The 72,089-nt window shown below is 37.8% G+C and overlaps 2 protein-coding genes and 1 long non-coding RNA gene across 3 annotated transcripts; all 3 read right to left on the bottom strand.

The window, feature by feature from the left end:
* Positions 1-37,101: 37,101 nt before the first annotated feature.
* Positions 37,102-38,686, bottom strand: LOC138868083 (pathogen-related protein-like). The gene is made up of 4 exons (XM_009797600.2): positions 38,492-38,686; positions 38,030-38,162; positions 37,509-37,810; positions 37,102-37,410 (listed from the first exon to the last, which is right to left on the bottom strand). Exons 1-4 carry the CDS (start codon positions 38,624-38,626, stop codon positions 37,276-37,278), a joined length of 705 nt encoding a protein of 234 aa, XP_009795902.1. The 5' UTR covers positions 38,627-38,686; the 3' UTR covers positions 37,102-37,275.
* A 5,584-nt stretch (positions 38,687-44,270) lies between these two features.
* LOC104242527 (uncharacterized) lies at positions 44,271-44,667 on the bottom strand. The gene is made up of 2 exons (XR_715014.2): positions 44,603-44,667; positions 44,271-44,518 (listed from the first exon to the last, which is right to left on the bottom strand). It is a non-coding gene; the product is annotated as an uncharacterized lncRNA (long non-coding RNA).
* Positions 44,668-45,736: 1,069 nt separating this feature from the next.
* LOC104242526 (pathogen-related protein-like) lies at positions 45,737-47,498 on the bottom strand. The gene is made up of 4 exons (XM_009797602.2): positions 47,276-47,498; positions 46,975-47,107; positions 46,130-46,431; positions 45,737-46,031 (listed from the first exon to the last, which is right to left on the bottom strand). The coding sequence occupies exons 1-4, from the start codon at positions 47,408-47,410 to the stop codon at positions 45,897-45,899; spliced, it is 705 nt and encodes a 234-aa protein (XP_009795904.1). The 5' UTR covers positions 47,411-47,498; the 3' UTR covers positions 45,737-45,896.
* Positions 47,499-72,089: the final 24,591 nt, after the last annotated feature.

Raw genomic sequence — 72,089 nt, 5'->3', positions numbered from 1 at the left:
AAGCTCTGACGCACACAAAAATGCCTTGATGAAGATATTGAGCGAAGCTTATGTGCCCAACAACATAACTGGGGGCGAAATGGCAAATATGGTAGGACAAGTACTGGAAAGCCACAAAATCACCTTCCACAAAGATGAGCTGCCGCCGGAAGGACTGAGTCACAACATGGTCTTACACATCACTGTGCAATGCGAGGATTACTTCGTCACTAGAGTCTTGATCGATGGAGGCTCCAGCCTCAACATCTGTCCGTTGATAACTCTCAGAACATTGGGAAAGAGCCTGCACGAGATCAAAGATGGGGCCATCAATGTCAAAGCCTTTGATGGGTCCCAAAGGTCTACTATCGGAGAGATCAGCCTATGCTTGCAAATGAGGCCAACCTGGTTCGACGTCGACTTTCAAGTGATAGATGTCCCAGCATCCTACAATTTGCTGTTGGGACGACCATGGATCCATGTCGCTGGAGCTGTAGCATCGACCCTGCATCAGGCAGTGAAGTTCGAATGGAATCACCAAGAGGTGATCATTCATGGCAATGGTAGCAACCCCATATATAGTCGCCAGACCATCCCGATGATTGGAGGCAGAAGGAGAATAGGCGGAGAAACATACCACCACATTGAAAGAGTCAACGCTGTAGACAAAGATAAATGGTGGGATAACAAGATTGAAAGTATCCTGAATTGGTGTGGATACGAACCTGGAAAGGGACTCGGCAAAAACCTCTAGGGAATCGCCAAACCCATCAAGCTGAAGAAACATGGCACTACATTTGGTTTGGGGTATGAGTACACTTAGGAGGAGTTCAATCAATGGTCGCTACCATGGCGCGGTCCCTACTACCCACTGGAGCATCCGATACCTCACCTGGAGCAGACTTTCCAGCCGGCAAATACTATATATGGGTCGGAGGAAGATGAAGCATTGACAGCCGTGAAGAATCTGTTCCTGGAGGATAATGATATGGACTGCTGTGTTATTTTCGAGGAGGAAGGGGAGGAAGACCCTTCTATACAAGTTGTGAACCAAGGAGAGCGCCTCAGCAATTGGTCAATCAGAACCACCAGGGCCCGGAAAGCTTCGGGGTAGCAAGGCTAAACAAAAGCACCATGCATCACATTTTACTTTTTACTAGCTGATTTTATTTCCGCATTGTCTTTAATTCTGAAAAAGGTTCTGATACTCAAAACAATTATGAATTTAATCGAAGCATTTCAGTTTATTATATATCTCGCTCTTATTATTTTTCTATCATTCACTTTATTTTACACAACATTACTATTACTTGCCTTGATGATGAACCAACGATTGTGACTTGCAACGAGACAATGCAACAAACGGATACAGACTCAGAAGAGGATGATATACTAGAAGAGGTCGTCAGAGGAGTTGAGAATTTTGAAAATAGGCCTAAGTCTAACTTGGACGAAACTGAGGTCGTTAATCTGGGAGATACAGGGAATGTCAAAGAAACACGCATCAGTATTCACCTGTCACCATCAGAAAAGAAAGAGTACACGGAGTTCCTAAAGGAATATGAAGACATATTCGCCTGGTCATATGATGATATGACTGGTCTCAGCACATCCATTGTAGCTCACAAACTGCCAACAGATCCAACATGCCCGCCAGTAAAGCAGAAGCTCAGGAAATTCAAACCCGACATGAGTTTGAAAATCAAAGAAGAGGTTACCAAGCAAGTAAAAGCCAAGGTTCTCAGGGTAGTAGAGTATCCGACATGGTTAGCCAACATCATGCCAGTGCCAAAAAAGGATGGGAAAGTTAGAGTTTGTGTTGACTACCGGGATCTTAATCGGACCAGTCCCAAAGATGACTTTCCCTTGCCTAACATACCCATTCTTATCGACAACTACGCCAAGCATGAGTTGCAATCTTTTGTTGATTGTTTCGCTGGGTATCATCAGATATGGATGGATGAGGAAGATGCAGAGAAAACGGCTTTCATCATGCCATGTGGAATGTACTGTTACATAATGATGCCATTCGATTTGAAGAACGCTGGTGCCACCTACATGAGAGCCATGACTACTATCTTTCATGACATGATACACAAGGAGATCGAGGTATATGTGGATGACGTCATCATCAAATCCAAGAAAGCCAGGGATCACATGGCAGATCTAAGAAAGTTCTTCAACAGACTAAGGAGGTACAATCTGAAACTGAATCCCGCCAAGTGTGCATTCGGGATTCCTGCTGGAAAATTATTGGGTTTCATTGTGAGTCGCCGAGGAATAGAATTGGATCCATCAAAGGTCAAAGCTATCCAAGAATTTCTGCTGCCAAAGAACAAGAAGGACGTGATGAGTTTCCTGGGAAGATTCAACTATATCAGCCGGTTCATAGCTCAATCCATGATCATTTGTGAACCTATCTTCAAAATGTTGAAGAAGGACGCTGCTACCAAATGGACTGATGATTTTCAGAAAGCTTTTGACAGAATTAAGGAATACCTATCAATGCCACCGGTCTTGGTTCCGCCTGAGCCAAGAAGACCCCTATTGCTTTACCTTGCGGTATTGGATAGAGCATTCAGTTGTGTTCTAGGACAACATGATGAAATAGGGAGAAAGGAGCAAGCCATCTACTATCTCAGTAAGAAGTTCACACCGTATGAGGCCCGGTATTCTCTTTTAGAATGCACTTGTTGTGCTCTGACTTGGGTCGCGCAGAAGTTGTGTCATTACTTCTGTGCTTACGCTACTTATCTCATATCCAAAATAGACCCTCTGAAGTATATCTTCCAGAAGCCCATGCCCACTGGCAAGCTCGCCAAGTGGCAGATCCTGCTAAGCGAATTCGATATTATTTACGTGACCCAGAAAACAATCAAAGGGCAAGCCTTGGTGGACCATCTCACCGAGAATCCCGTGGACGGAGAATACGAGCCCCTAAAAACATATTTTCCCGATGAAGAGGTATCTTTCATAGGAGAAGATATTGCAGAATCCTATGATGGTTGGAGGTTATTTTTCGACGGAGCTGCAAATTTCAAAGGAGTTGGCATAGGAGCAGTCTTAGAATCAGAAACCGGCCAGCACTACCTGGTATCCGCCAAGCTCAGGTTCCCTTGCACCAATAATATGGCCGAATATGAATCCTGCATCTTGGGGCTCAAAATGGCCATTGATATGAACGTTCAGGAGTTGCTAGTGATCGGGGATTCAGACTTGCTCATACATCAGGTTCGAGGAGAGTGGGAAACGAAGAACTCTAAGATACTTCCCTACTTGCATCATATACAGGAGTTGAGGAAAAGGTTCACAAAGGCAGAATTTCAGCACGTCCCCAGAGTCCAGAGCGAGTTTGCTGATGCATTAGCTACTTTATCGTCCATGATCCAACATCCAGATACAAATTTCATTGATCCCATCCCAGTAAAGATTCATGATCAACCAGTTTATTGTGCCCACGTTGAGGAAGAAGCGGATGGAAAACCATGGTTCCATGACATCAAGGAGTACTTGACAACATGGGAATATCCAGGACTTGCCAACTCTACTCAGAAGTGTACACTTCGTAGGCTATCTAGCAACTTTTTTCACAGTGGAGGAATCCTGTACAAGAGGACTCCCGATTTGGGTTTACTAAGGTGTGTCGAAGCAAAAGAAGCATCCAGGCTATTGGACGAAGTGCATGCAGGGACCTGCGGGCCGCACATGAATGGTTTTGTCTTAGCAAAGAAGATACTCCGAGCAAGGTATTTTTGGATAAATATGGAAACAGACTGTATCTAGTATGTTCACAAATGCCATCGCTGTCAGATACATGCAGATATGATAAAGGCGCCTCCAAACGAGCTTACTATAACAAGCTCACCATGGCCATCCGCCTCTTGGGGAATGGATGTTATCGGACCTATCGAGCCTGCCGCATCAAATGGGCACATGTTCATCTTAGTGGCAATCAATTATTTTACCAAATAGGTCGAAGCAGCATCATACAAGGCGGTCACTAAGAAGGTTATGGCGGGTTTCGTCCGCAACCGCATTATTTGTCGGTTCGGAGTTCCGGAATCAATCATCACCAATAATGGTTCCAATCTCAACAGCGACTTGATGAAAGCAATGTGTGAAACTTTCAAGATCAAACACAAGAACTCTACAGCCTATATGCCTCAGATAAATAGAGCTGTGGAAGCAGCCAACAAGAATATCAAGAAGATACTAAGGAAGATGGTCGAAAGGCACAAACAATGGCATGAGAAGTTATCATTTGCCTTATTGGGATACCGCACTACAGTCCACACATCGACCAGAGCAACTCCCTACATGTTGGTTTATGGTACAGAGGCGGTCATCCCCGCCGAGGTAGAAATTCCCTCCTTAAGGATCATACAATAAGTAGAGTTGGATGATGTAGAATGGGTAAAAGGTCGATACGAGCAGTTATCCCTTATAGATGGGAAAAGGATGAATGCGGTTTGCCACGATTAGTTGTATCAGAACAGAATGTCCAGAGCCTTCAACAAAAGGGTTAAGCCAAGGAAGTTTACACCAGGGCAGCTGGTATTGAAGAAAATATTCCCACATCAAGATGAAGCCAAGGGGAAGTTCTCTCCCAATTGGCAGGGTCCGTACATGGTTCACCGGGTTCTAACTGAAGGAGCCCTTATTCTTGCAGAGATGGATGGAGAAGTCTGGCCGAAGCCAATCAATTTAGATGTAGTGAAACGATATTATGTGTAACCACTTATGATTCCCTTAATGATGTAATTTGAACTACGCCTGACCTGATTCTTGTTTAAGAGGGGATACGTAGGCAGCCCTATGGGTTCGGTCATAATTTAATAAAAATTCCATTTTTTCCCGCTATTGGAACTGGGGCAGAATTTTGAGGAGGACCCTCAAAATTCCGAAGTTAAATTTCAGCCCATGCATCGCTAGAAGCGCCAGCCTGGTAAACTGTGGTAGAATTTTGAGAAGGACCCTCAAAATTCCGAAGATGATTTTTTTAGTCATTCAGCACAACCGTCAGAAATGTCCGCTCAGCAAACTGGGGCAGAATTTTGAGGAGGATCCTCAAAATTTCGGAGGGAAAGAGGTTGCAATTTCTTGAACCACGTCGCAGTCGTTGGTTCATCTAAAGAAAACTATTTTCGATTATATATTTACTAAATCATGCATAACTATTATCTGAATTGCTGTTGTTTAGCGACGCTACCCCAATGACACATAATGTCAAGAGCCCTGGGAAGACGAACTAACCTTTCCCCTCACAGAACTCACGATTTTCTTTGGATGCAGGCACTCGACTTGCAATATCGTCAGGTATATTTATGTACGCATACTTTCCCAAGAATGCAACTTATCAGAATCATCACTTGCCCACAATTGCTATCTGTACACAATCTCCCCAGCAGTCATATTGTCGTAATCGACTACCAACTAAGAGGTCTTGCTACTAATCATCCTTTTACATTCTTGCACGGCATAAGGCTACTTTTTTGCCTTTCGAGACTAAGCATTGTCTCCATCCCGCATTTCTCTGCATTTTGCATAAGGGTACCTTTCTGCCTTCCGAGGTTAAGCTCTACCTCCATCTGCATTTCCTGCATTGCATAAGGCTACCTTTCTGCCTTTCGAGACTAAGCTCTATCTCCATCTGCATTTTGCACAAGGCTACCTTTCTGTCTTTCGAGGTTAAGCTCTACCTCCATCTGCATTTCCTGCGTTGCATAAGGCTACCTTTCTGCCTTTCGAGACTAAGCTCTGTCTCCATCTGCATTTTGTATAAGGCTACCTTTCTGCCTTCCGAGGTTAAGCTCTACCTCCATCTGCATTTCCTGCATTGCATAAGGCTACCTTTCTGCCTTTCGAGACTAAGCTATGTCTCCATCTGCATTCTGCATAAGGCTACCTTTCTGCCTTCCGAGGTTAAGCTCTACCTCCATCTGCATTTCCTGCATTGCATAAGGCTACCTTTCTGCCTTCCGAGGTTAAGCTCTACCTCCATCTGCATTTCTCTGCGTTGCATAAGGCTACCTTTCTGCCTTCCAAGGTTAAGCTCTACCTCCATCTACATTTCCTATGTTGCATAAGGCTACCTTTCTGCCTTTCGAGATTTAGCTTTGTCTCCATCTGCATTTTGCATAAGGCTACCTTTCTGCCTTCCGAGGTTAAGCTCTACCTCCATCTGCATTTCTCTGCATTGCATAAGGCTACCTTTCTGCCTTCCGAGGTTAAGCTCTACCTCCATCTGCATTTCCTGCGTTGCATAAGGCTACCTTTCTGCCTTTCGAGACTAAGCACTATCTCTATCTGCATTTTGCATAAGGCTACCTTTCTGCCTTCCGGGGTTAAGCTCTACCTCCATCTGCGTTTCCGCATTGCACAAGGCTACCTTTCTGCCTTCCGAGACTAAGCTCTGTCTCCATCCTGCATGGCTGAAATATCGCCACTTTATTTTCTTGCATCGACTGAAAGATCGCCACCTTCTGTATTTCATGGGCTGAAAGATCACCAAATTGTCCAAAGGCGCCATTGTTCGAAGGTACCATTTGCATAGCTGGAGAATGCCATGCCATGGCCTGAGGACCCCTATTTTATCTTTTGCATATCATTATTCAAAGGCATCATAGTTCAGAGGCACCATTCTCATAACCCGAGAACATAATTTCATAGCCTGCGAATCCTTTACTATACGCCTCATGGCCCAGGACGTCATGGTTCGAGGACGTCATCCTAACCGTCCGAGGACAGCATTTATGGTCCAATGGGAATTTGCATCACGTTTAAATTTATGCACAATATACGCTCGTATTGCTTACTTGCAGGTGCACCGGCTGGCAACGACCGTCTCAGCTGGAGCGATATCGCTCCTGTTCCCGCAGCCTATCAATTTTTCTGAAAACCTCTCTCAATCTAAACATCGCGTTCGTCCGTTTCAAATCTCCATCGGCATATTCCGTCAATGGTTCCGGAACTACATATGGCCTGATTCCTGCAAGACCAAGGGATATGTAGCGGCTCAAAAACCAGAGCTCGGTCAAAACTCCTTTCAAATCGCCACTTCCGGTCAAAATTGGTCATTTTATCTTTACCCGACAACTCTTTCATCCTTCCCGGGTAAAGAGGGGCAGTTGTTGATACCCAATTTTTCCCTATATATTTTTTATACTCAAAATATTTTCAAAATAGCATGTGTATGCATATATAAGCATGCCCAAGTATTTTGGTATTTTTTCCCAAATTTTTAAAGATTTTCAAAACCAATTTATTGTCTATTTTAACAGTACCAAATCCAATAATTATTTCCGAAATTATAATTTTAGTGAATAATTTATTTCCATCCTCATAGTTACACCAAAATATAATTAACGTGATTTTTGCATATTCTTACAAATTCATTTGATATTTTTAAGCTAAATTACATAAAATTGCAATTATAATAATATCAAGAGAGAGTATATGAGAGAGCAAATGGAGTGTTCTTCTATATTTCTTATGGAGCAGCTGGAGCCACCGACCTCTTACAAAGTGGCAAGGATCCCCTTTATATAGGAGGGTAATCCCGACATAGTACAAAATACATTAATGACAAAGAAGTGGAGATGGGAGAGCTAGAAGACATCCTGATTATGGGCTAGGGTAGCTCTGTCAGTCCTAGTCACGTGTCTTGAGAACTCCCCATTTCTACCGTGACCGAGGCTAACGTTGTCCCGAGGTCGGGCCTCGACGAACCCCGAAGGAGGAGACACGATCATAATCTTGTAGCTCTGAGACTTTGAGATGGCCTTCTGAGGTGCCTCAATGTCGAGAAGTCGGACTCTCCGATTTCACCGTATACAAAATTAGAGTTAAATCTCAAATAGTTATCTTGCACCTATCCTGTCAAATACTTATTCCTCATATTGATAAGAAACCCTTATGCGAATCTCCAAGTCCTTGTTGTTAATTTTCAATTGCATTATTTTAGTAGTTAAACTTAGTTTATAATCATTTAACTCAAGTGTTGATTCTCCTAAATAACAATTAAACCAAAAATTACTCGAACGTTGATTAATTCCAATCCTTGCAGATAAGATATTATAGTATACTATCTTTGATTAGTGAGTATCAATTTCGTGTTGTGTTTTGCGCTCGTCAATACAACTCTGCTCCAACAATTTTGCTGAATATCAAGCACTAATACTTGGACTTGAAATGGTTGTCGATATGAAGCAGTTGCAATTGCAAGTCTTTGGTGACTCCCAGTTAGTGATCAACCAGCTTTTAGGTAGCTACGAGGACAAGAAACCTGAACTATGCCCTTATCATAATTATGCTAAAATATTAATGGGATGGATTGGTGATGTGACTATTCAGCATGTACCTAGGAAAAAAACAAGAAGGCTAATGCTTTAGCTTCCCTAGTTTCATCGTTAAACTTGCCTAATCAAGCATAAGTTACTATCTTCCAAAAATGGGTAGTACCGCCACCAAATAAGGTTGAATGTAAAGACAATAAACTCGAGCATCTTGTCACTGTTTCTGAAGTTGATAAGGAAGAATAGCAATAACCCATTATCGACTACTTGAGCTACGGGATACTCCTAGAAAATCCGAGGAGAAGGACTGAAATCCACCATCGTGCACCTCGCTTCCTTTACTACAAAGATACTCTATATAGAAGATCATTTGAGGAAGTACTCTTGTGATGCTTAGGGAAAGATGAAGCACTCCAAGCTTTGCAAGAAACACATTCTGGGGTTTGTGGATCACATTAGTCTGGACCAAAGCTCCACTTTCATATAAAAAGGATGGGATGTTATTGGCCAACGATGGTAAAATATTGCTTGGACTACACTCAAAGATGCAAGGCTTGCCAATTCCATGCAAATTTTATTCATCGGCCACACGAAATGTTGCATCCGACTGTTGCATCCTGGCCGTTTGACGCTTGGGGATTACATGTTGTTGGACCACTGCTAAAGTCCTCTGGTGGGCACCTATACATCTTGGCTGCAACTGACTACTTCTCAAAATGGGCTTGCTTTTAAGGAGGTAAAGAAGGAAAATATTGCAAGTTTCATCTGATTAAATATAATCTATCGCTTTGGCATTCCTCCTTACATAATAAGGGATAATGGCAAGCCATTCGACAATATGTTGATGAACAATATTTGTGAACTCTTTGATTTCAAGCAACATAACTCTTCTATGTATAATGTTGTCGTTAATGGTCTAGTTGAGCCATTCAATAAAACTCTATACAACTTGTTAAAAAGGTTGTCTCCAAATCCAAATGAGATTGGCATGTTCATATGGAAGAGGCTCTGTGGGAATATAGGACAACTCACCACAGACCAACTCAAGCGATCCCTTATTCACTTATCTATGGAGTCGAAGCCGTTTTGCCACTTGAGCATCAAATACTTTCATTACGATTAGCTATTCAAGAAGTGATCACTGATGAAGAAAATGCCCGATTTCGATTAACAGAGTTTGAGGCTTCAGGAAAGTTCACTTCAAAATGCGGTGGGCCATATGTCGTGCAAAAAGCTTATTCAAGTCGAGCTTACAAGCTGGTTGATGCAGATGGCATGAGGATCACCCCTATCAATGGCAAATTCTTAAAGAAGTATTATCCTTGAAGTTGCAATGCTCCTCAATGCACGAGCCTAAACTGCAAGTTATTGTGCTCCTCAACGCACGAGCGTAAACTACAAATTGTAATTCTCCTCAATGCACGAGCCTAAACAACAAGTTATAATGCTCCTCAACGCATGAGCCTAAACTACAAGTTATTGTGCTCCTCAATGCATGAGCCTAAACTGCAAGTTATGGTGCTTCTTGGCACATGATCCTATATTGTATGTCACGAAGCTCCTCAAATTTAAACTAAATCTTCAACACGTAAAGCTCCTCAAATTTAAATTAAATCTTCAACACGTAAAGCTCTTCAAAGTCAAGCAAAGACTTAAGTCACAAAACTGTTAAATTTCGACCAAAGACTCAAGTCGAAAGCTCTTCAAAGTTGAGAAAAGACTTCAAGTTGCAAAGTTCTTCAAATTCAAGGTGAAATTCAAGTTGTGAAGCTCTTAAAGTCTGAGCTACATCTTCAAATTACTGTGCTCCTGGACGCACGAGCCTAAACTACATGTCATGAAACTCTTCAAATTTGAGCAAAATCTTCAAATTATAAAGCTCCTAAAAATACGAGCTTAAATTGGAAGTGGCTACGCTCTTTAACTCAAGAGTATAAACTGTATGTTGCTCGTGGCCCGCAAGAGTATAAACTATGTACGACCCAAAAAAAAAGGCACGCTAGATTGAAAACCTCTAAAGAGGTGGCCTAGGCAAAAATTAGGACATTAAAAAAAATTCACCTATTTTGAACTACGGTGTGACTTGATCCTCTTTACCGAGGTACATAGGCAGCTTAGAGTTTCATTCTAAGTTCAGTCGCATGAGTTCAAAAGATGCATAGTTCTCCAGTCATTGTTCGAATGAAGTGTAATGGAATGTATCCATTCAATCAGCACTTGAATCGAGCTGAAACACCATTCTTCTATTAAACTTTGGATCCCATTTTACTTAAAGGGGGCAAGCATCTATGATATATTGGTATCTTCAATGGAATGATTATAGTCTTTTAGGAAACTACCAAGTATTCGCAATGAAGCTCGGAGATTAGCTATACCTTCGGGTATGCCAAACCTTCAAGTTTTTGGTCAAGTTGAAGTCTTCGAATCCGTCAAGCCTCCAAGTTGAAGTCTACGAATCCTCCAATTTAAGACGGCCGATCTTCTAGTTAATCTTTAGATCTGCCAGTTCTTCAAGTTGAAGTTTTCAAGTCCACTGCCCTTCAAGTTGAAATCTGCAAGTCCGCTAGTCTTTAAGTTAAAATATTCAAGCTCTCCAAGTCTTCAAGTCCATCGGTCTTAAAGTTGAAGTCCTTAAATTCTGCGGTCTTTAAGTTAAGTTGTTTAAGCCCGCCAAGCCTTTAAGTTGGAGTCTGCTAATTCTTCAAGTTGAAGTTTAAAGTCCACCGCTCTTCAAGTTGACATGTCAAAGTTCGCCCAAATCTTCATGTCCGTCAAATGATCAAGTTTGTTGATCTTCAAGTTGAAGTCTACAAATCCACCAAGCCTTTCAGTTGAGGCTTTATAATTTTCCAATCTTAAGGTGGATGCTTAAATCCCTTTGCACCTTAAGTTGGCCTCTTGGTGGATTTGTTCTTAAGAAGGAACTATAATTTTCCAATCTTAAGGTAGACGTTTAAATTTCTTTGCATCTTAAGTTGGCCTCTTTGCGGATTTGTTCTTAGAAGAACCTATAATTTTTCGATCTTAAGGTGGGCGCTTAAATCCCTTTGCACCTTAAGTTTGCCTCTTCGTGGGGTTGTCCTTAGAAGGGACTATAATTTTCCAATCTTAACGTGGACGTTAAGTCCTTTTTCACCTTAAGTTGGTCTTTTACGGGTTTGTTCTTAAAAGAAACTATAATTTTTCAGTCTTAAAGTGGACATTTAAGTCCCTTTGCACCTTAAGCCGGTCTTATCACGAATTTGATCCTTCTATATGCTGTTGAGAATTTGTTCTTTCTATAAGGTGCCATGAGTTTGTCCCCCGCTATAAGTTGTTGCGGTTCGATCCTTATATATGCTGTTGGGAATTTATTCTTCTATATGTTGCCAGTTGTCCTTCTGTATGTTTTATTATGCACAAAATCTCATCGATTTTCGGATGGGGTGAGTCGGCATCTCTTTGCGCCCTAAGATCACCTTCTTCATGCATGGGAAAATTTACCCTTACTTGATTGGCCTGTGAAAAAACTAAAGGACGATAAAAGAAATTACATGAAAGCAGAAGGGAAAATTGTTACGTGTCAAGCACGAATTGGAAGAAGTTTGCAAGCGCAAAAAATTGTTATTCACAACTCGAGAGCATGCATCCATATATATATATATATATATATATATATATATATACACTAGTATCTATGAACATGTGTTGCACGTTAATAATGACACGTAATGATTTAAATATTTATTTATATGAAGGAACAATAAAATTTAATTAGTGAGAGAAATTTTATGAATAATAATATAACAATCATCTGAATGTCGAAAAAATATTAATACATTAGCATAATACATGAATTTAAAATAAAACGACATCATTAAAACTTACACAAATGATCAATTTGTCATGTTAGTTGGATAATTATGTATTATATTTTAAAAGTATTTAATGTGACATTTCATTGTGGGCAATATTTTTTTGTGTATGTTTCCTCCTAATGCTTTGGTTGCTCTGCCTTAACCAGAATTCTTGTTGTCGATCTTGATATCCTTCTTGAAAGTGCAACATACAGTTGTTCGAGCTAGAAAATATATTGCGGTAAATATAGTCCAATATTTAGGATGTTTGTCCTTGTGCTTTATTTATTATATTTGCAAAGCATAAACATACTAAAAATTATTTTCACACAAATTTAAAAGTATATTCCTTAGTTTCGGAAGACGAAAGTTGAACTCAGGGATAAAAATATACTCATAAGCACATTGACCAGTATCATAATTTTGCATGTATGACGTTATTGTCAAAACTTCTACATACCATCTATGCTATTGCATAAGTTATTCGGCGTATCTAAGTTTTTCAGTAACATGACAGACATATTTTTCTTCAAAATTAACCTATATACAATGGAAGATCAATTTTAACTTAGCCTATTATATATACTATGACACTAACATATGTAAGAAATAATAAACTTGACAATAAATATGTATGGTAGAAGGTCATCTGGTATTAAAGTATTTAAGTATTTTTCTTGGTAGTAATTATTCGTATCATTTCTGCTGATTCAAAAACTGAAAAATATTTTGTTTTTACCATAAAATTTTGCAATTAACTTTTTATTTAGTTGATCAACATATTCTGCTTGCTAAGATTTCTTTTTATTTCTATCATGTGATTTGCATAAACTACATTTTAATCTAATGATAGAAATATTTCTTTTATTAAATGCACTGCCATTACCATTGGATTGATAACCAAATGTTCAGGACAAACCAAATCATCTTTTATTAGATTTTCTTCTTCGTTCCCGACACGAAGCAAGAAGACACTGAATATTGTATCTGTTCTTACTTTATATTTTTTGTCAGTTGAATCTTGTTCATTTGAGGCCAAAAGTATAACTTTGATAAGTTAGCTTTTACAGTCTTTGCTTTTATCGACTTTGGAACTATTGGTAGTATTTGACAGAAATTATCTCCAAAACCATTAGTTTTCCACCAAACGATTCATTAATATCCAATATATCTCTAGAACACCGGGCAATTATTTCAATCGGTTGACACTTAGCCATAAGTGCTTCATCCCATATTATCAATTTTGCTTTCTTTATAAATTTAGGATAATTGTTCTGCTTTGATATATTTTTTATGGTTATTTAAGTTGTTTGAAGATATATCAAATCTAAAGTGAGTGACCTCACAATAAAATCGTTATTGGTACACCACTTGCTACTATTGTTAATAGTGTCATGCCTCTTGACATGATATTTGCAAGTAATGCATGACCTAGAAATATTATTTCGATTCCGCCAGAGGCATCTACAAAGAATAATCCCGTTATACTAGAGTCGATGTTATGACCCAAAATTCACTAAGGGTCGTGATGGCGCCGGACATCGCTGTCAGGCAAGCCAGCACCGAAAAACTAGTAATTTCCTGCTTTGATATTTTTGAAATCACTTCTTTTATAAATTTAAACAATACATAGTAAATTCCTCTGAATAAATATGAAACATTTAACAACTTTTAAAATTTCTGAATAAACCCACAGACATCCCAGAACCCGGTGTCACAAGTGCATGAGCAATTTCTAAGAAATAATGTAATACAATAACCGTCCGGAATACAATAATAGACAGAAAATAAATATAGAAAATTGAAAAAGACTCTGCTGGCTGCGGGTCGCCTCGAGAAGTGCAGCTCACCTAAGTCTCTGTGTCAACCATGCTGTCACGCCCAGTAAGCCTCTAGAGACGCATGTGCCTGTGCAACAAAAATGCACAAAAGTGTAGTACGAGTACGAAAATAACGTGTACTCAATGAGTATCCCATCTAATCTCGAAGAAGTAGAGACGAGATGGTCGACTTCGACACTTACTAATGGTCCAAATAATGATATATTATTAATGCGAATAATCATGGATTTATTAAGAATGACAGAAATTTCAAGTAAGTAACAAACAGGTGAAAGTTCCTTTTTATATTAAAAGTCTACGGATTCAAAAATCCATTAGTTTTCAAATATCTCAAGTCGGGGAGAGCAAATATCAATATCAATAAGTCTCAAGGCAAGCACTACAAGCATGCGCAAATTCTGCCGAGATCGTACGACCCGATCCAACAGAAATATAAAATGTGCATTGCCGAGGGTCGAATGGCGCGCGAACCATAGATGCATCTATTACCCCGCTCACACATCATACATGCGACGCGGTCAACATAAATAAACAAATACCCTGCTCGCGAATCCTACATGCGACGCAGGTACACATAGAGATACATGCTCAAATAGCCAATTAAGAATTTATCGGGGAATGTTTATCCAAATAAAAGTTAATTCTCTTTTAACAATTTAAGAAAATGAAGTTTAATCCTTTTAGAAATTCACTTACTAATTCAATGAGATTTAAGCAATTAAAGTTGTCAATAAGTTTACAAATAATCCAAGTACAACATGCCTTTGGGTCCTAGACTACCCGGACAATAGCATAATAGTAGCTATGCACGAACTCTCGTCATCTCGTGCGTACGTAGACCCCCGCAAATAGGAGCACATAACCAATTAACTCACCTATGGGGACAATTCCCTCTTACAAGGTTAGAAAGGAGACTCACCTCGTTCCGAAGATCCATAACCGGCATTCCACGCCCTTCCGAAGACTCGAATCGATACATAATGCTCTAAAACTAGCCAATGATTATGCAAATCCATTAATATATGTTCAATTACTCATTACAATCCAATTTATAGCAATCCCTAACTTCGATCGAAAAGTTGACAAAATTGCCCTCGGGCCCACGTGTCCGGATTCCTAAATTTTTCGAAGATATAGTTCACTCATGAACTCACGAACTCAAATATATGTTTTTCTCTTAATTCCATACCCAAAATCGTGGTCAAATTCCAAGAATATCAATTTTCTAAGTTTTCCTTCAAACCCCAAGTTTTCTACAAATTTCCATGCCCAAATCCGTATATAATCATGTATTTAACTCAAGAGAGGTGGGGGGGATAGCTTACCTTATCATTGATGATGAAAATTCTCTCTTGAAGCTCTCCAAAAATCGCCCAAGCGAAGAAAATATGAGAGGAAATGGCCAAAACCCCGATTTTAAAACATCCTCTGCCTCCAGCACTTTCCGCACCTGCGGTCACTCGACCGCTTCTGGGGTTCCGCAGGTGCGGCCACACTATCGCATCTGCGGTCCTTCCCAGGCCCCCTTATTTCCGTTGTGCCTCGTCTACCGCAGGTGCGATCCCGCTTCTACGGCACCCGAACCGCATCTATGGTCCCTTCGCTCCTGATCCAAAACTGCATCTGCGCCCTCCTAGCCGCTTCTGCGGCTCCGCACCTGCGACCCAATTCTCGCAGGTGCGGTTATGACAGCAACCAGCAAGTTTAGCCTTCCAAAATTTTTATTTTTGATCCGTTAACCATCCGGAATCCACCCGAGGCCCCCGGGACCCCAACCAATCATACCAACCAGTCCCAAAACATGTTATGGACTCGCTCGAGGCCTCAAATCATATCAAACAACGCTAAAACGACGAATCGACGTCCAATCCAAGTTTTATGAATTTTAGAACTTCAAAATTCTACTCTCGATGTTTAAACCTATCAAATCACGTCCAATTGACCCCAAAGTTTGCACACAAGTCACATTTGGCATTGCGGATCTACTCCAACTTCCGAAATCAGATTCCAACCCCGATATCAAAAAGTCCACTTCCGGTCAAACTTCTCAAAAACCTTCAAATTTCTATCTTTAGCCAAATGACTTCAAAATGACCTACAAACCTCCAAATTCACTTTTGATCACGCTCCCAACTCCAGAATCACCATACGGAGCTACTCCCAGACTCGGAATCCCAAACAGACACCGATAACGCTGAAATGCACTTCAAGCCAAACTTATGAAATTTCTTTCAAATTGCTAACTTCCACAATATGCGCCAAAATGCTCCCGGGTCATCCAAAACCCGATTCGGGCATACGCCCAAGTCCGAAATCAACATACGAACCTGCTGGAACCTTCAGATCCCGATTCCGAGGTCGTTTACTCTGAAATCCAATCTTAGTTAATTCTTTCAACTTAAAGCTTCCGGAATGAGAATTCTCTCTCCAAATCAACTCCGGACTTCCCGAAATTCAATTCCGACCACATGCACAAATCATAATACCTGAAGTGAAGCTGCTCATGGCCTCAAACTGCTGAACGACGCGCTAGAGCTCAAAACGACCGGTCGGGTCGTTACAGTCGATTGTTTATAATATAGTCTTGAAAGTTTATTCTTGATTACGATTTGGCTTTGATTGTGCTTCCCAAGACACTTGTATAGTATTTTGATTCTTAATAATAAACTAATCTTTTTACTTTGTGTTCTAACGCTCTTTTTATGGAATATATTTATGGATCCTAAGTTTTTTTTATAACTTGGATAAGAATTTTACTCATATAATGAATATAAAAAATAATTGAATTGAATTCTCTTGCGAAATAATTAATTACAAGATTTCGTTATTTATTTTTAACATAGAAAATAATTTATTCTATGTTGATTCAAACCTTAATATTAGTTCATCTCTTGTTTTGAATATTTAATCTTAATTATAATTTTATCCGCCATAAATTTTATTTTCAAGGAGTAAAAGATTGATATGACATTTTACTTTTAGATCGTTATATTTGTAGAATCATTAGTGGTATTTACTCATACCAACTATTTTTTTTCTTTTTCACACATTTATATTCTTAAATATTTTCTTAGTTGTTGTTTAATAATTGGGTATTTTTTAATATTAAACGAAAAATTGATAAAAATATATTATTCGAGTAGGAAAATGGTTCAAATATAATATAAACATATATTATCGTGGGGATATTTTTTTTTCAATTTCAACTCTTCATGCAGTCATTTAATATTTATTTTTTGGTATTGAAAATTATGGAGTGGTGATGTAATAGTGATGTATTGCCAATACAAAGGATTCTTATGAAAATGATTTTATCAAACCTTCATACATATTTTTAATAAGAATTTAATAGACAAAATTTTATTAATTATATATATATTAAAAATCAGAATAGAAGGTATTGTAGTCCAAAAATTAGGTTATTGCAGTTATGTATTTTCTTTATAAGTTCTTCTGCTTAATATTTTAGGGCTATTTTGGTATATTAATATTGTATTTATGCTTTTATAATAATATAGGCTTTCTTTTTTTCTAAATGGGTTTGGACAATATAATACATTCTCAAATTAAATTAGTAATATGATATTATAATGCGTTTTTAAATTAAATTAGTAATAGAAATTTTTAAGAAGTATATCCTAAAAGTAATAGGATTACATGACAAAAGATATTTATTTGTTCGATTTTATATGAATTAGATAGCCCAAAAGTAATTATACTAAAAAGGATTCATAAAGATAATCATGTAGGATTCCTAACGTGTAGCATTATGTCCTAAAACTAATAAGATTATAAGGTTAATATCTAGAATTTCGGTTACGTCCTTTTATTATGAGTTATTATGCTTAATATTATAAGGCTATTTTTGTAAACCAACATTGTATTCATGCTTTTATAATAATTAATTGACCAAAATAACCTTAAAATATTGAGCAATTTGATAACTTTATTAAGGATAAATTTGTAATTAACAATGAAGTCAACAAAATTGCGAGAAAATAGTGAATACTTTACTAATTTAACGCCAAAAACCTTCTTTGTTGCCGTGCAGGAGAGTAGGAGACTACAACTGTACTTCTACAGCAACTCTAGAAAAGAATCACAAATTTATAAGAACTCATTTCGTTTTTCAAAGCAAGCCACTTATATAAAGTAAAGTAAAAATCGGATATCATTGTATAATACTATGAGAATTAAATTTATCCTTCAAAAACTTCCGTGTTAGATAAGTATTACTTTTGTCTTGATCAGACTATTTTTATTTTTTTTAAATTTCCTCCTTATATTAGTTTAATGAACCAAATACAAAAGAATTCTTTTCACGTGATACAATTCCGAATCACATATTAGAAGATAATAAATTTAATGACAAAACTGATATAGTGATTTGTTATTTCTTCGTGAATATTAGTTCCTTAAACCAGATACAAAATAATTTTCTTTTATGTGATGCAAAAATTCCGAAACGCATATTAGAAAATAATAAATTTAATGAAAAAATTGATAAAGTAAAAGAGGAAGTTGAACATATACATGAATTGTGTACAACAATTTACATATCACCCAAAAAATATTTATATGTTATCCTTCATGAAAGGTAAAATTTATAATCTCAATAATCAGACAAATTATTCGGATATAACAGCTAAATATTACTAATTAATTCAAACTGTTAGTTGCTATTCATTGTCCTTGATAACTTAACAAACACAATTTATAAAAATATGAAACTAACTCAAATCATCTATTAAAGTAATAAAGTGTAATTAATAGATGTTATCAACTTTTATAATATAACAATAATACCAATTTTATAGTGTTAAGTTAATGTTAGTTGTAGTACGACTGGAGTTTATTTACTTTCAATTTATCCACAAAATTGAATAAATTAGAGTACCGCAATCTTTTACTCTTCCAACCAAATATCAATTGAACATTTTGTTCGTAACATCTCTATTATAATATTTAATTTTCTTTTTAATGTGTGTATTATGGATTTGGACAATATAATACATTCTCAAATTAAATTTGTAATAAGACGTTATAATACGTTTTAAAATTAAATTAGTAAGAAGAATTTTTAAGAAATATATCCTAAAAGTAATAGGATTACATGACTAAAGATATTTACTTGTTTAATTTTATATGAATTAGACATTCCGAAAGTAATTATACTAATAGGATTCCTAAAGATAATCACGTAGGATTCCTAACGTGTAGTATGTTACGCAACGCCTTCCTGATGTTCTTTGGAAGGGCAACGTAAGGCTAAGCAACCGATGTCAGTGCGGTTGTTGTCCGCCAATGAGGTCCCCTCCGCACGCTAGACTAGATTGTCAGTGCCATGCGGGAAAACCAATGTCACGAGCAATTGCAGAAGCTGAGAGAGAATTGGGTTTTGAATGATGATGATGATTTTATTGATGAATGAAATGCTGATTACAAAAGATGCGGTATCGAGGGGGAGAGACACCAGTACAAAAAATTGCTTGCTTGAAAATGTTTGATTATTTGATCCCCCCTAATAATACTTAAAAAAAATAAACCAAAGTTACATGACTAGTCCTAATAAAGCTGTAGAAGCACAGTGAATGAAAATGATGTAAACTAGCCTATAATTACAATGAAAATGACTTAGTTTATTACAATGATGAACCAAGTCCGATGGCAGCAACTTTGTCTTGCGGGTCAGGATCTGCGCGCGCGGTGCTGTGGGCGCGCGCGACACTTGTTGTGTTGGCCTGAGGCTGGGCGCTGGTGCTTGGCATCAGGGTCTGTGTGCGTGGCGCTGCGGGAATGGGCCTGCAGCTGGGCGCTGGCGTGGCATCAGGATCTGCGCGTGCGACATTGTCAGTGCGCGCGGCGCTGTTGTCATTGGCCAACCACTGGGCGCTGGCGAGAGGCATCGGTGGGGCGACAGAGGCGCATGCGCGCTTGTCACTTGGCTCAGCCAAGACCACGGGGCCGATCATGGCGCTAGGCATTGTGAGGCTTGATAGGCCGCCATGGGGCGCGGCCAAGGGGTCATGGGGCGTGTCTGGAAAGCAGCTCATGACAAGTATTATGTCCTAAAACTAATAGGATTATAAGGTTAATATCTAGAATTCCGGTTATGTCCTTTTATTATGAGTTATTATGCTTAATATTATAAGGTTATTTTTGTAAACCGATATTGTATTCATACTTTTATAATAATATAGATAGATAGATAGATAGATAGATATAGATATAGATATAGATATAGATTGATAGATAGATAGATAGCGAGGACAACTCGCAAAAGAGTGTTATCGATGTAATATAATATGTCTCCTAGAAGGATTTGATTACTGGTGGAGGGTTAGCCTTTGTTCAGTATCAATTCGGCTACTTTGAGTTGAAGTGGGATTTGGAAATTTTCAAACGCTTCTTGTATGTTGGGTAATATGTGGACGACGGCTGCCTATATAAATAAAAGTGTTCCCATCAAGGATAGCCACATAAACAATTTCTATACTAAATAAAGATAGAAAGTTCCCTTTATTGCAAAGAATGAAAAAGTTTCATGAGTTTCTAACGTAACTGATGGTTTGGTCATTACGTATATTCATACAATCCACCAGTAACATGTTAATACTTTTCTTAATTCGAGGAAAGTAAAGATTCTATTTCGGGGTAACTTTTAAGTGGACAAATATATTTACTACGTGTGCTTCAAGTCTAATATTTGAGTCTCAACTAATCTATATTTCGATAAGCGTAAAAGTAGGTGGCATTTTTAGGTATATAAATTTTATTAAAATTAAATTTATAAAATAATTTGAATTTTATTGGTCCAAATAAATATTATGGACTAATATAATATAATTGATTATATAAGTCTAATATATATATATAGGTTATATAAATAAGTCTTAATCCATTAGGTTAGCTCATTTAATTAGGCTACAAGTGATGAACCCACTTCATTAAGCCTAAGATGCCATTTTCTTAGAGACCCGGTATGGTGCCACATGTCAAATGGCGTGACACGCCAAGCCGAACGGAAGAGTCAATGGGATCATGCCACGTGTCAAAATGACAAGGCATACCAGGTCAAATTAAAAGACCAATGAAATTGCGCCACATGTGCAAGTGACATGTTCTGGCCAATCAAATGCGGCGTTGTTACTCTTCAATTTGATTGGTCGGAAAGAGTTTGTTCTCATCACAATTCTTCCCTCCCACAACTATAAATAGAGTTCTTCATAACTCAGAAGAGACACCAAAAGTTATAACAAGAAGCAAGACAGAGCTCGTGGATCAAACGCTGTAGATTTTTCTAAAAGGTACAAGCATTCAAGTGTTCTAAGGATTAAAAGATCAAGACGAAGATTCAAGAACAAGTGATCACGCCCAACTATGCTTATAAAAAGCACAAGCGGTCGTTACAAATATAATCCAAGTATTTAGCCCAGAGTCGAATCCCACAAGGAATTAACCTACCAATTACTCTTGTCAGACTCATTAAATTCTTCGTAATCAACTTCTCAGATATTTTGAATAACAATTGGAGATGTTTTTACTAACTATAACTGAATGAAAGCAAGTAAACTAAAAGCTAACTATGACTGGGTTGTATGCAAGTAAGAGAAGGATCTAAGGTTGTGATTTCCCCTATTGATGGAATCCCTTCCTGTTATATTTCACATAGATTTGCCTAATCGTCTCTATCGATCATGAGCACTCTTATTACCATAAATCTCTCCCGAGTAATCACGACAATTTACTAGACGCACTCTCCCGAGTTACGCTAGTTGGCTTTTATTACAACTCACTTTAGATCGCACCCAAGGTTTCGTTATCCCTAATCTCACCTTTAAACCCTCGGTTATTGATTCCTCATATACTTTGGGAGTGGTGTTGTTCAACAATTACCTAAATATGCACTCTCTCTAGAGTAATACATACTAAATAGGCACAACTAATTGAGGATCCTATCAATTAACTACAACAAGAATGTAGTTGAACAAATATAGATTAAATTGGGCAAACTATATTAACATAACACGAGGTTTATCCTTCAACAGGTTACATCAAAACCCTAGACTAAATAATTAGCTACTCATAATCGTATTCATACTAACAACAACAAAATTCATCATATATGGTAAAATACAAAAGGAAGAAAGGAAGAACTCGATGTTGAATTATCCTCCTTGACTTTTGCCTCTCCTTGCCTTCAACTAAGCTGTAAAAACCTTGATAATGTCCCTTTGGGCAAGCTGGACCTCTTATAGGTTAAGTGGAATTACCCCTGAACTTCCAAGTTTGCCCCTAAAATTATATAATCTGAATTGGACTAGCGCGGCCGCGCTCGTGCCCGCGCATATGGCATAGTATTCTGCCTCGAATTCCTAGGCTAGCACGGCCATGCTAAGCTGGTCAGCCTTTTTCACTTCTTTTCTCTCTTCTTTCACACGTACTCAGCTCCGAGGGATTTTCCTTGCTTTAATTTAGTTTCAAACACTTTCCCAAGTCCTCATAAACGCAACTCGCTCCTGCAAAACATGAAATTCACAATTAGAGCCAATTTATCGTCATTTAACTATCCTAGAACAGTGAAGCATCGTCAAGTTGAGGCATAAATAGTCGCCAAACTACATGAATCTAGCCTATTATCAACACCCCACACTTAAATCATTGCTAGTCCTCGAGCAATCCACCACACTCTATAAAGTTCATTCACTAAGCTTTTCCCCCTAACGTATCACACCAAGAACAAATCACCAAAGTTACGTCTAGTAGTGTACAATCTTTGCCTCAAAAGTCGACTCTCACGTGCCGTGCACTATTCGTACTTACTCAAATTACTCTATGCATAGGTCAAGACTTACCTCTCCTTCATAATCACATGCCCTCACATCACACAAGAGAGTAGTTCCACAAATAATAATATTAAGAATAATTAGGAACATAGATAGACAAAATTCGCTCACTTCCAAAAGAAAATTCATATGCCACACAGATGCATCATAGGCTTTCCTGTAGTGTATTACTCTACTAATCGAGCCCATTCAGTCTAAGATCAATTAGGACTTCATTTGGTTGTAATGTGACCTAAGGGACGGGTAGGATATATTTGGATATAGTGACTAACCTCCCTACGCACTTTTAATACAATCATATTAACATTCAAAATCATACTTATGTCAAACCAAACATTCCACCCCGTTTCTATTCATAACATCCTACTCCATTAGGTGCAATTGTATCAAGTCACCACTTATCAAATATTACATTTACTCATTCTTTTTTTTTTCTTTTTAAGTGGTGCTTATTCTTTTACTTTTTCAAACTACTGCACATTTTTCTCTATTTCATTGGTTCCACTCAAAAAAATAAACCACCACCCCACACTTGAGGTTTTGCATATTTCATAACCATTCAAGTGCTCATGAGATGTAAAAGGGTTCAAACAGATGGGCCGTTCAAACAATTGGGTAAGGTTTGTAATGTGGTTGCCAAAGAAATAGGCTTATAGGCTCAACGGGGTTAACTACGATGTATTGCATTTATAAGGGTCTACTTTATATATCTGGCTTAACAAAGAAATGTCTATATCACTTCTAAGACTAAATAAAGCTACTATTTCGCTTTGCAAATGCAAGGGGCAAGTTCTAGGCATCAAATGCAGAGCATAGAATACAGTACTACTCACACACATATGGCACATGACTCACTCCAGATTGGCTTATCAAGACACTCTCGTTTGAGCACTCAAGTTAGTTACAAACATACAATTTAAGGCACTCTAGCAAGAATCAACCACTGAGACTAAGCGTTACACTCTAGTGTCTACTGTGTTTAGGTGTATCAACGCCAAGGGTTTCTCTTTCTATTTCAGCTCATAGCCCATCAATACTAACTAAAAACTAGAAACAAAATAAATAAAAACTAACTACACCCAGTTCAAGCAAAACCTTTGGAAAAGAACCGTGGCCCAAAGAAAAACCAATGGGGAGTTACTACACTACCTAAAACACACAAAAAAAAATCTTTTTGGTTATTTCTTTAGACTTACTTCCCTCAAAAAAACTGTCTAGAAGATCCGTCATCAGGAAGAGTCCAACATATTTCTATTTTTTTTCGATTTTCACGTCGACTTAGACCCTCAAGAATCCCATCGAAAGAGATCCATCGTCGGGACAAGTCAACTTACCTACTTTGAACTTACCTAATTTGACTATTACTCAAACCCACCAAAAACAATCAAGAAAAACAAAGAAAATATCAAAATAGTCAAGTTGTTACATATACACACATACATAGAAGTATCCCCCACCCCACACTTAAAAGGAAGACATGTCCTCATGGCATACAAAATAAAGAACAGTGAGGTAAAGGAACTTCCCTAAATGATCACTCTTGATCGGAGACCGTGTCTGGGTTCAGATTGCAAGCACGACCCAGAGCTCTCAGCCAGCCCAATATTTTCTTCTCCGATTTCACTTGCTAGGCAACCACTGTGTCAACACGTGTACTTAAGTCAGCGACCGAGGTACGCAGTCCGGCCACCTCCTGCTCCATAGCTGTGAACCGTGTAACCCGAGCAGCCCCAGATGGTGCTGGAGTCGCTGCAATTTGCTCATGGGCTAGTGACTCGGCCCTCACATCCTCCTGCTCAGCCTCCTCTTCCTCAGAGTCATCAGATTCACCACTATCATCACCATACGCTGCCACCGGCTCCTTTCCAGTAGTTACCTTATTTTCTCGGAACTTGGAGTCTTTTGGCACTATCCCATCCACAACCAGACTTTCCGGCACCCGAACTGCCCGGCACAGTCTAGTAACCAAGGAAGGGAAGAAGAACCCATACCTTTTCACCGGACAACGGGTGAACATCTCCTCATGAATTAGCTTGGCCACGTCAAAGTTATGACCATTCACAAAGCACCATATCAGAGCCGCTCGAGGACCATTTACCTCTGTGGTGTTGGAAGACGGGATCAGGTGGTTGTTGATAACATATAACCAGCACTTCCCTTCAAAGGTTAGCACCGCGGAGTGAAACTTCTGACCGTATTTCATCCATATAATTTCCTTGTCGGGTACACATATTGTTGGAAAGAACATCTCCCACTGCGTGTGTCATCTGCCATACATCTCATAATAGTCTTCATACAGATCCACAGGAGCGGGCAGCTGGTATATCCGCTGTATAGCCTCAACAGAGGCATCCACCACCTTTCTACGCACTGTTACTACGCCATTCACATGTTCCTTTACATTGGCATAGAATTCACGGACAACCATCACACTTCCCTCGTCCGGCTCTGCAAGGAAGATTTGTAGCCCCCGCCTTACCAGCTCATTATACAAGTTAGGGCAACCCAGCTGGACCGACTCTATATCTATGCCCCTTTCTAGTATCGGTTTCTTAGGGGCCTTATCCGCAAAGAGGTCCTGAGCCTTGGCAGAGACGAACCTACTACTATCAAAGGGACGTGCAGGAGTTGACTTGAGTGCCTTGGACGATCCAGCTTGACTGCTGGAAGAAGTACTTGTGGTGCGTCGTTTCCTAGATGGAGCCATATTACCTGGAAAAGGAATAACATTAGCACAACCCAAAAAAATGTGACTCAATGCAGTTACTCAGACTTCACGCGCACAATTGGTCACAATTACTCATTTACACTCACTGTGGCATTTAAACAAACAACTTATGGGCAGTATATACCCACACCCTAATTCAAACATGTTGCACCCCAATACCACCACAATTTCCTTAAATTCACCCACTAAGTTAAGATACAACTCCACCAACATTACCACCCACACTCACTACACACACACTACAATTTACTACTAGGAAAAGAGAAGAACAAAAACTACTACATAATGAAACAATATAAACGAAAACCTCTACAAACAATTACAAAAATAATGGTAAAAAGAAAAACTTACCTGTAGTGAGAGAAGATAGTGAGAAGTGAGAAAGAGTAGGGGAGAGAGTGGCTTGAACCTTGGGGAATTTGGGTTGGGAATTTGGAGAAGAGGAAATTTGAGGAAGATGGAATTTGAAGAAGAAGGGGGTTAGGGTTTGGGAATTTGAGCATTGGGGATTTTGAAAGTGAAGAAGAAAGGAGTAATTAGAATGGGGGGGGGAGGGAACAGTTAGGGGAAATAACACTTATAGATTTAACATACAAAATAAAGACTAAAAAATAAAATAAAAATTATTAAGTTAAATAAAGCGTCAGTTGGGCGGGACTAGCGTGGTCGAGCTAGTGCAGACAGTGTACTTGTCCATATGCGTGGCCACTAGAGTGGTCATAGTGCGGTCACGCTAGCGGTTGAGATACTGAGGCAGCATGTTTGCCCATATGTGCGGCATGTAGCGCGGTGGGTAGCGCGGGCGTGCTCCTGGGCACAAAAGGTTTCCTTTTTCACTTGTTCTTTCCGCGTCCGATGGACTTATCACCTGCCCAAGCTCACCTACATTGGTTAGTACTTACCAAAATCAAAAGTAACAACTACTCACTATCATTGGGTTGCCTCCCAACCAGCGCCTTAGTTAATGTTGTGGCACGATAGTTACAACAAATCAATGGGTTGCCTCTTATGCAGCACCTAATTTAATGTCGTGGCACAACGCAGATAAGCGCATTTAAGGCTCACTCGACCTCTGAGGTTCAGTCAGATGGATCACTGACACTTCTTTTGGTTCATCCATGCCTATATATGGTTTCAATATTTGCCCATTGACTCTAAATGTATGACAGTCTTTCTCTGAGGCAATCTCTACGGCAACTGAAGGGAATACTTCGACCACTCAAAATGGTCCAGACCATCGTGACGTGAGTTTACCCAGAAATAGCCTTAATCTTGAGTTATAAAGCAATACCATGTCTCCGGGATTGAAATTTCGCTCAACAATGTTCTTGTCGTGCAAGCTCTTCATTCTCTCCTTGTACAACCTTGTTCTCTCAAAAGCAAGATATTGGAACTCGTCGAGCTCATGCAATTCTGTGACCCTAGTTATTCCCGCAACCTCAATGTCCAAATTTAGCCGTTTCATTGCCCACCAAGCTCTATGTTCTAGTTCCACTGGAAAGTGACAGGCCTTCCCGAACACCAACTTATATGGTGACATACCAATTGGTGTTTTAAAAGCATTTCTATAGGCCAGAGTGCTTCATCTAGCTTTTTTGCCCAATCAGTTCTTGTGGCGCTTACAGTCTTGGTCAGTACACTCTTTATCTCTCTATTCGACACTTCGACCTGTCCACTGGTCTGAGGATGATACGGGGTTGCCACCTTGTGGTGTACATCGTACTTTGCTAGAAATTTCTCGAAGGCTCGATTGCAAAAGTGAGTGCCTCCTTCACTAATAATAGCTCTTGGGGTCCCGAAACGGGTGAATATATTCTTCTTCAAAAACCCCACCACCACTCTTGCATCATTGGTGGGAAGTGTTGCAGCTTCCACCCATTTGGACACATAATCTACAGCAACAAGTATGTACTTATTGCCAAAGAACATGGAGTCTATCCCCCAGACATCGAACATTTCAACCTCTTGAATTGGGTTCATGGGTATTTCATGGCGACGGGAAATGTTCCCAGTTCGCTGACATTCATTACAGCCCTTCACCCATTGATGTGCATCCTTAAACACTATTGGCCAGTAGAACCCGGCTTCTAGTACTTTTGCTGCCGTCCTGACTCCTCCAAAATGCCCGCCATACGCCGATGTGTGACATGTATGCAGAATAGAAGATTGTTCTATCTCGAGGGCACACCTCCGGATCATATTGTCAACACATATTCGAAACAGATAAGGTTCATCCCAGTAATACATGCGACAGTCACGATAAAACTTTTTCTTTTGCACAGAGGAAATGTCATAGGGAGCTATACCGCTTGCCAGGTAATTTGCAAAGTCAACATACCATGGCACTTCCTCAAGGCTTATAGTGAGTAGCTGCTCGTCTGGAAAGGTTTCCAGAATGTCCTCTACCTCAATTGAGTTTTCAGCTCGTTTAAGTCGTGATAGATGATCAACGACTTAATTTTCTGTGCCCTTACGGTCATGAATCTCCAGGTCGAACTCTTGTAGTTACATCACCTAATGAATCAAGCACGATTTGGACTCCTTCTCAATCAAGTACCTGAGAGCTGTATGATCAGTATATACAATTACTTTAGAGCCAATTAGGTTTGATCTGAACTTGTCGAATGCAAACACCACAGCCAGCATCTCCTTTTCAGTCACAGTGTAGTTCGGCTGGGCTCCACTCAATGTTCTACTGGCATAGTAAATTAGGTGCATTAGCTTGTCTTTCCACTGTCCCAACACTACCCCTACTGCATAGTCACTGGCGTCACATATGTGTTCAAATGGTTGCTCCCAGTCGGGGGCAACAATGATGGGTGTTGTGACTAGCCACTTTTTCAACTCCTTGAATGCTACCCTGCAATCATCAGAAAACAAGAAAGAGTGATCTTTTTCTAACAACTTACAGAAAGGGTTGGCAATTTTTTAGAAGTCTTTTATGAATCTCCGGTAGAAACCGGCATGCCCGAGGAAGCTCTTGATTGTCTTGACTGAAGTGGGAGGTGGAAGCTTTGCTATCATGTCAACTTTAGCACAATCCACCTCGATTACCTTGCTTGATACCCGGTATCCCAAGACTATTCCCTCTTGTACCATGAAATGGCACTTTTCCCAACTAAGTACCAAGTTAGTCTCAATACATCTTTTCAACACTCGGGTCAGATTTATAAGGCACTCGTCGAATGAGTTTCCCACCACTGAGAAATGATCCATGAACACCTCCATTATGTTTTCGACCATGTCAGCGAATATGGCCATCATGCACCTTTGGAATGTGGCGGGTGCATTGCATAGTCCAAAGGGCATCCTCCAAAAAGCATAAATTCCATATGGGCATGTGAAGGAGGTCTTCTCTCTATCCTCTGGTGCAATGGAGATTTTATTGTACCCTGAGTACCCATCCAGAAAACGGAAGTGGGACCTCCTTGCCAATCTGTCAAGCATCTGATCAATGAAGGGAAGTGGGAAGTGGTCTTTCCGGATGGCCAGATTTAATTTCCTATAGTCCATACAAATTTTCTAGCCTATGATGGTTCTTTTCGAGATCAGCTCATTGTTATCATTTTTTACCACCGTCATACCACCCTTCTTAGAAAAACATTGCACCGGGCTAACCCAGTGTTGTCAGAGATGGGAAAAATGATTCCTGCATCCAACCACTTAATCACCTCTTTCTTCATCACTTCCTTCATGTTGGGGTTCGGTCTTCTTTGGTGCTCCCTGGAAGGTTTGTGCCCCTCTTCCAGTAGAATTTTATGCATACAATATGTCGGGTTGATCCCCTTAATGTCTTCCATGGTCCACCCAATAGCGGTCTTGCACTCCTTGAGTACCTGCAAAAGTTGTTGTGCCTGCACATCTAACAAACTAGATGAGATAATAGTGGATTTAGGTCATAGGAACTCATACCTGAGCTGGGCGGACAGTGGTTCAACTCCAGCTTTGGTGGTTCTTCTATGGATGGCTTGGCTGGAGGAGTTTCTCTGTTTTCAAAATGCAGGGGCTCGAATTCAAGTGTTCTATACCAAAACCCTCTACCCTCTAGAGCCAGCACCCATTCTGCCAATTCTTCCCCATTCACCTCATCTAAATTTATAAGACAAGTAGCAAGAGGATCCTCAATAGTCAACGTCTCATCATCTGCTTCTACGATTACATCCATGGCATCAATAAGAGAGCAATTGGCGAATGCACTTGGTCGCCTCATAGATTTCTATACATTGAATGTTATCTCCTCATCGTTCAACCTCATCTTGAGCTCCCCAATTTCACAATCAATGAGAGCTCTCTCTGTGGCCAAGAACGGCATTCTCAAAATTATGGGAATTTCTTCATCCACCTTGAAATCTAGAATCACAAAATCTGCAAGGAACACAAATTTCCCTACCTGAATCAACACGTCATCCAAGATACCACAAGGTCTTTTCACGGTCCTGTCAGCTAGTTGTAACAACATAGAAGTGGGTCTAGCTCTTCCAATCCCCAACCTCTTATAGATCGCCAGGGGCATAAGATTTATGCTAGCCCCCAAATCATAAAGTGCCTTGGAAAAGAAAAGTTACCAATGGTGCAGGGAATTGTGAAACTCCCTGGGTCAGACAACTTCTTAACAACCCGTCTAGTCACCACAGCACTGCAGGTCTGAGTTAGAGTCATTGTGGCCAAGTCTTGGAAATCAAATTTTTGGGACATCAAGTCCTTCATCATTTTTGCATAACCAGGCATCTCCTTCAAAGCATCTATCAATGGAATATTTACCTGGATTTATTTCAGCATCTCCAAGAATTCTTGTATTGTTCCTCTTTCTGGTATTTGGCCAGTCTTTGTGGGAATGGTGCTGGAGGTCTCTTCTTCCCAATGATTTGGGTATTCTCTTTGTCAGACACCACCTCAACTACCGGTTCATGGGCTGTCTTAGCTTCATTCTCAGCCTCAATCTGTGTGTTGTTTCTTCCTGAGCAGGTTGTACTGTCACCTCTGTCAGTTTCATTGAATCATCTAGCTCAATGGGCACTGGTACAAGTGTCTCAGCCTGTCTGCTTTTTTGATCCCTCTATTGCTCCAAGTCTAAGTCTCTGCCATTACGTAGACTCACTGCCATCAGCTGCTTAGGGCCTTGATCTTTTGGATTTATCCGAGTGTCTGCAGGTAATGTCCTATGAGGACGATTATTCAAAGACATCGAAATTTGGCCCATCTGCGCTTAAATATTCTTTATAGCTGACTCATGTGCATCTACCCTTTCACTCATTTTTGCATTTGACCCAATAACATGCTTCATCATTGCCTCGAGTCTAGCCAACCCATCTTCCTGTCTCCCACCATGTTGCTGCTGAGGAGGATGAAAACCCTGCTGCTGATTTTGATTGTTGTATCCTTGTGGCCATTGGTAGGGCGCCATATTATTGTGAGGTCACATACCGCCCATATTTCCATTGTTGAGATGTGGCTGGACTGGCCTATATGGCTGATTCTGTTGGCCCTAATTTTGACCACCCTATCTCTGGCCTCCATAATTAGACACATAATTCATGTCCTCAGGGTAGTGATGATGATCACTTTCTGCATTCCATTGGTTACCAATTGGCTGACTAATGCAAGATGTGCATAAGCCCTCATTGATAGTATCAATAATGTGTACCTGCTGCTTCTTCCCTGACTCTTCCACTTTTTTGGTGAGTATACTCATCTGTGTCATTAATGTGGCCATATTTTCAGCAAGAGTGTTGGATGGATCTAAGGGCACTGAGTGAACTACTGAAGTGATAGGTGCATTCCTGGTTGTCTACCTCGAATTTTGTGCCATCTTGTCAAGTAGGCTCTGGCTTTCTCTCCATGTTTTGCTCAAGAATGCTCCACCAGGTGAAACATCAACATTAGCCTTCACGCTATTTGTCAAACCCATGTAAAACCGTTTCCCTAACATCTGATCTGGAATACCATGGTGCGGATATATAACCAACATCCCTTTGAATCGTTCCCATGTTTCTTGCAGTGTTTCCATTGATTTCTGTTTGAAGCTCAAAATTTCATCAATTTGCCGAGCAGTCTTGTTGGGTGGATGAAACTTATTCACAAATTGCTTGACTAACTCCTCCCAATTTGTGATGGAATTAATGGGGAGTGAGTTTAGCTAGGTTTGGGCAGCTCCTGTCACTGAGAATGGAAACAACAATAGCTTTATTGCTTCCTGAGTTACGTTGGGCTACCTTTGAGTTTTGCAGATTGACAGGAAATTCTTCAAGTGCTACTGAGGATCTTCAATGTATGACCCCAAAAATAGTCCCTTGTTTTGTAACAAGTGCAGCATGTTGTTCGTGATTTGAAAAGATTCGGCCTGTATTTGCGGGACTAATATCGTTGTGGCCAAATTGCTCTATTGTGGGTTGTGCCCAGTCATATAGCGTAGCCTCTGGCACAAGAGGTGGCACTGGCGCTACTGGCGCAACTGGGTCTAACACGTTATCCCCCATGTCTGGTTCGAGTTGTTCAGTTGATTGTTGTTGTTTGTTTTTCCGTTTGGCCCGATTTAAGGCCTTGAAAACTTTCTCGGGATCTGATAATGCTTCAAATATTTCACCAGTTCTCGATGAGTTTCTAGGCATGCACCTGTACAACCAAGTCAACAAACGTTAAAATTTCAATGTGTAAATTGAAAATAAAGAAAACTGACTATACTAAGAATGTTTGTATTTCTTTCAACTGTAATTGATAACACCGTTAATTCCCCGAAAACGGCACCAAAATTTGATCACGCCCAACTATGCCTTATAAAAAGGACAAGCAGTCGTTACAAATATAATCCGAGTATTTAGCCCAGAGTCGAATCCCACAGGGAATTAACCTACCAATTACTCTTGTCAGACTCATTGAATTCTTCGTAATCAACTTTTCAGATATTTTGAATAACAATTAGAGATGTTTTTACTAACTATAACTAAATGAAAGCAAGTAAACTAAAAGCTAACTATGACTGGTTGTATGCAAGTAAGAGAAGGATCTAAGGTTGTGATTTCCCTTATTGATGGAATCCCTTCCTGTTATATTTCGCATAGATTTTCCTAATCATCTCTATCGATCATGAGCACTCTTATTATCGTAAATCTCTCCCGAGTAATCACGATAATTTACTAGACACACTCTCCTGAATTACGCTAGCTGGCTTTTATTACAGCTCACTTTAGATCGCACCCAAGGTTTCGTTATCCCTAATCCCACCTTTAAACCCTCGGTTATTGATTCCTCATATATTTTGGGAGTGATGTTGTTCAACAATTACCCAAATATACACTCTCTCCCGAGTAATACATACTAAATAGGCACAACTAATTGAGGATCCTATCAATTAACTACAACAAGAACGTAGTTGAACAAATAGAGATTAAACTGGGCAAACTATATTAACATAACACGAGGTTCATCTTTCAACAGGTTCTATCAAAACCCTAGACTAAATAATTAGCAACTCATAATCGTATTCATACTAACAACGGCAAAATTCATCATAAATGGTAAAATACAAAAGGAAGAACTCGATGTTGAATTATCCTCCTTGCCTCTTGCCTCTCTTTGCCTTCAACTAAGCTGTAAAAACCTTGATAATGTCCCTTTGGGCAAGCTGGACCTCTTATAGGTTAAGTGGAATTACCCCCGAACTTCCAAGTTTACCCCTGAAACTATATAATCCGAATTGGACTAGCACGGCCGCGTTCGTGCCCGCGCTAATGGCCGCGCATATGGCATAGTATTCTGCCTCGAATTCCTGGGCTAGCGCGGTCGCGCTAATGGCCGCGCTAAGGTGGTCAACCTTTTTTCACTTCTGTTCTCTCTTCTTTCACACGTACTCAGCTCCGAGGGATTTCCCTTGCTTTAATTTAGCTTCAAACATTGTCCCAAGTCCTCATAAATGCAACTCGCTCATGCAAAACATGAAATTCACTATTAGAGCCAATTTATCGTCATTTAACTATCCTAGAACAGTGAAGCATCATCAAGTTGAGTCATAAATAGTCGCCAAACTACATGAATCTAGCCTATTATCAACAAGCTGCAAGCCTTTGGATTAAAAATATGCCAAGATCAAGATCGAGCCTCAAGCACTTGGATTAAAAGAAAATAAAATTCAAGATTAAGCTCGAAGGCTCTTTTATTTACTGTTGAAAAGTAGAATCAGAGGATTCATAGAGATTGTACACTCATATTATTTGAAATTAAATACTACGATTGTTGCAATATTTTCGGTCTTGATTTTATTTTCTCGACGTAATTTATTGTTTACACGTAAATTGTTAAGAAAATGGTTTGATGTTTAAAAAAAAGGGCATCTCGGTGTATTAAGCGTCCGTTATGCGCGAGGTACGGAAAATAACTGGACCACAAGGGTTTATTGTACGTAGCCTTATCATGCGATGTTTAATTAAAACAAATTCTCATTTTTCCAAAGAAAAACAGGGTGGAGAAAGCAGAGAGCATAGGAAAAAGATAACATTCTGGGATGATATCCTAAACTCTAAAAATGAAAAGAAAAAGAAGAAATCATGATCTGATGTCTTTGATAGAGATTATGGTAACTATTTGTGCTTATGAACTAATAAACAAGGTCAAGAAAATGGTAACTAGTCACTGACTTGTACACAGTAATGATCTTTTCCTTTTTCACCTAATTATTATATCTTAGTTTTTTCCCAATATGCTCTGAGAAAATTCTTTTACATTTTCAAACATACCACTCTTGTCTATTCCTAAATTATTTGAGTTACACTGATAAGCGCTCGATTTATAGAACCGACAATTAATAAACTAATTGGAATCAATACAACCCCCGGGGCAGCCCTTTCATAAAGCAATCGTTTTAGGCTCCATATTTGTGGGGCCCATTTTTTTATTACACATAATATACTATGTATAAGTTTAAAAAGAGTTATGTAAAGTGAAAAAGTTTGATTTTTTTTTTAACAAATATAGAGAAGAAGGATTTGCAACAGCTATGATTTCTACCAAGGAAATTGCACTTGAAATAAATATCGAACCCGAATTTCGTAAGAAAACGTGTGATATATAGGGAGTAACAATTTGATGTGAATGTTGATAATGAAATCTCAAAATCTTTCAAAGAGTCATTTAGAGTTGATTACTTTTATACATAATAGACAAGACTATTTTTTTCACTTCAAAATAGATTTGAACAATTCGAAGCATATGAAAATATCTTTAGTTTTCTATTTGGCAATAAAAACTAAGATCACTAGATGTTAGAAATTTGAAAAAATATTGTCTTAATCTTGAATGTTCCTTAAAGCATAATAATCAATTTGATATTGATGGTTTAGATTTATTTTCTGAATTTAAATTATTAAGAAAAATAGTACAATTAGAAGATAATAGTTTAATTGATACACTTAATCAAATAAAAAGATTTAATTTTTTTCCATATGCCTGAATTGCTTATGGAATAATGTTCATAACTCATGTTACCGTTGCTTCAGCGGAAAGAAATTTTCAAAATTAAAATTGATAAAAACTTACCTAAGAACAACAATATCACAAGAAGCATTAAATAGATTAGCTATATTGTCAATATTCGGAGTTATTGATTATAAGAAAAAATTATTAATAACTTTGTATCTAAAAAAGCTAAAATTCAAATAAACAATAATTAGCTTATAAACTAGTCGCTGACTTGTACACAGTAATGATCTTTTCCTTTTTCACCTAATTATTATATCTTAGTTTTTTCCCAAGATGCTCTAAGAAAATTCTTTTACATTTTCAAACATACCACTCTTGTCTATTCCTAAATTAACTCCATTTAAATTAGCAAAACCAGTGGGAGGATCATGAATTGCAATCAGTGCTGCTACTAGACCGGCATTACTTGTTATACTTGGCTCTGTGAACCATGGTTGAGTTCTCTCGTCCGAAAATATATCATCTCTATTTGGTCCTGCAACCATTGCTCCCAAAATGGTATTTGGATTTCCCTTTTCGAATACAGCCATTGATTTTCTTCTGCACATGTACGTCGTTTCCCATCCCAAGGTATCGATGCAGCTCGATGGTGAACATGAACCGGATAGGTATCACCATATCCCACCACATAACTCATCTTCATAGGGTTATCTCCTAGTATGTAATTCACCTGTCAAAAATAGGTATTAATTACTTACTATATTAGGAACTATCATAGTGAATAGTATGCTCTATGTAGAGCGCCAAAGAATTGTAGATTTGTTCCGTCCAAAATGGGAATGAGCTACAGCTATGAACTTATAATCTGATGATCGAGTCAATGCCAAGATTATGAGTTCATAGCAGACCAGGCCAGAATAGTGTTATATGCATAGTCATTATAAGAAGGGGTAACCTTAGAAAGATACACAATTTGGTAGTTTTCAAGAATCCTTAGAAAATTGTCACCTAACCATGTCATAATGGCCACAATCACAAATATACAAATAAAATGAATTACTAAGTATGACGGAGATAGATGAAATGGAATGCATATTCTTTCCATAGATGAAATGGAACTGGTAAAAGATGACTTGATGCCTTTGCCTATAAATGCACCATAAGTCTGAGAAACATTGATGATTCCCTTGCCTTATGCTTATTCGACATAACATATAGCAAGTAAGAGTCAAGGTTACACACCTCTATTAGCTATTGCTTTCTCTTCATCAAAGTCAACACAGAACATCATTTTCAAACTATCCTGGTACTATTACTACTATGCTTCCATATGTAACTAAAACTGGAACAGCCAAGGATCACTCTTTGTGGCTATGCGTTCGAGCTGTGGAATCTCATGTTTGCATCAGGGTAGGCTTTCTACATTACCCCTCCCCCCTTTGAGGTCCGGCCTTTCCCCAGACTCTGCATGAACGTGGGATGCTTCGTGCACCGAGCTGCCCTTTAGGTAAGACATATTGAAAAAGACTAGATATTTTATTTAGCTTATAAAGAGAAACTGAACTATCAAAAGTTGAGGCTAGGACTATGCTGTATAATAATCTAAACCAGCTTTTCTAGATTGTAGGTTCTGGTAATATGTAGCAAGAAATCTGAAACACTACTCTCTTGTATCTTCTCCTGGCCTTTCAGAATCTTATATTAATCATGTGATGTAAAATGCTTTGGTGTACACTTCACAATATTTCTTGCATCTTTGGGCTATATGCTACTGTATAATTTTAGCTTTACACCATATAACTACTTATATTTCCCTTTTAATACCTATGATATTGATAGTGTCGCATCTCTTGAAAGCCTCAAAGTTGCTTCTCCATTGTCTGCAATATATCTACTGCTTGATAATGTTAAGTTTCTGTGGTTTTAACTTTAAGTAGTTAATCTATGATGAATGTGATACGAATGTTCCTGTAGAAGTAGATGTGTCACATATATTTACAGTCCTAACTTTAACAACCACTCAGGTTGTAGTTATGATTTCAAGGCGAAGAGGTTTAGGCATCTGCATCGGTCTGCAATTGGATTTTCAGAACAAGATTTTTTAACTTGCGGAGACCATTTTTCACAAATATAAAAGGAATTAAGCCGCTTTAAAAGGAGAAGAACTGGTCAGAACAGAGTCCCAGTAAGATCCTTATATCGAAAGCAACTTGGCCGTCATCCTTTTCATCACACTTTATTTGAGATATTGAAGAAACAATAGTCTTCAAAGTGAAAAATACACTTCTGAACCTCTTACTAGAACAACAAATTTTTCCAACTAAATGCAAATGATGGATCTTATTTCATGAAAGGACATTTTGAAGCAGCCAATGCCAATTCACCATTGCTTTCTCCTTTCACAAGGCCTCCAAGCAATTCTCCTCTATCAAAGAACATCTCTGCCTTAACGATCTTGTTACTCTCTTTGTCCAACTGTTTCAAAAATCATTCAATTATTTCACAAAATATTACTATTAAAAAGGAATAAATAGCATAAAGACTTAAAAATGAAGATGGTTTCTGGTAAGTACTTCAAAAGTGCCAATCCCAAAGAGCTCTACAAGTTCACCAGTAGCAGCATGCCCTTTAAATGGACCTTCCATGTGACCCCAATGCCTAAATTTGTACACTATTTCTGGTGGTCCTGAATAAACATGAAGGATTTCAATCGCGAATCCTCGTAAAAATATGGATCTGAAAACTTTCTGTGATGATTCAAATGTTTCCTCATCAGGGTTGTAGACTCGAACACTCTCTGGCAATGATGTTTGAAGGAATATGTTATAGCTACCACCGAGCTTTGCAGATTCTACCGGTGTCAACCCTTTCCTGCCTATTAAATTCTTTATATTGTTAGTGTATACAAGTTAAATTCATAATGTATTTAGGGAAATCATTGGGTTGAAAGACACAGCAATAAAGGAACAAGGAAAAGAAAATCACACCTACCCCTTCTCCTCATGGACAATATAGTGCTCAATTAAGAAATAAAGGGTTACAATTAGGTACGACTAATATTTTAACAATAAGAGAAACTGTGACAGAAGTATACCATTGATACTAATCTTGAACTTAGTTGGATCAACAGTTTTGAAGTCATTAGGATCTGCCTTGTGGACTATTTCCATTTCCCAAGTCTTCAACAGCCTCTGCACTTTCTCTTCAAGTGATCCTTCAGGCCATACCTAAGTAGTAAAGAGGTAAATCCACTTTCTATTATAATGTTAAACTTCTAAATTTGGGTACTAATGAATGATTATTTTTTTCTTTAAACGTGGTAATTCACTTTTTACTGAAAAAACTAAAATAAACAAATAACACATGAACCAATCACCCTATTAGATCTCTTGTTAAAGTCGGATGACAGTGAAAGTTCATAGTAAATCAAGTAGCTACTTGTACAATAATAAGCATAAGGAAGAACATATTTACTAGTTATATCATCTTAAATCTCGAGACATTCTTGGAATCAATCAAAAGAGTATCTAAGATGTATTGAAAAAAGAGAAGATACATGAGTTCTTTCTTGTTCAAAGAGCTTATCGACGACATCATAGGTAGGAGGACCATTTCTCCATTTGGTGTTTTTAACCTCTTCTTCACTCAAGTAATCTCTGTATTTGTCTCCCCCTCCTACTAAACTTGCCATTTTGTTTTGATACTAACTAAGAAGCCTTCAACTTCAAGGGGGATTTTATATGATCAAAAAGCTAACCAACGACAAATCTTGGCTTCAAATTAATCAACTACAAAAACATATTCTATGGATGTATCGTGGAAATAACGTGCAGAGTTCAATATAGGATAGGGTTTAATACCTGTAAATAAAATATTATCCACTAGTACTAGATTGAGTTTTTCATCATTTATTTTTACAAATCTAAGTTTTAGTAGTTGTCTTCTTACAATTATGTTCTTCCCGCGGCCCCATACTATTGCGGTTCGCCCATCTAAGATTCTTTCTTGAAAAGGGAAAAAAAGGAAAACTAGCTGGACAATTGTGATATAAAATAGTTAATCACCCATATTACTAAAAAAAATGGTTGGATAGAGAACTTTTTAAAAATGGATCAAATATGGATAAGAACCGTATAATTCATTTAGAAAATAGATAATTAATGTGTTTAACTTTTATATTTGTTAAGCCTCAAATTGAGTGTTCTTCAAGTTTGGGATACTATGAATTTTCCCCAGAGTAATCATATTCAAGAAGCCATTGATAATATGATTACTCATATTATCCATCGGTTAACTCCTTTTTTATTCGTATTAAATATGAGTCGGATCGGATAATTTATCCGTTCTTTCAATACTCATTTTCGATACGTCTCATATCCAATCTGATCCGTCTATTTGCCACCCCTAATCCGATATATTAAAATAAAGAAATTAGACGAAGATGACCAGTTTGAATCAAGGAAGGTTCATCGAACCTAGTTGTGAATTTTCCATAATCCAAAAAAATAATAAAAAGGGGGTAGGTGATTGACTAGGAGTATCTAGCCCTGCGGTTTCCCAGACGGAAAAAGATCCAGTCCAGTAGAATTTTGTCAAGTAATCTTCAATGGACCTTCAGATTCACTCCATGTGTATCATAAACTAACTCACGACTAAGATGCATTTCATATCCTATACTTGCCACAAGAATTAAAAGTGGCTGATAAGGATTAACGGCGGCCGTTAACAATAACATTTAATCATGTTTTCTTTCTTTTAAACTATAAAAAAATGCACCAATTGAATTTTCTCAATAAAATTCATTAAAATATTGGGGATCGGCTTCCGACTTTTTGTCACGATCCAAAATCTCTCCGAAGGAATCGTGATGGCACCTAGTCTCTAAACTAGATAAGCCTAACATTTACAGAAATAACATTTATATTTACTAATTTCAAATTAAATAACTCTCAATAAATCACAATTCCCAAAACTGGTGGTACAAGTCATAAGCATTTCTAAAAGTAATTATACAAAATAAATACAACACGGTTCCAGAACGAGAAGGAATCAATGGAACGTAAATACAAACGAAAGTGACTCTGAGGCCTGCGAACGCAGCAACAGGTTACCGTGAGTCTCCACCACGACGACCCGCACAGCTACTATCGATCAATACCCGGATCTGTACACAAAAATGTACAGAAGTGTAGTATGAGCACACCACGGTGGTGCCCAGTAAGTATCAACACTAACCTCGGTGGGGTAGTGACGAGGAACAGTCAAGATACCTACTGGTCAAATGAAATGAACAGGATATGATAATAAAATATCGCGATAAAGATAACGAGATAATATTAACAGCAGAAAGAAATCAAATACAACAGTAAGAACAATAAAGGAGAACGTGGGTAGTAACAAACGATAACCAAGTAAATCAGATAACCAAGTAAAGCAACACTGACATAACAAGAACAAAGACAAGTAAAAGTGTATTCAATTAAAGAAGGAATTTCCCACTCAATCAATCACATCATGTCTAATACACAATCCCGATCATCTCAATTCTCAATTTCTCATATCATAATCTTCACTTTCGAATCTTCCGCACACATGGCACCTTGTGCCCCCATCTTTTCCATTTCGCTTTTAACAGCAGAATCCACATGCTATACAATACATAATGTTCGCATAATGCACTCAATATGTCCAAGAAGTCTCGTTTACCTAATATCAGTAAAATTTCAATTCCTAAACTAATTGGGAAAGCTAGCAAGAAAAGGTGAAATTTGTTTCTTTTGAAATCATTTGAGTAAAGAAAGTACCCCTTTTAATTTAAAAATACAATATTGAATGGATTATTACCTTTAACATGAGATTTAATAACTTAAAACTTAGTAGAAATTCCTTCTTAAGTAAAATACGACCACAAACGGTTTAAGGGGTATAATTGAGAAACTAATTGAATTACGGCTGTAACAATTATTGAAGTTTGAAGTATTGGTGTATATATATATATATACACACACACACAAATACGGTGAGGTATTGAAAATATTGTAGGTTCTAACACAAAGGATCACATCAATAAAGGAATTTAAACAGTTTAAACACGTGGATTGATAACAACAAATAAACACAACAGCAGAAAGTGCACGACACCAACCTTCGTGCTTTTACTCTTGTTCTCGCCATAAGAGTCAATATTCACTTTTATTCTTTCTAGTTGTGGCGCGCAACCCGATCCCAATTATATAGTACTATTGCGGCGTGCAACCCGATCTCAATCATATAGTACTATTGCGGCGTGCAACCCGATCCATTTAATATTGTTGCGGCGTGCAACCCGATCCACATAATATTATTGCAGTGTGCAACCCGATCCATATAATATTGTTGTGGCGTGCAACCCGATCCATTTAATATACAATCAATACTAATCACAAAAAAATCCCGACAAGGGAATAATAAGGAAACAACCATATCTCGGCAAAGGAGTCAACAACAAGAGTAAACACATCCCGACAAGGGAACCAACGGTAAGGATTAAATATGTCACGGCAAGGGAATCAGCTATAACCAAATTTGTACCGATAATTAACTTCACAATGAAACCTCAACTAAATAACAAGACATAACAAGCACGTGATAACTACACCGGTAATCACAACAATTGGGCATGTAACCTATTTGTACGAAGTCATAGAGGAACTCACAATCAAGAAGTATCAAAACAATAAGGAAGGCGATCACTTCAACTAAGGCAATTAAGGGTCAATGCAACAGGTAGGAATTCAAGGAAAGCTAGCAACATCATATGGAGCATATAGAGACAATTAAGCAATTGTTAAACTCAATCCTAATGGAATACTCTTCATATATTGAACATAAGAACTTAAGAACCCTAGAGCATATTTCCCACAAATAAGTCCGAGCACACACTCGTCACCTCGCATGCACAGACTACAATTAGCATAGAAAACTCAATTCCTAAGTGGAAGTCCCCCACACAAGGTTAGGCAAGATATTTACCTCAAAGACGACAAACCGATACTCTAAATGCACTTCTCGGTGAATTGACCTCCAGACTTCTCAAATCTAACCAAATTAACTTCAAAGCACAAATAAAACACATAAGAAACTATTCCAGATCATAAAGTCTCAATCTTTAACAAAATCCAAAAATTGGTCCAAAAGTTGACCCCCGGGCCCGCGGCTCGAAACCCGACAAATTTTACAAAATCCAAATACCCATTCCAATATGAGTTCAACCATACAAAATTTATTAAATTTCGATACCATTTGGTCCCTCAAATCACGATTTTTCATCTTAGGAATTTTCTTCAAAAACCAACATTTTACTCAACCCAAATCACAAATTAAATGATAAAAATAAAGATAAATTCATGGAATATAATCAATTCCAGGTGAATAACACTTACCCAATTGTTTTGCTTGAAAACTCCACAAAGAATCGCCCAAAACCGAGCTCTAGAACTCCAAAAATGGTGAAAATGGCAAACCCTCGGAATAGAGTACTATTTATTCTGCCCAGGTATTAAAGCATCGCGAACGCGGAGGAAGTATCGCGTTTGTGAAGAAAAAAATGTAGGCTGCCCAGTTGTGCTTCGCAAACGCGACAGCACGCTTGCGAACGCAAAGAAGGAAAATATTATGGACCAGAGATTGCTCTTCTCGAACGCGTGAACTAGTACGCGAACGCGAAGAGTGGAACAACATAGCTACGCGAACGCATGAGCGGGGGAAACGAACACGACGAGGGATGAAGCAGAGCTTCGCGAACACGAGGCTCAAAACGCGAACGCGAAGAAGGATTTTCAGGTGGTCAGCAACAAAGCTTCGCGAACGCGGAAGGCGGTTCGCGATCGCGAAAGAGGATACCAGAAGCAGAAAACAGCAGTTCAAAAACAAGGGAAAATGACCCGGAACACACCCGAGGCCCCCGGGACCCCGTCCAAACACACAAAGAAGTCATATAACCTATCACGGACTCGCTCAAGGTCTCAAATCACATCAAACAACGCCGAAATATCGAATCGCACCAAAAATAAAACTTAAGAACTTTTAAACCTTCTAACTTCCAAAACTCATGTCAAAACCTATCAATTCAACCCGGAATGACGCCAAATTTTGCAGACAAGTCCAAAATGACATAACGGAGCTGTTGCCACTCTCGGAATTGCATTCCGACCCCAATATCACAAAAGTCAACTATGGGTCAAACTTCTTCATTTTCCAAACTTCAACTTTTCCAACTTTCGCCGAAACACCTCAAATTACCCTACGGACCTCCAAATCCGAATCCGGACGCGCGCTTAAGTCCAAAATCACCATATGAAGCTATTGAGATCACCCATGATCCATTCCGGGGCCATTTATTCAAAAGTCCAATTCTGGTCAAATTTTCACTGTTTAAACTTCCAAAACTAGGTTCCTTCTTCTAATTCAACTCCGATTCATTCGGAAACTGAATCCAACCGTGCACACAAGTAGATATACCTAATGTGAAGCTGCTCGAGACCTCAAACTACTGAATCAAGCGCAATTACTCAAAACGACCAGTCGGGTCGTCACATCCTCCTCCACTTAAACATACGTTCGTCCTCGAACGTGCCCGGAGTCATTTTAAAGACATCGAACCACTGCATGAGCTCACCATACATACACCCGGGGTGTTTCCCCATCACCCAACCTAAGCAGAATTGACAATGCAACTTAACTGAAGATCTCATCTCCTCCTTAGCCCATAACCTTAGAACAGAACCCAAACCTCAACATCTGAAACTCATCATCGGATCCGAACTCCACGTCATCACACTACATGAGCCTTGACAAGCTGAATCAAGCCAAATTCCAATCCAGAATACAATCACACGCTGCTCCACACAACTCAATTGCACGATGCAATAACATCTGACCACCATAGCTACTTAAATAACATCCTGGATGCCGGCAATATACTTCACATTGAATACAACCTTATTCCGGACCTCCACATCACTTCTCATGATAAAGAAACATGCCAGAATCGAACATTATCCATTTGCATATTACAGAATCGAACTACAACTTCTAGCTAAGTTAAGCATCAGTAAGGGTGTGCATTCGATTTTTCGATTCGATTTTGACTCTTATCGATAATTATTTATCGATTATCGATTTGTACATATGCTTATCGTTATCGTTTCAATAAGGTTTCGCTTTTTTCGATTTCGATTTATCGATTTTTGGGGCTTATCGATTCGGTTATCGATTACACCAATAAGCAAATTTGCGGGATTCCACGGAAAGTATAACGTTATAAACACGCCTAACTAATATGGACAAAAAGAAGCTAAAATAAGACGAACACCGTTTATAACATAAAAATTGTGTCAACAAGCACATGCAACGAAACTAAAGTAAGGGATCAAATGTATGCCACCAACACTCCAACGATATAAAAAAAACAAAAAAAAATAAAATAAAATGCATCATCACGGCTAATTCTGTTTTCCATTAATTTGAACTTCATTCCCTTGAGCTTTAAATATGATCATTCCTTAAATGTGGTATCCCTTGCTGAAAGTCCTAACCTTTAAACCTGGAAGAAATTAAGAAAAATATTAAGAACTTTGTAATACATCACATTCTTTTACAAGTATATTATTTAAAATGGAGAACTTACATAGCAGCTAACAAACTCTAGCAAACATCGTCGGTGGAAGCTTCTTTGCCAAGATTAATAAATCTAATAAGAATATATATTAACAAGTCAAGCAATTAATATATTATTTAACTATCTTAAGCAATACAATAAAATTAATTAAAATATACGTACCTTCCTCGATTAACAACGTCTTGTACTGAACCCAAAAACCTCAATTTCACTTTCTTTCTTTTCTTCTTGTTCTCGTTGATCTTCATCGATTCGGAAATATGACTGGCTAATTCCTCATGAGCTTCAATTGGACGTAACAGAATTGTTGTTCGTTATTTCCAATTCTTCTGGAATTCCATGCTTATTATAATAGCACCGGTCTCCAGTAAGGCCGGACTCGAGTGAATTTCCATTGGCTAGCTAGCAGCATAATAGGGTTAGGGACTTAGGGTAGAGGAAAAGATATTATAGAATAAGGGTATATTTGTCTTTTTAGTATATCTTATCGATTTATCGATAAATCAATAATCGAAGAGGACAAAATCGAAATCGAAATCGCTAACTCAATAAGAAAAATTTCGAAATCGAAATCGATAAATCGATAAACGGATATCGATAAACCGATAACAAATAATCGATTCGATTTATCGATAAACCGATTTGAATGCATATCCCTAAGCGTCAGAGCTTTGAGGACGAAGGCTGAAGCTTTTGCCTTTTGATTGATTATGAATGAATGTCCTTTTGAAAGTTTGATTGATTACTGAACGAATGTGTTTTTTTGGTTTTACAAATTTGGTTAATATGTGTAATGATAGTATGTGTAGTCTTGGTATTGATTGAATGATTGTTCAAAAAAAAAAATTGGTTTAGCCAATAAGCTGCCCGATAACCGTCCGATAACTGTTAATTCAATACTAATCTGTCAGTTGTCTTATTGGATGGCTAGCGGATTACTCCATTTATAATCCGATAACCATTAAGCCGAATTGTTAAGTATAATTATCCGCCCAATAAGCACCCCTATAAATTATCCTTAGAAATCACTTACTCTTTTTTTTCTCTCTTATTCAAAGGGAAAGTAACATGATTATTATAAAAAAAATTAATGAAAATTCTCCTCATTATTTTTTGGGTGACAAATAACTGCAATTCTTAGTATGTTGTGAACAGCTAGAATATATAAACTTTCTCTTAAAAAGATGAACAAATATGGCAAAATAGCAAGCTAATTAGAATGCTCTTCCTAGAACAACAAATATTTCAAAGTGCAAAAGGATGGATTTTGATAGTCATTATGTTGGGAATAAGCACAACTTGCTTATTTCATGAAAGGACATTTTGAAGAAGCCAATGCCAATTCACCATTGCTTTCTCCTTTCACCAGGCCTCCAAGCAATTCTCCTCTGTCAAAGAACATCTCTGCCTTAACGATCTTGTTACTCTCTTTGTCCAACTGTTTCAAAAATTATTCAATTATTTCACAAAATATTACTATTAAAAAGGAATAAATAACATAAAGACTTAAAAATGAAGATGGTTTCTGGTAAGTACTTCAAAAGTGCCAATCCCAAAGAGCTCTACAAGTTCACCAGTAGCAGCATGCCCTTTAAATGGACCTTCCATGTGACCCCAATGCCTAAATTTGTACACTATTTCTGGTGGTCCTGAATAAACATGTAGGATTTCAATCGCGAATCCTCGTAAAAATATGGATCTGAAAATTTTCTGTGATGATTCAAATGTTTCCTCATCAGGGTTGTAGACTCGAACACTCTCTGGCAATGACGTTTGAAGGAATGTATTATAGCCACCACCAAGTTTTGCATTTTCTTCTGGTGTCAACCCTTTCCTGCCTAAAAATAGTGTTATTGTAAATTCTCTCAAACGACCTTGAGAGGCAGCAATAAAAGAACTAGTAGAATAAATAATAAAAATAACAGCAATTATGCCTCACTCCTAAACAGGTCCTATCTTATAAAATTTTAGTTTCTCTCACAATGGAAGTTTTTAATAGTAAGAAATAAAGGTGAAAATAGCACCGGCTAGCCAGTTTTTGGACTAGTAATAAAAATAACTAACGTTTGTAAAGTCATTGAAAAATAACCACTATTTTGCTGCAATAAAGAAAGTTTCACCATAATATACTGGAGATTGGTGCACATGTGTATGAACTTCCAGCATATTATGCTGGAATATTTTCCGGATTTTGAACAATATTTTCATTCAGAATTATCTTTACATGAAAAGTGGATAAATTTCGATTACTTCTGAAACTTTGACTATTTTTCAATTATCACTTGTAAATCTAGCTATTTTCGAATTTCACCCGAAATAAAGTCTTCCAATTAGGTTACCCTGCACAATGATATTATGGAGAAACTTTGACAGAAGAGTACCATTGACACTCTTTGTGTATACTTTTGGATCAACAGTTTTGAAGTCATTAGGATCTGTCTTGTGGACCATTTCCATTTCCCAAGTCTTCAATAGCCTCTGCACTTTCTCTTCAAGTGATCCTTCAGGCCATACCTAAAAATAAAGAGGCAAATCCAGTATCTTACAGTACTAGTATAAAAATAAACTTCTAAATTAAATCCAGTTAATGATGTTATTTTCTTCAAACGTGTTAATGCACTTTTACCTAAAGAAAACCAAAATAAATAAATAAATAAATAAGCATAGAACATGAAAACATACATGAGTTCTTTCTTCTTCAAAAAGCTTGTCAACAACATCATAGGTAGGAGGGCCATTTCTCCATTTTGTGTTTTTGACCTCTTCTTCACTCAAGTAATCTCTGTATTTGTTTCCTCCTCCTACTATACTTTCCATTTTGATTTGATCCTAACTAAAGAAAGCCTTCTGGGGAGGCCGGTTTTATATGATCAAAAAGCAAACCAAATACAAGCCTTGTTCAGTGGAGGATATTGTATGGGTTTGGTTTGATAAGTATCTCCAAATGAAATTTCTCCACTAGTACAATTTTGACTTTTCAATATTTTATTTTGTCTTCTTAGAGTGAAACTCCACTGTTATGAATGTCACATATCCTTTTTTGGGGATTGAAATTTTTTCAATTAAAATGATATTATTTGAAAAGAAATTATTTTATTATTTTGTAGGAGTTGCCATTTAGAATTGAATGTTTTCCGTGTTTTAGGTTGCTTTTTATTTAATTTCTAATCAAGAAAAGTTTTGACTCTAGTTATGGTCTGCGAACACAAAAGATCGGATAACGACCTCTTTTAATTAGGGAGAGGGTGTGAGGCACTCCCTGAATCTCGTTGTTTTATCACGGTCTTTTAACTAATTTAAACGTGGCTTAACTAATTTGAATATCTAGTGATTTTATGCATTTATGCCTTTCTCCGTTTTTAGTTTGCTTGATTAGTGTATTTATGGAAGTTATCTTGAACATTTCACGCATACGTGTATTTGTTTTGTTCGTGTGTCAAAAATCATGCCATATGTATATAATTAAAGACATATTTATTATTATTGTAAGGATTTTTGTCAAGCCGCGAGAACGCGTGCTTTGCTTTTAATTTATGGATCACAACTATATTACGTAAACGTATATATAGTCATGTTATTTGGAACGTGCCTAAAAGCAACTAGCGTTTTGAATTATTTGTCTTGTTTACCCTCAAAATGAGTAACAATTAAATTTGTACGTGGTTTAAAAGATACAGGATTTAATTTAACATGAATGATCTATGAATAGAAAATAATTAAAGTAAAGAGAAACAAAATGATTAAACCAAATGTGATAGGCAATTAAGCCTGGCTTTTGGATGACCACTGAAAATTGACACTAGTTGAATCCTCGAGACAGGCTCGGTTGTAACTAGATAAATAAGCAACTGAAGAGCACTATGAATAGTAGCTAGAGGAAAAAACTTTTATTGCTTTGATATACGTGCCAAGAGTGGTATCAAAATGAAAAGGTCCTCCCATTTATATGTTAGGGGAGTTTCAATCCTAGTACAAGTCTAAATAAGGTAAAAATCTTCTTCTTCCAGTAAACGTTGATTTGTAGTTGATACCGGGCGAGATTTGCGTTGTAACATCCGATTGAGGTCGGATATTACGGCTCCCCGCTTATCGTGTCTAACCATTTTTCCCCTAGGCTCGGTCATTCGCTCTGCTCGGACCCGATGCTAAGCTGTATCCTGTCCCGGGTGCATCATTCATCTTCCCCGAGCTCTGAGACATGGAACTCCTCGGCTCTACTCAAGGTCATGTCAGATCGTGCTTCCATTTTGTTTCTTTACTGGGAAATTGGGGGTAACTTTATCCTCAATTTTACCTGTATACAAATAGTCCTCCCACTTTTCGGAGAGTAGATTCATCGAAACGACGAGAAGTGATTAACTGACCCCAGTTCCTTCTTTCGTATTCTACAATCGGGTCGACAAGTCAGTCAAACGTCCCGTCAGTCGTGTCTTTCTGACTTCGAACATGTGTCAGTCGTCGGTTGACCATCCTCAAATGCGAAACGTCACGTATTAATTACCTTTCTCTTATAAAAGCTTCGGGCTTTTTTTCACTTTTTTACTTTCCGATTTAAAAACTTCTTAAGCTAACCCCGAACTTTTTACATGCTCATAATTCCTTCAAATCTTCATACATTCTTTTTCATATATTCATTTCTTCATCTCCCATTTTTAAATCCTTATATTTCATCTTTGAATCTTCAAGTTTGACCTTCAAATCTTCATACCCATATTTAAACCTTCATATCTGCCTTTAAATCTTCATATTCCCATTGATAGCAAAAACTTCAAAGTCCGTGCCTCAAATTATTGCTCCTTCAACTGCCACTCCGGCTGCTGACATCGAAGCGACCTTGCTGGTAGCGGCCCCTGAATCTCCCCTGAAGGACTTTATTCCCAGAAGTTGTTCTACATACAATGATTTTAAGGTCAAAAAGGCCTCTAAACAAGGGGATCACGATAAGGAGGCGTGGAGGTATATCTTCTCTATTCGAAGACATGCTCCCGACAGACCGGGAGGACTGCAAGTGGGGAGGCAAGGAAATTGTCATCCCAGGTCCTAATGTCCTGGAGGGGTACTTAAGCGATTATACATACCCTTTCACGCTTGGCCCGGTAGACCCGCTGGTCCTCGACTTTTGCAAAAGGTGTGAGGTCTACCTTGGGCAGATCCATCCATCTTTCTGGAGGATCGTGATTCTCTTTCGTCATTTTATGAATAACATGGAGGAGCCTCGGTTCACTATAGACCACATTCTTCGCATTTACGACCCTCGAATCACTCGAGGAGGGTTAATCAAGCTTGCCCAATGGGCAAAATAGGCTCCCTTCTCGAGCATTGACGAAGACACGGACCGAGGCTGGCATTAGAGATTTGTCCAGGTAAAGATCGAGGAACTCATTCCCTCTGATTTCTTATCGTTCCCCATGAAGTGGAACTCAAAACGTAAGTTCATCTCCTCTTAAGTAGTTAAAATAATTTTTCGATTTTATTCTCCATTCTCATCGTCCAAACTTTCTCGTTGTGCAGAGTTAGCCCAAGTTCCTAATGCAGCCCCCCTTTCAAGGAGTGGGCCCAGAGGATCTGCAAACAATTAACAAATTATGAGTGCAAGTGACGCAAACTTTCAAAAGGAAAGTGGGAGGCTCGTTCCCATGGTGAGTGTCCTTTATCCACCTATTTAACTTCCTTTTCATTCTACTATCATTTGACTAAGTCCCCTTCTTCCTTTGACAGGTTTGCCCAAGACCACTGAACTTCGGGTGGTGGACGAGGAAGAGGCTTCGTCCGCATCTGCAAAACCCTTTGCTTTAGGACAACCTTCCACTGAGGCTGTTGTGAATAAGGAGGAGAAAAAAATATAGAATAAGGGACCTTCTAGATCCTCGGATGCTCCATTCGAGGCCAAGAAAAAGAGGGTCATTGTTAGGGTCCGAAAGAGTACCAAGAATAGTACTCGGGCTAGGGTACCTATAACGACCCGGTCGGTCGTTTTGAGAGTTGTAGCCCTATTTTCTCATTTACTTCTTATTTTATGCTTTATAGCTGCTATGTGACTTACCGGGGTAGTTGGTTCGGGTTCGGAGAGGTTTCGGAGTGAGTTGAGATACTTAGTATCAAGGTTGAAAACTTAAGTTGAAAAGTTTGACCAGACGTTGATTTATGTGTACACGACTCCGGAATAGAGTTTTGATAGTTTTGTTAGCTCTGTTGGGTGATTTTGGACTTAGGAGCGTGTTCAGATAGTGATTTGGATGTTCGTAGTTAAATTAGGCTTGAAATAACGAAAGTTGAAATTTTAGAAGTTTGACCGAAAGTGGATTTGTGGATACGAGGCTGCGAATGGGGTTCCGAGAGTTGGAGTAGGTCCGTGGTGTCATTTATGACTTGTGTGAAATGTTTGAGGTCAATCGGACGTGATTTAATTAGTAAATTATTATACAAAAAATATGTATTATAAAGTTATGATCTATTTCCCATGATATCCATAATTAAATGTCTCTATTAATGATTTTCATAAACTATAGGCACCTCGGTAAAGTTGACTCCCATATTTGACAAAAAAATACCCCTTTGAAGATGATTTAATATCGAGGCCACGTCCTATACTAGTCATTCAGGAATACGAGAAATGGGTTCGTGATGGTCTTCTTACTAAACATGATCAAAAGTAAGCTTTTTTTCCGATATGTATAATATGGTTTTATGTGGATATAATGTTTTTCCAATTTCTTGTAGAAATGATATGGAAGACTATTACAAGAAAAATAAGTCAATACTGTCTATACCGTTGGATTTTAGAGTTGATCAAGTCACTTAAAAAAAATAGTTTTACCTTCTCTCATTTGACGGTAACCTATGGAATGACAATGAAGATATAACCCTTCTAAATTCAGTGTAATTCATATTTCTCTATTTGGTTTGTCTAATTGTATATTTCACAATTTTGTTAGTGACATACAAATCCCGAATTCATCGTACTTATATTTTACATCTGGTATGTAGACAAATGTATTCTATATTAATAGAAATATGGTTAAATATTGTATTCATTCTTCCTAGGATGTAGAGAGATGTATTCTACATTGATAGAAATACAGTTAAATATTGTATTCACTGTTCCTGGGACAGTATTTTCTATTGTTGTTGTTTTAGTTCAATGACTTCTGTATATTCAATATATCTAAATGTATTCATATTTCTATTTGTTTCACTGTTTTATCTAGAAACTTGTTAAAAGTTGTATGTTTTCTCCATTAGTTTTTAAATGAATGACTGATACAGAGCAGATTTATAGTTATTAGTATGTATTTAACTGTATGCAATATTAAATACTCAAATGTATTCAGCAGTATGTATTTAACTGTACACACTATATTCAATTGGTTTCAGGCAGTACTGCCTTCTATAATTATTTTCTTCAACATACAATACATGTATATATAAGGCTTCTTTAATGAAGTTTGTTTTCCTTGATTTCATTCAATAAACTGACGCTATGTATTCAATTTTATATATAGCATACTGATGTCATATTTTACTACCTGAGAAAGAAGGGCAAGTACAGCCAAACCACTACCTTCAAGTATACAACTGTTGATTGTATATTCAAGACAAGAATTGTTGAAATTTTAGACAGGTATGCTGATACAGATAGTAATGCAAGTGTAGCCAAAGAAGAAAATGTCGTATATGAGTATATAAGGGGCTACAGATTGCTAGCTAATGTACCATGGCAGACTGTTGACAATGTCTTGATACCAGTCAACTTGAAGGACAAACTTCATTGGATATTGACAGTTGTCTCATTTAAGGAGAGATGTATCAAAGTATATGACTCATACAGATCAGCAAGTCATGATGCCTATGTGGGTTCTGAGATAGATAAGCTTGCTAAGATTGTACCTATGTATCTATCGATCGGTGATTTTTACAGAGATAAGCAAGGCATAGATTGGTCTCGTGACTCAGCATATAATGACAAGGCACAAACTGATCCCTTTGATATTGTTTTCATTTCGAATCTGCCTCAACAAAATTCTGGAAGTATGTATGTAACCAATCCTCTTACTTGTATCATTTATAAAACTAATAATATGAATTATTTTTAATTTTGTCAATCTATATTTTCAGGGATTGTGGGTTGCATGTCATGGCATATGGAGTATCTGAGCACTTTTGGTTTGGTTCCACAAACAACATTTGATGCCAATTTACTCTGTCAAAGATATGGTGCCCTCCTTTGGGGCTATGCTATGCGAAGATAGACGTTGATTCCATAAGCGAGAACGAAGCACCCTCAGAGATTGTTAGGAAATTCATGGATTTGGACACTTTTATGAAGATAGTTTTAGAATAGTTTTCGGTGAATATAGTTTTGGAAGATAGTTTTATGTGAATATAGTTTTTTGAATATTTTTTTTGTTAAAGATGGTGTTCTATTAAGAAAAACTTATATTTTCACTTTATGCATTGTATCCACAGTGTTTATTCAACAGTTTATAATTTCAAATATTCATGTTGCTTCAATATTTTGTGCAGCGGTTACTTTTCAGCAGTTTGTATTTATATGTATTCAGCAGATGTATATATACAATATGAATTCATCAGTATTCTAAAAATAATCCTTTAGCAGATTGTATTCATATGTATATATGTATTTAGATATATGTAGCAGGCTTTAACTGCATTTTGTATGTATCATGTATTTTATATTCACATATATTCAAATATATTCAGGAGATTGCTCTGCACTTTGTATACACATACATTTTTCAAATATATTTAGCAGATTGTATTAATATGTATATATGTATTCAGATTATTCAGCAGGTTGTATATTCATCATGTTTTGAGTTAATTTCAAGAGATTGTATTGTATGTGTACTGCATTTTATATTCACATGTATTTAAATATATGATGTGGATTAATGTATGCATACTGCATTTTGTATTTATAAGTGTTCAAATGTATTCAGATTGTATTGTATGTGTAGTACATTTTATATTCACATGTATTCAGCAAATTGTAATTATGTATTCATATATAACCAAACCTGTGTGTATACATATTTATTCAACATATAAATGCAGTATGTATTAAGCAGTTTACTAAATTATATTTTTTGTAACTGCTAGAAAGAAATCATCACGCAATAATCCAATACACCAACAAATCAATATATATTATTACAAAATGTCACCGGAATCTATGACACATCATTATTGCAATAATACAAGTCAGAACATGAACTAAGTCCTACGTGGAGAATTTCTACAAGTACGCTTATTATGTCCTTCCTGCCCACATATGCTACACGAATGTTGATTTTTCTTCTGCAACGATTCACTGAACGGCTTATCGCGCTTCTTCTTTGGCCTTCCAGGAAGTCTTTTTCATTTGGGTGGTAAGATAACTTCCTCTGATATATGTGCTGGTACATTCCATTCATTTTGGTCAGGCAGCGGATACACCGGCACCTCGTATTTCATTCAACAGACTTTGGTTTGTAATAATCCGAGCAATAATCTTCTGGCATTAGAAACTTGCTCTTCAAGACAGCCCAAACGCGTGGGCATGGTAATTCGTCAAGTTGGAACCGCCCACAACCGCACTTTCTCTCTAAGAGGCTGTCATGACCCCAAACCAGACTCGGTCGTGATGGCGCCTCTCGTGAAGTCAAGGCCAGCCGACACAATTCCCAAATTTATTTTTTAACAATTTAATAAGTCAATTTAAGTTATTTATAAGAATAAATCCCCAACAAGTATAAATTTAGTGAAATAAAACAAGTGCGAAAATGGATACAAAAATAAATAAAAAGGCCCTAAGGACTTAACACAAAAGGACCTAGGGACTAATTGGCAAATACACAAAAATACACTTAAAATCTAGACCTATATTATAGGTAATGCCTACAATGAGCTATGGGGGATAGAAAAGAACGCCTGAAGAGAGATCTAGGCAAAAACAAAATCAAAGAAAAAGGAAAGAGGCATCTGAAAAGGGGGCTGACAAGCGCAACTTTTCAACAGGGACAGACCCCCCCCCCTCCTCGTCTTCTTCACAGACCCAACCCCATCGGATATCCATCTCATCGACACCCCCAAGAACCCAGCAGCAGCAACTCGCACAAATGACCCCGGCTCTCTTCGTCAAATAGAGAACACCAGAAAGACCCCACCCTAAACGTCCTCCATTTATTTCCGGCAAGTTTTGGTTTAATTTGAGTTTTCCAGCGAGTTCCGAGTTCGTCGAAGGTCGTAATCTGAGGTTTTCGGGCAGATTTGCGGTTCCGTCGTGGTTGTCTCTGTCAAAGGTTTCCGGTGTTAAGTATTTTCAAATTCAAAAATTGCTTTGTTTTGAGGTCCGTTCGTTGTTCTGATTTCGATTTCGGCTCTAAATGTTGATATCTGTTTAATCATTCAAGCTGTGATGAGTGAAATATAATTCTGATAATTGCATGATTTTCGTGGATCTGTGTTAATTAATTGACCTTAATGTTTTGTTAAATATTTTGTCACACAGTTGGAGCCCAGTTGAAGCTACTTCGCCGATTTCTTTGTTGAAAGTGTGATGTTGTGTGTTTTATATCGCTTGATATCCGATTTTAATTACACGATTAAGTGAAGAGTTTGAATACATGGAGTTAATTGCCAACTACTTCATGGAAAGTTTGTTTGTTCAAATGATGAAAAGTGTTTCATGTAGTATCTTTGTATTTGTTTTTTCTTTAGTAATATTAAGTGGCGTTATTTTGAGTGATTAGTTAGCATTTGTTTTAGTGACTGAGATCTGTTAGATTTTGGAAAATGTTTAATTATGATTGAATCAGTTTGAGGCTTACCCATGGGTCATAATTAATCTCCATAACTCTTGGCAATAATATCAAATTTAGGAAAATAATTAGGAATATCCGTGATTGGCTTTAATTGAATACACTCTTTTAAAATTAGAATCGAGGCGTGTCGTGCCAAATTAGACCTAAAAATGCATGGCCCTCGTTTAAATAATCTTGTTTATCCTTAAAAATCGAGGCGTGCCATTTAGCAAATTTTCTATGGCCCTCACAAAGTTAAAAACGCGTAGTTGCTTTAGGCGTGTTATTTTAATAATATTACCTTCCTAAATTCGGGTGTGCATTTCATGTGACCCAAATCCGAAATCCTAACAACGTTAAATAAAATATGTCTCGGATTGCCGGTGCAGTTCATGTGGCGTGATCCAAAGACGTGTTTTGTATAACGTTGAAATTTTCCTAAAAATGAATAAAAGCGGTTATAAAGTTAAAATGCACATAGGTTCAAAATGTTCTAAAATCAGATAATAGGCCAATAATTACAGTTGAGCGACCGTGCTAGAATCACGGAACTCGGGAATGCCTAACCCTTCTTTCGGGTTAACAGAATTCCTTACCCGGATTTCTGGTTCGCGGACTGTAATACAGAGTCAATCTTTTCCTCGATTTGGGTTTGAACCGGTGACTTGGGACACCATAAATTATCCCAAGTGACGAATCTGAATTTTTAATAAAATAATCATGTTTCGATTGTCACTTTAAATTGGAAAAAACTCCCTCATATACCCTCCCTTCCGGGGGTGTAGGTAAAAAGGAGGTGTGACAATACCAAAATTACTAAATTCCGATAACAATTCGGCTTCCAAATCTTCAAATCTTATTTTCAAATTCCTAGGCCTAAATCTCCAATTTACACCTCAAAAACATGTAATCTAGTCGGATTATTCGATGATAATTCAATATTATGGAGTAGAAATGATTACAAGTGACTTACCTTAAGATTTCCCATGATTTCTTGCTCAAAAATCGCCCCAAGCCGTGTTCTTTCACCAAAAACGTCAAAATGGGCTTAAAAACAGAAACAACATTAAAAACCCGATTCTGGTCGCTAAAAGTCACTTCCCATCGCTAAAAGTGGTCAAATCTGGTCGCTAAAGGTGTACACTAGATCTGTTGCACCAGCATTCTTTAATTTCACTAAAAAGGCTCTAACTCCATCATACGAGCTCGGAATTCGATGATTCTTGTTCCTATGAGTCACAAATAATAATACGAACATAGTCCTTCAATCGAAACTCAATTCGAAACTCATTTGCTTAGTGAGATTTCCATTTCGCTCGTTAAACAATTAACTCATGTTTCGCATTAAAAACCCAATTGCGACTTGATGAAATTCGACCAAACTTTCCAGATCTCTCCTATAATTCATTATCAAAATCCCAGAAGGATCGAAATAAAATTTTGATCTCTATAACTGAAAATGAACCTTTGGGTCATTACATGCTTATGTTCAAAACGCCAAAATTTTCCAAAATTTATCCGAGCCTCATGGGACCCCAACCAAGTATACTAACAACAACAACAACAACAACCCAGTATAATCCCACTTAGTGGGGTCTGGGAGGGTAATGTGTACGAGACCTTACCCCTACCCTGGGGTAGAGAGGCTGTTTCCAAATAGACCCTCGACATCCTTCCCTCCAAGAACTTCCACCTTGTTCTTGGGGAGACTCGAACTCACAACCTCTTGGTTGGAAGTGGAGGTTGCTTACCATCAGAGCAACCAAGTATACTAACAAGTCCCATAATATGACACAAACTTAGTTGATGCCTCAAATGACATCAAACAATGCTAAAATCGTGAATCACACCCCAATTCAAGCTTAATTAAACTAAGAACTTCCAACTTCTATATTCGATGCCGAAACCTATCAAATCAAGTCCAATTGATCTCAAATTTTGCACACAATTTATAAATGACATAACGAAGCTATGAAAATTTTTCAGAACTAGATTCCGACCCCGATATCAAAAAGTCAACTCTCGGTCAAACTTTCCAAAAATCCTCTATTTTCCAACTTTTGCTAAAATGCGCCAAATTATCCTACAGACTTCCAAATCCAGATCCGAATATGCGCCTAAGTCCGAAATCACCATACGAATCTATTGGAATCATCAAAAATCTAATTCGGGGTCGTTTGTTCAAAAATCTAATTCGGGGTCGTTTGTTCAAAAGTCAAATTCTATTAAATGTCGATAATTTGATCTACGGACCTCCGAATTCGGTTTCGGACATATGACCCCAAATCACAATACGAAACTACCGAAATGGTCAAAACTCGAATCCGGGTTCGTTTGCTCAAAATGTTAACCGAAGTCAACTCAGTTGAGTTTTAAAGCTCTAATTCACAATTTAATCTATTTTTCACATGAAAACCTTCCGGAAAATTATACGGACTGCGCACACAAGTCGAGGAATTATTGATACCGCTTTTCAAGGTCTTAAAATACTGAGATGATTATTTAATTTAAAGATAACATTTTGGGTCATCACATTCTCCATTTCTAAAACAAACATTTGTCCTCGAACGTACTAAGAATTATTCTCAGGTTGCCAAATTGACGATTTTACTTTTACACAAATATTCGCGGTTGATCCCACATTACCGCATTCAACATAAGTCTGACAATACCATTTTAATTGAGATTATTTCATTTATCCATATTTGTAAACTTGAAGACCAAATTTCTTACACTCCAATCATTTCCAGAAAGGTTTGATTTTCACGTCAACACATGATATTAGTCTCGACTGGCTATAGCAACTCGTGCATACGCACCCATCAAATACGGGGTGTTTTATTCTCCCCCACTTAGGGTCATTGGTCCTCAAATGAGAAGTAGAGTCCGTCTTCAAACACATAATGTAACTTATCTCTTTCTTTGCACATCTCAATAGCCCAAATTTTTCTAACTCCCAAATTTTTGAGAAATTTTGGCAGAGTCTCCCCTGCAATTGGGAGTATTCACCTATCAGAGTAACACTCAAACAACTCCTAACAACACATCCACAACTCAACAATGCACCACAATGTATATATCAATAATACTAATCTCCGCATTACAAACACTGCATTATCAGAATGATATCTTGACATGAAACACGTCATATATATGACCATAACCACATCTTTGGTCTTAATAGTTGTTCATAATAGATTACAACATCGCCAATTAACCTCATGTTAACAAAATCTCGTTTCAAACCTCCAGTTTACTAACAACGAGGCATGAAGATCTCTTAATTACTTACCTGAATTAATGAGTAACAATTTGCATCCCCGGGCACTCACCTCGTAGTCTAAAACTCAATAATTACAATACAAATCTGGCAAATTATGCACAAAGATATTCATAAAAGAATTTTCAAATAAGTCTAATAGGCATGACCCCTTATAAGTACTATAGTACAAATTTTAATTTCACAAAGGGAGCATGTAAACACATTTTTTCACCACAAGGACATCATCCTTATATAACATCCACCGCAGCTTGTAGCCAGGTTTAAATATTTCTCATTATATTAAAATGCGAGGTTCTCGGCTTCAGTTCTGAATCACAAGTATTATGCACCTCGTGCCAATCGAAATATTTAATTTTCTTCTTTCAAAATATTTTCCGTTTAACAAAATTCCAACATATAATGATAGACATAACTATCTCTATCGAATCTCCCAACAGGAGTATTCACATAAGCAGATTTCAGAATTACGAAGCTCACTCATAAGTGGAGTACAATAGGATGACTTGCCTCGATACTCAGAACTGAATCAAGTTAATAAAATTGTTACGTTATAATAATTCAAGACCGTACGTATAATGACACCATCTGGTGTTGCGACCTCAGCCATACCATAGAAAATATATCAACGGGTTGGGTCTCCACCTATAAGAGCCTCACCTCCACCTTGAACATCCTGACCCCTACCTCTGGCTGGTTATTTAAGTGGAGTAGTAACTGCAATGAGGCACGTAGCCTGAGTGCTTTGATAAAATATATTTCTCCCAAGTTTAGGACAATTTTCCCATGATATGCATAGTACTACCACATTCATAACAATCCCTTTGAAGGTTTGGCTGCTCATACTGAGTCTATGCTAGATAACTGGAATAACCATTATACGAACCTCGTGGCGGTGGTGCATTAAAAGAACTTATTGGAGCACCCCGAGTAATCAGATATATTGACTGGGCTGGCCGGCTGCCCAAGCCCCTGTCATAATGATTTATAGTTTTAGAGTAGAATCCGCTGAATCCTTTAAAACCTCGAGACCTCTTGGTCTTCTTAGCTTCCTCTTTTCCTCATCCAGAACACATTCTAACATTTTGGCAATTTCTACCACTAGCCGAAATGAAGCATCAACCCGTAGCTTCCTGGGATTTACTAAATTTCAAGATTATAATTGAGTCTTTTAATGAGTATGTGGACTCGCTCTCTATCTTAGAAACCAAAGTAGGAGTATGACGGCTAACTTATTGAACCTGATGACATATTCTGACACCGTCATGGTGACCTGACACAACCGTTCAGACCCCATATACCACATATTACGGAGAATCTGGGAGACAAACTCCTTCAAAAATATTTATTAGAACTGAGCTGAGTAGGTGGTATTGCATTGGCTAGTCTTCCCTCTTCATAGGCTTGCCACAAACACCGGCGGCTAATTTCTTCTTTTGCTATGTTGACTCAACACTGCTGAGCTAACCTATTTATTCATATACTCTCCGATTCTTCTTTGGAGTAACTCTTTCCCCTAATTATGTACAATAATCACAAAAGTATACCCACATCAAGATAAATCTTGGCACGATCTACATAGTCCAGAAGATCGTCAACTATTATACTTCCTCTGAAGCACCCCAAAATCTGCAACCTTGACTTCCACACTAAGCGGACCTTCAATAAATTAAAGGTTGTTTTTCTAACTCCTTTGATACTGAAGTATTGGATAATTAAAGAGGCAGACATACCGCAAGTCCCAACCTTATCCCCTACATGTCTCAGGCCTTAATTATGTGTAAATTATTGGGGGGACTTTCAATACCATATATATATGCATTTCAGGTCAAAACTGATATAACACATGACCATTCGATCTATTCATTGATAGTGGACATCCCCCTTTTGTGCGAAGTCATGGGTCACAACGTCCGATAATCCACAATGTTGACCTTTTAACTCATATAAATCAACCAGACGTCAAGGTCCGTTGCACCCTTACAAGATTCACTGGGTGATCTTCTCAATACCTCCGCATCTTCGGACGGAACTATAACGGGTCTAGTAAATACCTAATCTTTCCACCACCTCTTGGCGAAATCCGTCATCTGAAACACAGTAAAATCAATCCCTATTGCTTTCAACTATTCCCATATTCTGCAATACTTCATGGCAGCGGTTTAGAAAATCATATGGGTCCTCAGAAGGTGTACCACTGAAATGGACTGGAAATAGCTAGGTAAACTTATCCAATCTCGGCAAAGCCTTAAAAGACAAGGCAGGCCTGTCATCGGCCTGTGCCGCAAAAACTGGTTGAGCTGCCCCAACTGGATGAGATTAAGCTAAATCCTTCATAAGCTCATGCAACACAACCCATCTAATTCCTCAAACCATTTGCAAATCTTGCATTCACCCTCATAATAGTCAATCTAACTCTCATACTGATCCAAACTCAAACTATAGCACATGTAATTCACTAGTAAAAGAGGACTCGCTACAAACAACATAGGGTTCACACAAACCTCGACACAACCCATAGGAGGTAACCCACCTGCTTAGCCTCAAACTAGTATCTCTCTACATTCTTCTATAACCATACTATTACGTAATCACTTAACCCCCCCCCCCTTCCGAAATCATAACACAACATGAAGATCTACTCCACTCTACAACTATAGCTCGAGGGCATACGTCAACTCAATATGGAAGTCAAACACACAATAGTCCTTACAACATCTCCAGCAAACTCTTCTTATCACATTCGAACAATCTGAATACATCTCGCAATCAAATCATACTCGCCTCATAGTTATCCAGTCACAATCCTACCAATAAGGACACAAATGGACATATAAGTCCCAAATGCACGTGCTCACACAATTGAAATCTCAGTACTCAAGCCACAGATAAAACCCGGCCTCAAGTCCTCTAGACTGTCCCAACATCACACACAGAAATCACATCTCGCACCTCATCCAGGGAATCACAAGCTGTCGATGCACAGTAGATATCGAGCACTCATGTGCGCAAATGAATGCGTGGAAGGAATTCAAGGAATTATGCTTCAAGTTTAATCAATGTCACACGATAAGAATTCAAAAATGTGGAATTTTCTAAAGGTTCTGCAGCCCCTCGAGGATAAATACAGACGTCTCTGTACCGATCCGCGAGACTCTACTAAACCTGCTCATGACTCGTGATACCTATATAATCTAGGCTATGATACCAACTTGTCACGACCCTAAACCAGACTCGGTCGTGATGGCGCCTCTCGTGAAGACAAGGCCAGCCGACATAATTCCCAAATTCATTTTTTAAAAATTTAATAAGTCAATTAAGTCATTTATAAGAATAAATCCCCAACAAGTATAAATTTAGCGAAATAGAACATGTGCAGAAATAGATACCGCCTGACATCGAGGTGTCACAAGTTACGAGCATCTACTAAGGTCTTAATATGACGAAGAGTCTGAAAATAAACTAAAAATAGTCTAAGGAAGACAAGAGGGAGAAGAGCAGAGTTGTGAACGTCGGGCAGCTACCTTGCTAACTCCGATGACTCTGCCACTGAGCAATCAACACTCGCTACCGGGTTCAAAAATACCTGAATCTGCACACAAGGTGCAGGGAGTAATGTGAGTACGCCAACTCAGTAAGTAATAAAAGTAAATGAAAGTTGAGCAGTAAGAAAACACATAATTTCACGTCATAGCGCTACACCAAATACCGTATATTTCTCAAAATAGTACAGAAACCATTTACTTCATAAATCAAGCTCAGTTTCAGTAAAACCTTTTAAACAACTTTCAATAGTTTCAAACAAGTGATAAAACAGTGAGTAAAAATGATAGAAATGTAATAGCCCCTCGGGAAAAACATGTACCATAAACCGTCCCTTGGGCATAATATCAACATAACCAACCCCTCGAACTACCTCGCAATCACTCGTAATCAGCCCCTCAGGCATAATATGAATCAAGAACCGCCCCTTGGGCAAAACATGGATCAAGAACACCTTCTCGGGCAACAATATGAAACAACAATAGCCCTCGGGCAACAATATGAAACAAAAACAGCCCCTCAGGCAACAATATGAAACAACAACAGCCCCTCGGGCTATATCATATCACTTACACTGGGTACCCGCACTCACTGGGGCTATACAAACTCCTGGAGGGGCCCCTTACGGCCCAAGCGCAATAATAAGCCATCTCGTGGCATAATCAAATAGCCTCTCGGCTTCATATCAATAAGCCACCTCGTGGCGTAACAAATCAGGCCCTCGGCCTCAAAATCATGAATCAGTATAACACTGCTGCGGCGCGCAGCCCGATCCCATAGTATCCTCACAACACAGGCCCTCGGCCTCACTCAGTCAGAAGTCTCTCATGCCACTCGGGCAATAGTAAAACATGATGCTCAGCCCAAAATATCATTTAAAATATCAAAACGGAGTAAATATGGCTGAGTTATAAAAACAGTAGAATACAACATGACTGAGTACATTATATGAAGTCAAAACAGTGAGGAATAGAAGTAAAAATCCCCTAAGGGTCCAAAACAGCTGGCACGAGGCCCAAATATGGCATTCAACCCAAAATATGATAATACTTTCCAAAACACAATAATATCAAATAGTTCTCAATCAAATACGCGGTTTAACAGTCATACCGGACGGACTAAGTCACAATCTCGAATGGTGCACGACCCCATGCTCGTCATCTAGCGTGTGTGTCACCTCAAAGTAGCACAACAATATGAAATCCGGGGTTTCATACCCTCAGGACACATTTACAATCATTACTTACCTCAATCTGAGCAAAATCCCACTCCGAAATTCCTTTGCCCCTTGAATCGGCCTCCAATCGATCCGAATCTAGCCACATTTAATTCAATTCAGTCAATACTAATTATAGGAATTAATTCCATATGAAAATACTAATTTCCCAACAAAATCCAAAATTAACCCAAAATTTGCCCGTGGGGACAACGTCTCGAAATCCGATGAAACTCACAAAATCTGACAACTCATTCAACCACGAGTCTAACCATACCAAAATTACTAAATTTCGATAACAATTCGGCCTCCAAATCTTCAAATCTTATTTTCAAATCCCTAGGCCTAACTCCCCAATTTACACCTCAAAAACATGTAATCTAGTCGGATTATTCGATGATAATTCAATATTATAGAGTAGAAATGCTTACAAGTGACTTACCTTAAGATTTCCCATGATTTCTTGCTCAAAAATCGCCCCAAGCCGTGTTCTTTCACCAAAAACATCAAAATGGGCTTAAAACAGAAACATCATTAAAAACCCGATTTTGGTCGCTAAAAGTCACTTCCCGTCGCTAAAAGTGGTCAAATCTGGTCGCTAAAGGTGCACACCAGATCTGTTGCACCAGCAATCTTTAATTTCACTAAAAAGGCTCTAACTCCATCATACGAACTCGGAATTTGATGATTCTTGTTCCTATGAGTGACAAATAATAATACGAACATAGTCCTTCAATCGAAACTCAATTCAGAGCTTATTTGCTTAGTGAGATCTCCATTTCGCTCGTTAAATAATTAACTCATGTTTCGCGTTAAAACCCCAATCGTGACTTGATGAAATTAGACCAAACTTTCCAGATCACTCCTATAATTTATTATCAAAATTACGGAAGTCTCGAAATCAAATTTCGATCTCTATAATTGAAAATGAACATTTGGATCATTACATGCTTATGCTCAAAACGCCAAAATCTTCCAAAAACTCTTCCAAAATTTATCCGAGCCTCATGGGACCCCAACCAAGTATACTAACAAGTCCCATAATATGACACAAACTTAGTCGATGCCTCAAATGACATCAAACAATGCTAAAACCATGAATCACACCCCAATTCAAGCTTAATGAAACTAAGAACTTCCAACTTCTATATTCGATGCCAAAACCTATCAAATCAAGTCCGATTGACTTCAAATTTTGCACATAAGTCATAAATGACATAACGAAGCTATGAAATTTTTCAGAACTAGATTCCGACCCCGATATCAAAAATTAACTCTCGGTCAAACTTTCCAAAAATCTTCTATTTTCCAACTTTTGCCAAAATGCGCCAAATTATCCTACAGACTTCCAAATCCAAATCCGAACATGCGCCTAAGTCCGAACTCACCATAAAAAGCTATTGGAATCATCAAAAATTTAATCCAGGGTCGTTTGCTCAAAAGTCAAATCTCCGGTAAAACTTAAGAAATCTTTAGTCTTAGATTTCTAGATTCTGTTAAATGCCGATAATTTGATCTAGGGACCTCCAACTTTGATTTCAGACACATGACCAAGTCCCAAATCACAATACGGAACTACCGGAATGGTCAAAATTCGGATCTGGATTCGTTTGCTCAAAATATTGACCGAAGTCAACTCAGTTGAGTTTTAAAGCTCTAATTCACAATTTAATCTATTTTTTACATGAAAACCTTCCGGATAATTATACGGACTGCGCACGCAAGTCGAGAAATTATTGATATAGCTTTTCAAGGTCTTAAAATACCGAAATAATTATTTAATTTAAAAATGACATTTTGGGTCATCACAGAGGCAAATGGTGTAATGCCTTCCTTCATCGTTCACCGTATGCAAGTATTCTGTCGATGGTACAACCTACATTTAAACATAGACCTATAAGTTTTGAACATTTTTAAAAAGTCATATATGTCTCAAAGAATAGATGTATTAAATACAGTATAGATATATACAATTAAAAACAAATAAAATATGCATAATTATCATCTATATTGAATTCAAAAAAATATGTATATATAAAATACAAAGACATATAGTGATATACAATAAAATATATTGAATATCGTATAATACAGTTTATATTTAGGCTGGCAGAATATTAAAGTTAATGACATTTTAAATGATGAATACAGTGATATAAAGTAACATAATGACTATCTGCTTAGGAAATGCATCTGATTAGAAACAAAGTTATTGAATTCAACCAATGAAATGCAAATGTATAAACAAGTAATGTATACATATAATGATCAGTTTTTTAAACATTTCATAAAACAGAACACATGCACAACTGCTATAATACAATGAGCATTCCGTATTTGAATGCATCCTTAGAATCAAAAATAAATACATCTTGTACCAGGGATAAATACATGATACAATGACTTAAAAAAATTAAACACGTACAGTCATACGTGTAGACATTGTCTCATTCAAAGAAGGCATTTCCTAGTATTTGTAAGCACGTGATTTTTGCCCTATATGAGAATTACTCCAAAAAAAATTCAAAATAAAATGATTTTCCTTGGTGTGCAACTTTGAGAATTTTGTGACATTTTTGGATAATTATTTGTATCTGTCTGTGCATGTTTATTTGTTAAATTAATAAAAATACAAAAATATGTCGCATTTTGCATGTAGGATTTAATTACACAATTGTTAGTAATTAAGTTTGTTTTACAAATATTAAAAATTACAAAAATAGGCATCTTATGCATTTTTAGCATTTAATGTCCAAATATACAATTTTATGCTTAATTGTTACTTAATTATGCGTTAATTGTTATTGGGAGTTAATTTATGCTTTATAACTTAATTTAGTCCTTAATAATAATTTAAGTATTTTTATAATTTAGTTTTAGAAAAATGAAAGAAGAAAAGAGAACAAAAATACAAAGAAAAATCGGATTGGGCCACTTCTTCAAATTTCCACCCCAGGCCCAAACAATTGTCCAACCTTCCCCATGACCCGGTCCACTTCAAACCGGGTCGACCCGATCCGCCCCATTAACCCCAAAATGACCTAACCCTTCCTAATCTTCATTTTCATTTTTTTCAAAAAACCCTAACATGATCCGCCCCCCCCCCACCTTTGCTTCTTCTCCTCCAAACTCCAAACACACAACCATGGATGCCTTAGCCTCCCATGGCTGCCCTCGACCCCACTCCCTCACGTCCAAACGCCACCAACAAACAGCTCGTCAGCTCCACACACAGCCCGAACGACCACAAGCAGTCCACCATTGTTGCTCCAGTTCGTCACGTCCAAACGACCCCAAGAACCATAGCTGCCGCTGTTTCGTCGAGCTCGAACCTGAGCTAACATGGCTGCCTTCCTCCTCCTTGCGTCCAGCCGCTGTTGCTGCTGTTCACGCAGCTGTTCTGCGTCGTCACTTCATCTTCTTCAGCTCGCGCTACTGCTCCATGTTTTTATATAGCTGCTGATTTTGTTCGCCATGTCCGTCGACCTCCCCGTCTGCTTCGCCGCTGCTTTTGCTGCGCGTCTACCATTTACGCAGCCAGACTGCTGCTACTGCTTCATCTATTTCAGCTTCTTCGCGCAAACAAACCAAACGCATCCCCAGCTTCTTCTGTTTCATCACTTCTGCCGTGTCAACTGCTGCTACTGCTTCAGCGTTGCTTCAGTTGCTTCTTAGGTTCGTGTTCGTCGTCGTTTGTTCTAGTTTTGGTTGGGGGTCGTCAAAACAGTCCCTACATACTCGAGTTCGTCGTTGGTTAGTCGTTGTTCGTCGTTTCGATTCGGTTAGTAGATTTTGGGTTTTATTTTTGTCCGTTTTTCGTTTTGATATTTCTCGAATCTAAAATCGGTAGATATTTGATTTTTTGTTTTGTTCATGTTCATATGTTTTGTTGAATTAATTTTCATATTTCAAATGAAAATTTAAGTAGTTGTTTTTCATGTTTATTTCATGTTTGTTTTATTGTTTAGGTAAAAAATTGTTAGTTTAATGTTTGTTAGATTCAAATTGAAATTTAATTAATTATTTCTTCAATTTGTTTCATGTTGTTATGTATTTTCTAGAAATTATTAATGTTGTTTGAGTCATTTAATCTGTCATGTTTGTTGTTTAAAAATAGATTTAGTTCATGTTCATCTTTGTTTGAAGTTCATTTTTAATCCAGTAATTTAATGTGAGTTTATGTTTTTGATTTGTTGATTTAGTTTGAATCATGTATTTTGTTGTTTGTATTGTTGTCTCTTTGCTCATTCATTTTTGGTCTAAGTTAACCAGGATTGGTTCCCAATATGGTTAACTTATTTCCATTAATTTGAATTTGTTGTTCATCTGTGTTCATATGATTTTTTGTTGAAGATTGTTGAGAAATTGGTCATCTTGGCTATATTTTGGTTAAGTTTGATTAATTGATTGTTTAGAGCTGATGGGGGTAGTTTGGTAAATTGCAGTACCTTCAGGGGTAAAATGGTAATTGCAATAAGGTCGGAAGGTTAGTTTGGTAATTGAACATTATTGTAATTCTTTATGTTAAGCATGGGGGACAAAATATAATGGGGTGAGGTTTGATATAATTGTTTAACATAATGGGGGACAAGACAATATGTAGTGGAGGGGAATATTGTATTTGTTTATGTTAGGCATGGGGGACAAATTGTAATGGGTTGGGGTTGATGTATTTAATTAATGTAGTCATGGGGGACAAGGTTTAAAATAAAGAAAACATTAAGTAGTGGGGACAAAGCATGCCCTTGGGGGAATAATTTCGGGTTGGGAATTCAAGACAAGGGTCTTGCTATATATAGAGTCGTTCTTGACATAAAAGGGGGACCAAGATTTGAGAGAGGATTTTTAGAACTTGAACATTAAAAGACAGATTTTTTACACTTGAGAGCCAAAAGGACTTTGACACTTGAAACATTTTGAGAGTAAAAGAGAAAGACAATTTGAACTTTCACTTGAATAAATTCCGTTTGCGTTTCCTCGAGTGTGATTCAAAATCAGTAAACTACTGCATCTTGCATCTGTCTCTCTTCTGCTTTGACTGCGATTGCACTTTGGTATTGCTGATTTTTCAATCCGTTACTGGGTTATTCTACTGGTCGTTACTGGTTTTGCGGTGTTGCTGAACCTGCTGTTGTTGTGTTATTATTGCTGCTGACTTCTCCTTCTTTTGTTCTTGTACTGCCATTTCCAGGTACACATTTGTACACTCTCGGCTTGAAGCGAAATGAAATATTAATCAGGCTTTGTTCCTGTTGAATTCCTCCTGTTTAGATTTGTGTTTGAATATAATTTTCCTTTCTTTGTATAAAAATGTAGTTGACTAATTAATGAGTAATGGGGTTGCATATGTATAACTTCTTCATCTAATAATGTTAGTTTAAATTAATCAAATACTAGTTAATTTGTTTTGATATTATGGTGTGTCAATCTCATGTTCTAGTATTATTGAATAATAGAATATAGAATGAAAGCAGTTTTTCTTTGTACAAACTCGATCGCAATTTTCCATTCGCATTAGCCGTAAACTAATAACTAATAAGTTACGTTTTTCAGCATGTAATTAATTAAGAGATTTTCTTTATTTTAGAGACGAACTTAATAGAAAAAATGTAGTCACTGTAGGTTTATCCTTTTAAATAAAAATGAGACGAGCCTCGCCAACTAAAACGCACAGATTGCGGGGCCCTCACAAAATGTACGTGTTAATTACTTAGAACTCGGGATAGACCGCTTAGCGAACTCCACGACTTTACCCAGAATAATAATACGCTAATCGCTTTAGGCGCGCATTTTAATAAATCTTACCTTCTTAAACTCGGGTGCACATTTATGTGACCCAAATCCAAATCTCAACGGAGTCGAAATGTGGCTCTAATCACGGGTACATTGATTGTGACGTGGTCCGAGATGCATGTCCACGACGTTGCAAATTCCTTTAAAAAATAAGAATGAGATGAGCCTCGCCGAATAAAAATACAAAATTGCGGGTCCCTCAATAAATATTTGCTTTAAAATTGCTTAGACTTCGGGATGGACCGTTTAGCAAAATTCCACGGCCCTACCCAAAGTAAATGATACGCTAGTCACTTTAGGCGCGTATTTAATAATGTTATCTTCCTAAACTCGGGTGCACATTTATGTGACCTAAATCCCAATCTCAACCGAGTCGAGATGTGTCAATAATCACGGGTACATTGATTGTGACGTGGTTCAAGATATGTTTCCACGATGTTGTTCTTGATAAAAAATAACAGTAAACGATAAAAGCGGTTAAAAGTTAAATTTTGCACATAGGTTCAACATGTATTAAATCAGATAATCAAGCCAAATATGACAGTTGAGCGACCGTGCTAAAACCACGGAATTCGGGAATGCCTAACACCTTCTCCCGGGTTAACAGAATTCCTTATCCGAATTTCTGGTGCGCAGACTGTAATATGGAGTCATTCTTTTCCTCGATTCGGGATTAAAATTGGTGACTTGGGACACCCTAAATCTCCCAAGTGACAACTCTGAAATAAACAAATAAATCCCGTTTCGATTGTCCTTTAATTGGAAAAAACTCCCTACGCCCCTCGCGGGGGCGGAAAAAAGAGGTGTGACAGCTCTGGCGACTCTGCTGGGGATTTGACCCAGAACCACTGGTTCAGGGTTAGAAATTCGATCTTAGATAAATTGTTATATTCGGTTTTATCTGATTTTGTTACATGTTTGGGCTCAATGTGCTAAATGATGTTTTTACCGCTTTGATATTATTTGAACTGTATATATAAACTGTGTCGAAACCCTTCTCTTCTTACCTCCGGGGAGAAGCTCGCTGGTCGAGACTCCCTATTCTATTAGTGTCATACCTTGAAATAAGAAAGAGGCCGGACAAGTTACAAAGCCGGACGATCCCGCGGGTCCCCGGTACGTAGCCCCTCCTCGACTCGAGTTGTCCGCTCGGGTACACAGTCTAGAACAAATACCCAGGTTATGAACCTAGAATAACTCAGCTTCATGCCGGATCCCTAGTAGGAACGTTTATTTGCATCACGTGCATTTGACTTTGGAGGCTCAACACAGGGGTTGGGTCTGTCTAGTACAGGTGTACCAAAAATAAAAATGACCATCCTGATGCATCTTACCTGCTGCTACTTGCGCATTTATTTGATTAAGAGTTGTGTGTTGACCGATTTTTGAATATCAGGAATATTGTGAAATTGAAAAAAAAAAAGAAATAGAGGTTAGGGAATTGATTGTTTATTTTTGAAAAAACCCAATGCCCAAATACTACCAAAACTCTGCCGAAATTTTGAGAAAATGAAAAAAAATCTTATTAGTTTGTTTTATTAAAAGCAAAGGAAAATAGAAAAAAAAAGGAGTCGTTGTTCTGTCTTGTTTTTCAACAAAAAAAAAATAGAAAAGGAAAATAGTTTGTCTTGCCATGAAAATGAAAATGAAAAAGAGTCTTGCTTTTAAAATGATTATTTATTTATTTGTTTCTGAAAATGCCAAAAATAAAAATAAAAAGAGTCGTGCGTTGAACGTGGTTTTATTATTTGTTGCAAAATATATATAAAAATTCAAAAAATATTTTTCTTTATTTTCAAAAAATATATATATCTTTATTTGTTACAAAAAGTATTTGTTTTGCCAAGAAAATTCAAAGAAAAATTCCAAAAAAATATGTCTTGCAAAATATATATATATCTTTATTTTCCAATTAAAAGAAAATTCAAAATTCAAAAAAATATTTTTTTTAAGTATCTTTCATTAAAAGTAACATTCCAAAAAATATTTTCTTTCTTCTTTATAAGTCTTTCCTTCAAAAAAATAAAATAAAATAAAATAAATAAATAAAAAAGTTAGTTCATTTACTTATTAATGATCTGCCTGAACTACGCGAGTTTGATTCTCACCCGATGTGAGATACGTAGGCAACCCTCATCGGGTCCAACCTCACCTTTTGCTAAAATAGCCAAAAACAAATAAATAATAATAAAAAAGAAAAAAAAAACATGTCAAAATTTTAAATTCTGTCACGAATAAGTCGGGTGATGCTGTTTTGTCAAAAATAGCCGAATGTTCCCGAAAGGGACGCCGGAAGGCTGACATTGCGTAAACAGCCACCTTCGGGTCATTTTTTAAGATTTGGTCCAGTTGACCCACACAGCCTTAAAAATCCTCGTCCCGAGACGTTGAAAGGCCGTGTTTGAAACATTGAGTTTTCTAATTTGAAAAATAATTAAAAGAGTCATAAATAAGTCAGGGTGATGCTGTTTTGTCATAAATAGCCGAATGTTCCCGAAAGGGACGCCGGAAGGCTAACTTTGTACAAACAGCCACTTTGGGTCATTTTTTTAGGGATTTTGGTCCAGTTGACCCACACAGCCTTAAAAATCTTCGTCCCCGAGGCGCTGAAGGGTCGTGTTTGCAACACCCGATTTTTATTGTAATTTGAAAAGAAAAAAAAACAAAGAGTCAGCGGTCAGGTGAATACCGTTTGGGTTTTTAGTCAAAAATAAGCCGAGCCAGCTTCGGCCGCGTCTTAAACCGTTATTGCCGAAATAGCCTTAGAGTATCTTTCAATTGTCGAAAGGTTATTTTCGTAAAAGAATGGACAAGTTTGTAAAGCGTCATAAAATAATTCTCCCCGGCCTCAAAATTCATGTG

Source organism: Nicotiana sylvestris, chromosome 4 (genome assembly GCF_000393655.2).
Source record: "Nicotiana sylvestris chromosome 4, ASM39365v2, whole genome shotgun sequence".
Lineage (NCBI taxonomy): Eukaryota > Viridiplantae > Streptophyta > Magnoliopsida > Solanales > Solanaceae > Nicotiana > Nicotiana sylvestris.
This window is presented reverse-complemented; position numbering and strand designations above follow the sequence as displayed.

Excerpts from the sequence above, each read along its gene's own strand:
- LOC138868083 (XM_009797600.2), bottom strand. The coding sequence starts at position 38,626 with ATGGCAAGTTTAGTAGGAGGGGGAGACAAATACAGAGATTACTTGAGT. Across the intron at positions 37,811-38,029 it reads GTTCAAGATTAGTATCAATG|GCAGGAAAGGGTTGACACCG; the intron begins GTATACTTCTGT and ends AGAATTTAATAG. Across the intron at positions 37,411-37,508 it reads TTGGGATTGGCACTTTTGAA|TTGGACAAAGAGAGTAACAA; the intron begins GTACTTACCAGA and ends TTTTTGAAACAG.
- LOC104242526 (XM_009797602.2), bottom strand. The coding sequence starts at position 47,410 with ATGGAAAGTATAGTAGGAGGAGGAAACAAATACAGAGATTACTTGAGT. Across the intron at positions 47,108-47,275 it reads TTGAAGAAGAAAGAACTCAT|GTATGGCCTGAAGGATCACT; the intron begins GTATGTTTTCAT and ends CTTTATTTTTAG. Across the intron at positions 46,432-46,974 it reads ATACACAAAGAGTGTCAATG|GCAGGAAAGGGTTGACACCA; the intron begins GTACTCTTCTGT and ends CACTATTTTTAG.